General features: G+C 43.5%; 3 protein-coding genes across 3 annotated transcripts in view; all 3 read right to left on the reverse strand.

The window, feature by feature from the left end:
• Positions 1 to 9,353: 9,353 nt before the first annotated feature.
• On the reverse strand, positions 9,354 to 17,239 carry LSM10 (LSM10, U7 small nuclear RNA associated). The gene is made up of 2 exons (XM_073665905.1): positions 17,108 to 17,239; positions 9,354 to 10,217 (listed from the first exon to the last, which is right to left on the reverse strand). Exon 2 carries the CDS (start codon positions 10,207 to 10,209, stop codon positions 9,844 to 9,846), a length of 366 nt encoding a protein of 121 aa, XP_073522006.1. The 5' UTR covers positions 10,210 to 10,217; positions 17,108 to 17,239; the 3' UTR covers positions 9,354 to 9,843.
• Positions 17,240 to 23,601: 6,362 nt separating this feature from the next.
• On the reverse strand, positions 23,602 to 59,693 carry OSCP1 (organic solute carrier partner 1). Its single transcript, XM_073665906.1, has 10 exons — positions 59,371 to 59,693; positions 41,408 to 41,562; positions 41,085 to 41,252; positions 33,906 to 33,986; positions 33,297 to 33,400; positions 32,557 to 32,685; positions 32,360 to 32,429; positions 31,504 to 31,643; positions 28,602 to 28,665; positions 23,602 to 25,697 (listed from the first exon to the last, which is right to left on the reverse strand). Exons 1-10 carry the CDS (start codon positions 59,480 to 59,482, stop codon positions 25,581 to 25,583), a joined length of 1,140 nt encoding a protein of 379 aa, XP_073522007.1. The 5' UTR covers positions 59,483 to 59,693; the 3' UTR covers positions 23,602 to 25,580.
• Positions 59,694 to 62,004: 2,311 nt separating this feature from the next.
• LOC141252845 (cornifelin homolog) overlaps positions 62,005 to 72,089 on the reverse strand; it is a 17,593-nt gene continuing 7,508 nt past the window's right edge. Inside the window, exon 5 of the mRNA XM_073670603.1 lies at positions 62,005 to 62,359. The gene's annotated coding sequence lies outside the window, so the exon portion shown is untranslated. The remainder of the gene's footprint in view (positions 62,360 to 72,089) is intronic.

Below are 72,089 nucleotides of genomic sequence, written 5' to 3' on the forward strand. Positions count from 1 at the left end.
AATTTCTATAAAAGAAAAAGACTTTGATCAGGATATACCAAATGCATACATGCCTTTATAGGAAAAGGTGTCATATACTGTAGGTAAGGCTACACTGACATCTGTGTCAGAGCCGCGGTGCCTCATGGTGGGGCCAATCATTTATATACACCTTCCCACCTTCATGTTTTCCCTGAATCTCACCCCCCTCCTTGATTGACAGTTCTGACTTCATATGGCCAGAGAAGCTAAGATATATAGAAACTAAGCAGGTGGGAAGGTGTATATAAATGATTGGCCTTGCCGTGAAACACTTTGGTTTGAACAGTCATTTTACACTGAGCCCCTTTAACCCTTTCACGACAACCGACATATACTGTATGTACAGCGGTGCGGGAAGTGTGTTCCAGCAATCCGCCATACGTGTATGGTGTGATGATTGTATGGACTCACTCCGAGCACCAGCACGATCAAAGGTAATGGTCAGTGCTATATGAGAGCTGGCACCCTGTGGCAACACCCACGATCTGTGTCCGATTGCTGGAGCTTAACCCCTCTGATGCCGTTGTCAACACTGACATCGATCTCCAAAGCAGAAGGAGGGAGCTCCCCCTCTGCTCCGATTGGCACAAAGTTGGCAGCGGGGTCAGCCAGGAACGTCGGCCTGACACGTCTCCCCCCTGTGTGCAATGCACTGATCTAATGCCCTGCAATGCTAATATTAGATAAGCGATCATGGCAGGGAAAGTTGATGTCCCATCCTGGAAAAAGGTAAAAAAGTAAAAATAAAGTTTTAAATTTTTTTAAAAATATTTAAAAAAAAAAATCACAAAATAAAGAACAAAAAGAAATTAAACAATATTAATCCAATACATACATTTATGTAAAAACAAAAATAAAAACAAATAAAGTAGACATATTTGGTATCGCCTCAGCCTATAAAACTGTCACACTAGTTAACCCTTCAGTGAACACCGTAAATAAATAAATAAATGTGGCAAAAAGCTATGCTTTTTCATCATACCACCGAACAAAAAGTGAAATAAAATGCAATCAAAAAGTCTAATTTAAATAAAAGTAGTATAGCAGAAAATGTCATCTTGTGCGGCAAAAAACAAGCTGCCATACAGCTACATCAGCATAAAAATAAAAAAGCTATAGCTTTCAGAATAAAGCAATACAAATCAAATTCTTTTTTTTTTTTTATATATAAAATTGTTTTTTTTGTGTGCAAAAGCAGCAAAATATGAAAAAATATATATAAATGTGGTATCACTTTAATCGTACTGACCCGAAAAATAAAGTTGTCTTTTCACTTTTACCACATGGCTAATGGCATAATCCCCCCCCCCCCCTGCCAAAAAAAAGAAAACAGTTCCTGAATTGCTGTTTTTTGTTCATTCTGCCAATATCAGAATAGAAAGCATCAAAAAGTGTTATGTGACCGAAAATGGTATAAAGAATAAAAGCGTCAACTAATCCCGCAAAAAACAAGCCGTCACATGGCTGTTGGCAGAAATATAGAAAAAGTATAGCTCTCAAAATATGGCGATGCAAAAGCTTGCTTTGTAAAAAAAAGTATGTTTTGAAGTGTGACAGCAGACAAAGCTAAAAAAACAATAAAAATCTGGTATCACTATAATCACACCGACCCGAAGAATAAAATTGTCTAATCACTTATAATGCACGGTGAACAGAGTAAAAAAATAAATAAAACCAATTCTTGACCTGCTGTTGTTTTGTTCAATCTGCCTCACAAAGATCGCAGCTCAGCTCACATTTATCCTGCACTCTGCCCTGAGCGCTTACATTGGGTTTTCTTTGTAAATCTCTGAAATACATGATTCAGACAGAACACCCGGTGGAAGATTCCCTGTAATGAGGCAGATGGAGACACTGTGGATGCAGTCTGACCTGTAATCCAGCGGTATCCGTCTTTTTAAGCATGCATAAAAGCGTGGTCAGCCAATTTTGTGCACCTCTGAAAAGGATAACAGAGTCCAAATCGAGTGCAGAGTAACTCTGCTGCCTCATTATAGTGAATGGATCCCTTGGGGGGGGGGTTCATCTGAATCACATATATCGGAGATTTAGATGAAAGCCCCGAAATGCTCAGCGTAGAGCACAGTATAAAAGTGACCTAAAATATTATGTAAAATTTTCCCAATAAAAGCTTCAACTGAATCGATAAAAAAAAGCTCTTGAAAATTGCTATGGCTCCTCGCCCCCCCCAAAAAAACAGCAGCTTCTAAGTTTCCAAATCCAAATGCCCCCCTCCCTTCTGAGCCCCACAGTGTGCCTAAACCCCATTTAGCATCCACAAGTTTGGCATTTCTGTAGTAATAAGTGCCCGCTTAGTTTATGAGGTCCACGTCTCCAGAAGCACGAGTTGGGCATGATGTGTGAGCACTACAATGTACTGGACACTACAATGTAAGGGCACTACAAAGTAAGGGCACTAGAGTGAGAGATTTTCAACAAAAAAAACTACAGCTAACTGACTGTATCCAAAAGAGACTGCTAGATACACGTTCAGACAAGTCTCTGTAAAACAGGTAATCCTGAGCAGCGGGGCTGATACTCCTTAGAAGGATCCACCTGGAATAAATATAATCAGCAATTAAACGCTGGAAAAAGAGAATATATATAACAACACCCAGTATGTGACTGGACAGAGACGAGGAGCAATAGAACACAGGTGATAACCGCACACCATAAGAAAAGAAGCAAATGTGAAGGTAAAAAGAAACTCAGCACTTAGACAGGAACTGACCAAGTTTTAGCTGAACATGGAGTGAATCAGACCATGGCACAAAAGGTAACTGGATCAAATTCCAAGGGATAACATGTACATTGTCCATCAAAATGCTTCTGGACACCTAGCAGGTTATAAAAAATGGGTAGATCCATCACTGCAGATTGCCATAGGTGTGGGGAAGAGGCGGCAGATTTTATACACTTGATGTGGTGCTGCCCTCCTATTGCAGACTTTAGTAAAGAGGTCATAGCTATCATCACTGAGATCTTACAATCTCTTGTACCACTCTGTCATGGTGTGATTATTGGCTATCCACACCGAGGAGGCCTGGCCTCACTACCCTCAGGCTGCGTGCCCACGTTGCGTATTACAAGCGTATATGCTGCGGAATTTCCGCAGCGTAAACGCTTGTAAAACGCATGTATATCCGCACCCCATGGTCCCCAATGGCATTCCGCAATGTCAATGCCCATGCTGCGGATTTTTCCGCAGCGTATATGCTGCGGCCAAAAATCCGCAGCATGTTCATTAATTTTGCGTTTCCGCATGCGGATGGTACCCAAGTCTGGAGGAGAGGAGACTCTCATCCAGACCTGGGTACCAAAGAACCTGTAAAAAAAAGAATAAAATAAAGTTTATACTTATCTTCTGATGTCTTCCCGGTGTTTTCCCGCCGTCGCGAGGTGTGTGAAGGACCTGCCATGTCATTGAGTCATGTGACGCATCACATGACTCAATGACGTCACCGAAGGTCCTGCACACAACAGCCTGAGCCGCTCAAGACTCCGGATGGGGCACAGAATGCATCGGTAGGTGAGTATAAACTTTATTTATTTTTTTTTTAGCATTCTGATTCTTTTTTTTTTAACTATTACTTGGTCACACTATATAAATCCATGCCGGTTGCATGGATTTATATAGTGTGAACAAGTTGTCAAGCACTTTTCCAAGTGATGCTTAAATCACTTGGAGAAGTGCTTGATAACCCGCATGTGGAAATGCATGCAAAGACGCTGCAAAGACGCCTCACATACGCTTCTACCTGGCGGGAAAACCGCATGTAAAATCCGCATGCGATTTTCCCGCCAGGGAGAAGCGTAAAAAATATGCTTCATTTCCGCAACGTGGGCACATAGCCTCACACTTTTCACAGGGAAAGGTTTTTTGGTCGTAAGGATATGTCCATGCGATGGATAGATAGAAGACCCCCCATGGATTTCAAACTGGATCAATATGGTAAATTCTGCAGCTGCCTATGAGGGTAGTTTATAAAAAATAGACCTCAACCTCAAAAGTTTTCTAGGGTATGGAAGCCGTTGTGTGATTCCCCTTTGACTCAATGAAATGAGGAGTATTCTCTCATGAGTAAAATACAATCATAGCCGCGAATGTTAGCACCCTTGAGATTGCTCTAGAAAATGTTGTTATACACATTTTGATTTCCTTTGTGTGTATTGGAACAACACAAAAAAAAACTGAGAAAAAAAAAAAGGCAAATTGACATCATTTCACATAAAATGCCAAAAATGGCCAGGACAAAATTGTTGGCTCCCTCAACTTAATATTTGGTTGCACAGCCTTTGAAATATAAAACTGCAATCAATCACTTCCTATAACCATCAACAAGCTTCTTACACCTCTCAACTAGAATTTTTGACCACTTTTCCTTTTACAAACTGCTCCAGGTCTCTCATATTTCAAGGGTACCTTCTCCCAACAACAATTTTAAGATCTTTCCCATGTATTCAATGGGATTTACATTCAGACTCATTGCTGGCCACTTCAGAATTCTCCAATGCTTTGTTTCCATCCATTTGTCTCACACACCACCTCCTCATCTCGCCCCCTATCTGTCGGTGTCGCCCAAGGCTCAGTTCTAGGACCCCTACTCTTCTCCATCTACACTTTCGGACTTGGACAGCTCATAGAGTCTCACGGCTTTCAGTATCACCTCTATGCTGATGACACACAGATCTACCTCTCTGGACCGATATCACCTCCTTACTAACCAGAATCCCACACTGCCTGTCCGCTATTTCATCTTTCTTCTCAGCTAGATTCCTAAAACTTAATATGGATAAAACTGAATTCATCATCTTTCCACCATCTCGCTCAACCCCTCAATCTGACCTATCCATCAAAGTCAATGGCTGTCCACTCTCCCCAGTCCCGCAAGCTCACTGTCTGGGGGTAACCCTTGACTCTGATCTCTCCTTCAAACTTCATATCCAAGCCCTTTCCACTTCCTGCTGACTGCAGCTCAAAAATATTTTCCGGATCCGCACATTCCTCAACAATGAATCTGCAAAAACCCTAGTGCACACCCTCATCATCTCTCGCCTCGACTACTGCAACCTCCTGCTCGGTGGCCTCCCTTCTAACACTCTCGCACCCCTCAATCTATCCTAAACTCTGCTGCCCGACTAATCCACCTGTCCCCCCGCTATTTCCCAGCCTCTCCCCTCTGTCAATCCCTTCACTGGCTCCCTATTGCCCAGAAACTCCAGTTTATAACTCTAACCATGACATATAAAGCCATCCACAACCAGTCTCCTCCATACATCTGTGACCTAGTCTCCCGGTACTTACCAGCATGCAACCTCCGATTCTCACAAGATCTCCTTCTCTACTCCCCTCTTATCTCCTTTTCCCACAATCACATACAAGATTTCTCAGATGCATCCCCCCTACTCTGGAACACTCTATCCCAACATATCAGACTCTTGCCTACTGTGGAAACCTTCAAAAGGAACCTGAAGACCCACCTCTTCCGACAAGCCTACTACGTGCAGTAATCCTCGCTCCACCATGCCGCTGCACGACCAGCTCTACCCTCACCTACTGTATCTTCACCCATCCCTTGTAGATTGTGAGCCCTCGCTGGCAGGGTCCTCTCTCCTCCTTTACCAGTCGATGACTCATTTTTGTTGAAATTATTGTACTTGTTTGCCATGGAATTAATGGTGCTTAATAATAAATAATAATAATAATTTGTGGGTGCTTCTTAAAAGTATGTTTGTAATTATTGTCCTGCTGGAAGACCCATGACCTAGGACGCAAATCCAGCTTTCTGACACTGGGCACTACATTGGTACCGAAAATCCTTTGGTAATCTCCAGATTTCATGATGTGCTGCATACAGTCAAGGCACCCAGTGCCAGAGGCAGCAAAACAACCCCAGAACATCTTTGAACCTCCACCATATTTGACTGTAGGTACTGTTTTTTTCTTTGTAGGCCTCATTCCATTTTCGGTGAACAGCAAAAACGCTTCCCCAGCAGAATTTTGGCAAACTGCAGTCTAGCTTTATTTCTCTGTGTCAGTAGTTGGGTCATCCTGGGTCTCCTGCCATAACGTTTAATTTAATTCAAATGTCGACAGAGAGTTTGCCCGGATACTGATTCACACTAAGCCTGCAGAAGAGCTTGAATTTCTTTGGAACATGATTGGGGCTGCTTATCCACCATCCAGACTATCCTGCACTGCAACCTTTCATCAATTTTTCTCTGCTGTCCACGTTCAGGGAAATTAGCTACAGTGTCATGGGTTGTAAACTTCTTGTTTATATAGCGCACTGTGGACAATGAAATATCAAGATCTCTGGAGATGGATTTGCAACCTTGAGATTGTGGATACTGTTCAACATTTTTGGTTACCAAGTCCTCAGGCAGTTCTCTTCTCCTCTTTCTGTTCTCCAGGCTTAGTGTGGCACATAGAGATACACAATGCACAGATTGAGTTAACTCCCCTTTTTGTCTGGTTTCAGGTGTGATTTTCATATCGCCAACACCTGATACTTGCCACAGGGGAGCTTGAACGAGTATCACATGTTTGAAACAAAGTTGTTTACTCACAATTCTGTAAAAGTGCCAACATTTTGTCCAGACCATTTTTGGGGTTTTGCGTGAAATTATGTCCAGTCTGCCTTTTTTTCTGTTTTTATTGTGTTGTTCTAATACACATAAAGAAAATATACATGTATATAACAAAACGTGTAATTGCAATAATTTTCTGGGAGAAATACTTCATTTTCCGGAATAATTTTAAGGGTGCCAACACTTTTAGCCATGTCTGTATGTGATATTTTTGTACAAGACCATCTACCACAATACATGAAATAAAAACATTTTAAAAATAGGCAAAACATTGCTCTAAGCAATATCAAAAATGGGGGGAAGAGATATCAATGTGTTCTTTGCAAGTAATAACCCCCTTGAACCCGCAGGTAAATGAAGTGCTACTTATCAAATCCCATAGTGTAAAGCATGGTCATTGAAATATATCATAAAAGCATGCCACACAATTTAATTAATCAACGGCAGAAAATACATGCGTGTATGATGTAAGGCATGATCATTAAGTATATCACAACAGCATACCACATAATTTAATTTATCAATAACAAAGTGCATGCATGCATGCATAATGATAGGCCAGGTAAACCTGGAAAACCATGTCAAAGGTTAAATTATATGTAGGGAATGAATTGGGATAGTTACATGCCGGCAGAGCAATTTCCACAGTCGCCCTGCACTTCCTCCAATTTCATTCAGGTAGTCCGGCTAATCTGCGTGTGATGGGCCTACAAAAAATGCAGCCTAACTCGCGTAAATCGGACTACACTGGTGATCTGTTGAGGTCTGAGTCCAGGTGGATCTTTATTTTAGATTCAGTGGCCCCGAGGGGCATAAATGAGGACTTCTCCTTCACTGGCTATTTGGCCTAGATATTGACCCCTTGAGGTTTCTCCATTCAATTGGTGCATACTGGGGTTCAGAAGGGAGGGGGAAGATTGGATTTGGGAGGGCAGATTTTGCTGAATTTTTTTTGGAGATGGGGGGAGCCGTTTCGCTTTTCGAGAGGCTTTATGCTACCAGCAATGTGGTAGCCCCGATATTTTCATTGACGGATGACTAACCTGAGTGGGGACTTGCTTTTTTTGTGGATTGAGTTGAAGCTTTTATTGGGAACATTTTACATAACATTTTGGATCACATTTATCCTACGGTCTATGCTGAGCACTTACTTTGGGTTATCCATCTAAATCTCCGAGTGACGTGATTCAGATGAAACCCCCGAGGGATCCATTCACTATAATGAGGCAGCAGAGTTACTCTGGACTCCGTCTGGCCTGTGTTCAGCATTGTCCTTTCCAGAAATACACAAAACCGTGGCCGAGCGCTTTTGTGCACGCTTAAAAAGAAGGACACAGCCGGATCATAGGCCAGAAAGCATCCACAGTGTCTCCATCTGCCTCATTACAGGGAATCTTTCGTCAGGGTTTCTGGCTGAATCACGTATTTGAGAGACTTACACAGAAACCCCGGTGTAAGCGCGGAGCGCAGGATAAACGTAAGCCGAGCCTTACTGCGATCATTGGAAGGCAGAATAAACAAATCAACAGGTCAAGAATAAGTTTTATTTATCTTTTACGCCATTCATCATACGGTAAAAGTCGAGTTTATTCTTCGCATCAGTGCGATTACAGCGATACCAGTATTTTTTTTTTATGACTGGCTACTATAACACACTAAAACAGGTTGTTTTTCTTGTTTTGTTTTTTTTTTTTCCAAAAAAAAAAAATTTTTTTGCGCCACCATATTTTGAGAGCTATAATTATTCTATGTTTCTGTTGATAGTCATGTGACGGCTTGTTTTTTTTTTCTGGATGAGTTTTTATTGGTACCATTTTCAGGCACATAACATTTTTTGATTGTTTTCTATTTTGATTTTTTTTTTTTGTTATTCTACTCACTGTATGGTAAATTTGATAAGGCAGCTTTATTCTTGGGGTCAGTATAACTACAGCGATACCACATTTGTATAATTTTGTTTTGCTGCTTTTACACAAAAACAGTTTTATAGAAAAAATATTGTTTTTGCATCGCTATTTTCTGAAAGCTCTAGCTTTTTTGTTTCTCTGCTGACGGAGCTGTATGGCCGCTTGCTTTTTGCAAGACAAGATGCTGTTTTCAGAGATACCATTTTTATTTTCATTCTACTTAATAGTGTTTTATTCCACTTTTTCCCAGCGATATGATGAAAATCATAGTTTTAGCCATTTTTTTATGGTATTCACTGAAGGAGTTAAACAGCGCGACAGTTTTAAAGATAGAGTCATTCTGGACGTGGCGATACTGAATAGGTGTACTTTTATATTTTTATATAAATATACATATTTATTGGTATATTTTTTGCTTGGTTTTTTTTTGTTTTTTTAATCAAAAACTAACTTAGTCCCCCTATGAGACCAAGTTTTATTCTTCGGATACCTGGTAGGATGCATTGCAACACACATGTACTGCGATGCATTACACCCGTCAAGTGTAACACTGACAAAACACTTAGACCATGCTCCTGGCTTGATCAAACAGGCCATCATACTTGACAGACCTGGAGGTCATTATTTGACCTCAGGTTTCCACGACTACCATCAGCAACCAGAGATTACGTCATCAGGGGGCCGATTGGGTGGGAGAGGAAGCCTTCTAAATGCTGAGATTGCTATTGATCACAGCATTTATGGGGTTAAACCCAGGGTGGTGTCGTCACTGTACGTCATGACATAAAGGGGTTAATGAGCAATGAGACATGCTGTTTGTTAAATGATGAAACCTTGTCATGTTGTATATTCTTTAATCAAACGAGTTAAAAAAAACAACCTGCATTAAAGACACCATAGTGGAATCCATCAAACCTTATTACAAGTTGGTCTACTGGCATTTGTTGCAGGACAGATGATCACTACATTATTGTCTTCTGTTAGTAACGAAAAGCAAGCCGCAGATGTTAACAGAGCCTGAGAGAAATTAATAAACTGCACTAAAATTCATACAAAAGAAGTTGAATCACTGTCTGATATTTAGCTTCAATAAAAAAAAGAACCTTAAACTTTTATTGATGCTGTAATAAGCAATCAAGGCCAAATGCATTCTGAAGCCACACGGATGTCCCCAGGGCCATTTCCTAGCATACTTCAGTTATCTTCATTGTCAGATCGTGTACACACCTGCAGTTTATTTGCATATTTTGTACAACTGGAATGTCAGGTATGGGCAAACTGTCAACTGAAAAAGGTCTTTCACTTTGTTATGGAGGTTTGGGAATCATTTGGACTTTTTTGAGGCAAACTCTTTCCTTCCCTTTCCACCAAAGCCACGAATACTTTGTATCTTCTTTAGCTGTTCTTCAATGGTGTGGATTATATCTACTTCTTCTGGAATATGAACATACCTCACGTTGCGTCCAGTAACAAACAAGTCATCTAGTTTAGCCTCCTGGCCGTGGCGATCTGTGTAGATAACCTTTTCCAGGCGTATATTCATGAAAGCATCTACATTTAGGATAGTCCCCCTGGCAGAGCTTTCATTGCGTAAGTCAACAGTGGTGACAAGACCATGTAACCCCTGCAAGAGGATTATTAGACTGTTTTCAGCAATTGTTCTCTCTTTCACCGAGTGACTGACCTCCATGACAGCACCTATAAAATAACACTAACTTGTTAGTCTCAATATATAATTAACTAATACTAGGTACATCACAACGCAAACACCAACTGTATACATGAAATACAGACCAAAGAAAACAAATTAATATATCCCAATTTTAAGTTAATACAGGGTGGTTCAATGTTGAGGATTCTCAACCTTTGGCCAGAATGGAGAGTGGTTAAAAGATCTATAGTTCTGGGGACACCTGTGCTGTCCTGCATTACAGAGATTGTATGAACATTGAGTAATGCTTTACATCTCCTGTGAGGGCAATGTGGGGAAACTGAGCCTGTACTTCTCCGCTCACCCACAGGTAACTGCTGATCCCTGAAGGACTCTCTGATCTGCTTATTGTCAAGGAACCCTTCTAACAAGTAGATGATGTCCAAACTAGAAACCCCCTTTTAGCAAAAAATTTTTTTTAAATGAAATAGTGTGTGCAATTCGACTCATATGGGTGACATATGTTTGGACACACTAGATTTGAAGGCACAAAAAATGGAGTTTGCTAAAAATGCATGAAATTATTTTTCTACAAATCCTGAGTAGATTATTGGCAATTCCAAACCACTAGGAGTCAAATTTATATTATTTTATTGTAGCAGGAACTTTGTAAATCAGCAGTGCAGGCCAAGCAGATGGCCTTCATCAAGGACCACACATCGGATTAAGCCGAGGTTCTTTTTACTTTATTTTCCTATAAAAAAAGGAAATTTTGAGTCTCTGGAACGCGGTCCGAGTACAGAAAATGATGTCCGGATTGGCATTGGGTCTTCAGACCTAAACTCAACAAGTTCATATGCAGAATGCTGACTTCAAGAAAGAGGAACCATGGCCCGTCACTACATCGCAGTCCATACTCTGACCGTGTATCATGGATATTTGCAATTAGCTTCGAGGAGAATTCACTCAAATCAGATTTTTACTGCCCATTATGCAATAAAGACACATAAGGATTTTTATCAATGCAATTTCAAATCCACAGCATTTCAGTGTCTACAATGAGATCAGTCTGGTTACTCTTTGGGGTCCATTTTGAGCGGAATAATAAGTTCTGTGAGCTGCTCTTTTTGTCATGTTCAATAACAGGTCACAATGGAAACTAGATAGACCCAAATATAGTCAATAGCCCTTCTACTTCCATTTTCATCGATCTCAGCACCCAACTGACCCCTCTCAGGTAGGACGAGAAATCATTAATTTTCAGCTCTCAAATTAAAGGTTCCATAGTTGATGTCCCAAAAAAACCTGCATAAGCCAGCGGACCAAAGGCGAGTATGTGACTCCGTGAAATTGTGTTAGTTGAGTGTCCTATATACAGTAAGAGGAAAGAGTGATGTGGTCAGCGGCTGTACTACAGGCAGTGACATGACCTACTACATTTTGTAAGGCCTAAATGCCTTCTCTAAATCAACAATATGCAATGAGCCTCTTCAAAGAGGAAGAGGTCTTGAACTCTAGCACCATCTATTGGGTGTTATCGCCCTTTTAATGAACCTTGCCACATGACTTAGGATAAGAAGCCAAACAAGAAACTCCATTTGCAGATGTGTGTTTCGGAGCGTTACCCCTGCTCATTGCAAAGCAGGAAATCTGATTTCGGTCTCTAACTGGTGGTTGAACAATTCTCCTTGTGCAGAGTGTCAAGCTGGCCTAAGGAAACTTATAGGCCATGCAATGCTCCTGCTACATCCAATGGGTGGCGCCAGAGTTCCTGTCCTCTTCCGCTCTGAAAAGGCTACTTGCATTTTTAAATTCCCAGAGAAGCATTGCATGGCATACAGGTCTCATTACGCTGGCTTATCAATCTCCAGAAGGAGAAACATGCCCCCTTGGAACCTAAATCATCATTATAAATTCTGTGAGAAGAACATTGTAAGAGTAATTGGGATTTATATTTGAGTGGACACCAATCCCCAGTCAGTTTTGAATATGAACATGGTAGGAGTATTAATCCTACAAGACCAGTTGAGTTGCAGGTTGTATAACATTGCTGTTCTGTGAACAGATGACTAGTGTAAGGTGAGCCAACTCCAGGTCTGCAAGTCACTGAATACCTAATCTACAGGATCTAACCATATACAACCAGCTGGTAGATAAGATTAAGAAACAGAACAAGAGAGTGATAGATGCAATTCTATGACTCATCTGCTGTAAATGTCCTAACCATAGATCTCCAGCTATTACAGGGCTCTTCGCATGCTCAGCAGATGATGGTAAAATGCTGGACGATAAATCTGCTATTGTGTAACTAGAAAGGCTTATCTGGTTTGGTGTGAGTAATCTGGCGGAGGTTCCCTCCCCCTAGATCCAGCACCACTCTTGACAATAGACTTATGTTATTATCTCTGCCTTTTTTTTTTCACTTAATGGACAAACTCAATTATTTTCAGGGCATGTTGCAGGGGCGTGGTGTAAGTCCATAACGTTTCAGCCATCTGTGATTTTTGATCCAATTGTCCAGAAAACAAATGCAAGGGGTGGTTGAAAACACTTGATATAGCGCCTATATAAACTGTAGATCTGGCTCTAGCTACAGGTCTCAGTTTAAGCAAATCTGTCAGCAGGTTTTGGCGAAGTAATCTGAAGACAGCATGATGTAGGGGTTAAAACACAGAATCCAGCAATGTGTCTCTTGGCTGTGTGCTGTTTACTTAAAACCTTCATTGTATCATTGTCAGGACTGGTGCTTGTGAGCAGCTGTCTGACCACGCCCCCTCCTTTGATAAGCAGCTTACTGTCAACAGATAATGTACATAGAAAGCTGTGGTGTGGACAGGGTCAGCTTTCTGAGCTCTGCTACATCTAAAAACTCTTGATTGTAATGGGGCAGCAGTTGTGATACGTTGTTGGAATCAGGGTCTCTTTTCCTTCATTATGCTGCTCTCAGATGAGGTAGCAAAAACCCGGTGACAGATTCCCTTTAAAAGGGTTTTCCACCTCAGGACAAGTTTTCAGCAAGGAGTACAGCTTGCTGAAAACTTGTTGTACATCAAACCAAACTAACTGATGAAACTCAGTTCATTTCTCTTGTATGTGGAAAAAAAAGTTGACGAGCCTAACTGTGTATATTACACACCATTCATATTTGTCAAGCTGCACTGCTTATAGAAAGATTGCCCTGAGAGGGAAAACCCAAGGGTCAGCGGGGAGCACACTTCGTGGGGGCGGACTCCACTTGCATCATTTTCTGCTGCCGTATGCTACACTGATACAACCAGAAGTGTAGAGAGGATGGGGACCTATTCGGAGATGCACTGAACACAGGAGGAGAATGTAGCTGATCCTCTACACCAGGGGTGAGGAACCTTCTTTCTGCCAAGGGCCATTTAGATATTCAAGCCATTCCTCGGGGGACGTACAAATTGTACACTAACTCCACCCACAAAGTAAGTCTTCATACTGGCACTGGTGTCAGGACTTAATTTTTCATTGCAAACGACTCAGCATTCAGTAGTGAACGCTGCATGTACTCACAGAGCAGAAAGAAATTAAAAGGCCAGTGGTCATCAAAACACAGCTGCTGGCCCAAGCACTGCAGTCCCCAGGAATCTGCCCGGGGGGCCAGAGAAAAGGTGATTGAGGGCCGTAAGTGTCCCTCAGGACTGAGGTTCCCCACCCCTGATCTACTCCCTCTCTGAAGCTGCTCACTACACATCTGAATGTAGGGAGCAGTGGCCACTGACATGAGTCAATGATGAAAGGGTGGCCCACCCCCACAAAGTGTGCATGCCGCTGACTCCCTCATAGTCAGGGCACACGCGTAGAGTTGCAGTTTAGGAAACACTCTGGCCAAGCGAAAACCATCAGTTAGTATGCAAATTGTAATGGCACACTAAGCACTTGGCCACACCAAGGCCCCCTCATTTGCATATGTAATAAAATAAGTTTTGAAAGTAATTAAGTGGCTAAGTCCCCCATATAACTGTTCAATTAGTATTCAGGGGGTGACAGACTCCTTTTAATGTCACCCTCTTTATGTCCTTCTGATAACACAAGGAATAAAGTTTTCCCTTCCTGTTGACTGATTCCATTTCAGATGGTTATCTTTCCTGAGAAGTATCTTATGAGGTAATAAGATGAAATCTACACTTCCTCTTTCATCAACATTATCACCATTTCTTCATCAGTTACATATTTCACATTTGTACACAGAAAAAGTAGTAACTCATGCTCACATTTCTCTCCTACAACTATGTGCTAGTGGAATGTACAAATAGTGGAATGTACTAATTGTGACATTTCCAAGCCAAATGTGAAACTTTAAAAATTTGTACATGACAAAATGTTTTATGCAGATGATGCAGTTACCTACAGCCTAAAGTTTACATACATTTAGGATAGGAAATTACAGCTTAAAAGTGTTAGGATATGGGCACACCATCCGTACAGGCAGCGCTTTGAACACCGTATACTTTATGCTGCGTCCAAAGCGTTGCACGCAGGTGAATCCGCATGTGTTCATTGAACCATTCACCGCATCCTATACATTGTATTGATCTAATTTCTCTTGAGGAGACTAGGGACTCCACAAGAGAAACTGACATGCTGCGACCTATGAAGACTGGCCGCGTGTCCTTCTCTGCGGGTGATCCGCAGGTGCACAGAGACGTATAGTGGGCATGGGATTTGTATAAATCTCATCCACTATGCTGTAACATCTGGCCACTGTGGACAATCTGCAGCAATTACTGATCGTGTGCACATACCCTGAACAGACAGAAGGGAGACCGTTCAACAAGACTATCAGGTGAATGACTAAACCTGCAATGCATTGTATACACAATAGTCAAGTGTAGTCATTCAACGGATCACACTGAATATCATGGGGCAAAGGACAGTCAATTTTTCTGTAACTGTTCTTTAATAGACAGATCACTCATGGACAAAAGATCTTTCATCTGACTATGGATAAAAGATTCAAATATGGCTGATTTCATTCTAGACAACGACACTGTTAGTAACTCAGCTAAAAACAATCAATGTTAATTATGGTTGACTTCATCCATTTTCATAATCTTTATTCTAATGTATATGAGCACCATAACTTATGTGGTCTCTGTGTGGCTGTTAGGCAAAAATCAGATGCCTATGCATCATGTGTATAGCTTTACATACAATATCATTGCTGTCCCCATTGGGGCTCACAATTTACATTCCCTATCATTATGTCTTTGGAGTGAGGGAGGAAACTGGAGAACCCAGAGGAAACCCACACTCAGTGAGTGACAGGACACTGCTCACTGAGCACAGATCTGGGGCCTGCTCGCTGCAGGAGTCATTCTCCCAGGCTCCTCTGCTGAGTGGTCACATGGTTTACAGCAGGGGACACTTAGGACAGGTGAGTATATGAATTTTTTTATTTTATTTTTACATGTGGACACATTGCGGGAGGAGACACTACTACTCTCATCATTATCCTCTGCTGGTGCTGATCGCAGCGCCGGCAGGGGACAATGATGAGGGCAGCGTTCAGCACCCGGCGCTTGGGAAGAGCGCTAACTGTACTGTAGATTCCCAAACGCTGGTGTCACACTGATGGCATCCGTGTGCGATACGTGTTGACCTGAATGGGTCCGTGTGATCTGTGCTGTCATCCAAAAACAGACATGTCTACGTGTAGATCACACAGACACACGGTCCGTGAAAACACACTGACATATGCGCAGACTCATTCATTTGAATGTGTCTTCGTGTGTCGGTGTCTCCAGTATGTGTGGAAACTGTGACCACTCGTACCGGAGATACTGACGTGTGAAAGAGCCCTAAGAGTGAGTAGTGACTTCATAGCTAATGACTGATTGACAGCATTGTTGCAGCACTGGTATGAAATCCCACCAAGGACAACATCTGTAATGAGTTTGTATGTTCTCCCTGTGTTTTTCGTGGGTTTCTTCCCACACGCCAAAGACATACTGAGATTGTGAGCCCCAGTGGGGACAGTGATATTGATCTCTGTACTGCACCATCATGTTCTACTTACAAGCGGGAAAACAAATATAAGAAATACAGGTCAAGTGCCTATTGCAGTGTGTAGTCATAATCTGAGGTAACACTAGAGGAAACAAAGGCTTTGCATGATCCTAAGGAGTTAATACATACAGAATTGTTGGCAGCATGGCTAGATCATGAGCCAGCAACATGAAAACCTTCACGTTATACAGATAGCATTCCTAATGGCATAAAAGAAAGCTTTCCTCATGCAGAAGATTGTGTTACTGCCCAATACACTTACGCCTTAGTTAGCTAGCAAGTGGGGGCAAGTAGCACTCGCTATTGAGATACGCCACCCTAGGCCACTGTGAAAGCCAACAAAACATGAAGAAAAGCTTCAGTCTTAGCTATAATCTGTGATGCTGGTCCTTGGAGAGCACAGAGTGCTTAGGAGTGTACCAACATGGAGCAGGCATGATTAGGGGACCAGGGGCTTATTCCTGCAGGTGAATGGTGTGGTCAACAATCAAGCAGATTAACCAGACTCCGCAGTGTGAGGAGCCAGCCAGCTGTCTACTCCGGACTCGATCGCGGATTGGCTGCGCTGGTCATGTGACACCTAGTGTGCGACGTATCGGCAGCAATCTGTGGAAACAGAGCGCGGTATATGTGAAGCCATTGTCTACACGGCCAGATGGTGGCGGCATTCAGCCTCCCCCGGGATGTAAGCCTCCATACTGGCAGCGTTGTGCTCACGTGCTCCCCTAGTGGCAGATACAGGTTTATCAGACTTCTACCTCTGTAGATTGGAGTGGGTCCTAAACGGGACACACAGAGTCCATACACACTCGCGATATAGCACAGTAGTTTCACACTGCCATCAGCTACCACGCCGTGGACGACGAGCTGTTACCCCTGCACCTACTGAGGACGCTCTCCTACTTACAGTGTGGAACCCGCGCCAGTCACTCCGCTCGGAACCGGGAATACAAGGCGGAGCAGCGCCTCCTTTTTGTCACATGATCACCTCGCAGCCAATCAGAGTATCCCGTTTCATGACTGATAGATAATTGAGCCTATGGCTGGTAACTATGCTTCAACCAATCAAACTGTTGGTATGGCTGTGCACCAATCCTGGAGGCGGGGTGTGGGAGCGGGAGAGGGAGTGTACCCTGTCAGAGGCGGAGCAGCTCGGGTCACGTGTGTTAGGGGTTTTCTGTCGCACAAGCCGGGACCCGCCTGTTCTCACCCGGTCCACTCCGCCTCCAGGATGGGTGCAGCCTTGTGATCACTTTCTGCTGGAGGTTCCGCTTGTCCTGGATACGTACCGTATCTGCACGGATAGTCTTCCCGTAATAGGGGGCTTTTACTCCCATCAGGCACGGAGCCGTTGGTTCTGTGGGGGGTTTGCGTTCGGACGTATCGACTATAGTGGTGCAGGGTGCTGTGCTTGGTTTTGGGGCGTATACACAGTCCACTACCTGAGTGGCGGCCTCCAGTAGGCATACACGCCCCAGCGCACGTTCCCTCAGTGCTAGAATAGGCTCATACGCCCTAATCCCGTTATGCGGGGGGTCCGGACCCTGATGGGGCCACTGTGTGGAAGCCCCCTAAGAGTATGCTCTACCTCCCTGGGTCCAGAGCGGAGGCTCCACTGCAGCGATGACGTTCCGGCCATAGCGCTGTAAGGGGACATGCTCACTGTCCAGCGCCGCCTGTGGCCCCGACCCTGCAGAGTAGTAGGCGCCTGTGGCCCCGACCCTGCAGGGTAGTTGCCGCCTGTGGCCCCGACCCTGCAGGGTAGTTGCCGCCTGTGGCCCCGACCCTGCAGGGTAGTTGCCGCCTGTGGCCCCGACCCTGCAGGGTAGTAGGCGCCTGTGGCCCCGACCCTGCAGAGTAGTAGGCGCCTGTGGCCCCGACCCTGCAGAGTAGTAGGCGCCTGTGGCCCCGACCCTGCAGAGTAGTAGGCGCCTGTGGCCCCGACCCTTCAGAGTAGTAGGCGCCTGTGGCCCCGACCCTTCAGAGTAGTAGGCACCTGTGGCCCCGACCCTGCAGAGTAGCCGCCGGCGGCTGCCGCTCAATATACAAGTTAGCACCATTTGTTTTTTTTTTTCACCTGCTGACTTTCCTCATAGAGATTAGGTCTATAGGGAAAGCCCGCATATGACCCACCGGAGAAATAGACATGCTGCGGTCTGGAAAGATGCTCCACAGGTGCACAGAGACGCACAGTGGACATGGGATGTCTAGAACTCCATCCACTATGCTGTAACATCTGGACGCTGCAGGTTTGACGCTACATAACACAGAGCTTCAAACCCGCAGCAAATCCTGAACATGTGCACATACCCATAGCCAATCAGTGAGCTCAACAGCTTGTATTGTCTACACGGGCAGAGCCACTGAGATCAGTGATTGGCTGCAGGGCTCTCAACGTGTTGTCATGGATGCTGACAGACAAGGGTAGCAGCGGAGATTCAGTTCTGGACCCCGGTAGGGTGAGTAATACACTGATCTTTTATAACTGGCAGTGCTTATAGCAGAACCTCGGTAATATTATATCTGTGTATTATGAAATGGCACTTACACTCCTTCCAACCAATTCTTTAAAGAGAACCTGTCCTGTCAGGAAACACTATTACCTGCATGTATAGGGTTTATCTGCAGGTAAATAGCCTACAATCATTTTGCATTGTTTTCTGGAGGCCCTTCAAAGGGGCATTGGGGTGCGTCCAAATTTTGGGCAGCCCTGCCACTCACTGCATATGCAATAACAGTATAGGAAACCGACTCTTTAGTAATGGGAACAACAAAGCATAGCCGGCTGATGGATCTCTAAGAATAGTGAGGGCCGCCTGATGGCCCTATAAAAATAGGCTTTGTGACTTTCAGAGTCCCTCCTTCAGAAATGAAACACAATGTGTCACACAGCACATGGCCAGATAAAGTTGCAAAATGTTAAAATGACATTTCCTGGTGAATGCATTTGTCACGGTTGAAAGCAATGCAAAAGTGTAAAAACACATCAAAAACGCTAAGTGTGAACATAGCCCAAGGTGTGGAGGAGTATTTTTGGTTATTTATTTTGCCTTATATACAAGTCATTACTAGTGTTGAGCCACCCCCGTAGTGTTCGAGTTCGGTTCGGTTCGTCGAACACCCGTGTGTTCGCCGAACTGTTCGTCGAACACCTTCGAACACCGTTAAAACCAATGGCAGGCAAACAAAAACACATAGAAACACATAGAAAACACCTTCAAAGGTGTCCAAAAGCTGACAAACTGCTCAGAAGACACAACTAACACATGGAAAAGTGACAAGTACATATAGTCATGCGAAAAGAAAAGAGGTGGAGGAGTAAAAGGAGGGGGAGACACAGATATAGGCATGTCATGCCCTTCTAAAATCCAAAAAGTGAGAAGCCGAGACGGCCAGTCCGCTCCTGCCCGTGCCACCTCCGTGTCGCCGGGTTTGTGCCAGAGCCGCGGTGAACCCTGACGGCCAGCCCCCCTCTCCCAATACTGGTGCCTGTCCGCTGGTGGGTCGAGAGAGCCCCCCTGTGGTGGAGGCAGCTCTAAGCTTTTTAATTTAAATTGTCCCTCTAATTTGAATGAATACACTTTAAATCCATTTACAAGGATCTATTGGAGGGCAAGTCTCATGCCAGCAGCCGCGTAATTCCAGCTCCAGTAGCGTCCACTAAAGCTGCTGCAGTTAAAAAGCTTTTATAAGGATCGAGCTCGGCTGTCCACCGCAAGGCATCCTAGTGCCAGTCCCAGCCCCTATGCCTTGGGGTGCCTCCTGATGCTCTTCACTAAGTATCCCGTGGTCCCGAAGCATTTCCTTTGAAAAAATTAAGTGTCCAAACTACAGGTGGTGTAGCTTGCTTAACAGCCGGGATAATCCGCTGACTAGCAGACACTGCTACTAGGCACAAAGTATTTCCTGGGCTAGATGCAGTTAAAAATTTGTAAGTAGATACTCTCGTTGGATGCTGAGAAAGCATTCCATAGAGTCTCCTGGCACGCCATATATGATTCTCTTAAAAAGCTTGGGGTAGGGGTCTAGGGGACCCTTTTATAGCCAAAATCACGGCCCTGTATCACAATACGTCACCTAGGCTGAAGATAAATGGAACTGTAGCACCGAGGGCTCGGTTGCTACAGACGTATTGCACCTCACCCAGAGGTGTGATATCTCACTCTCAGATAAGGATGGAGTGTGGATCAGGACCCGACACCTGCATGCATTACACCACATTGCCGTGGGGCAGGGCGACCAATATGCCCCTGAGATGGGCACGACAGTCCCTGTCCCTGGCTGGAGTGGGGGGAGGGAACACTGAGGAAGGGGAACCCTGCAGTGCAGGAGCAGGGAGGAAGCAGTTCCTGGGTGCATTGAGAAGGGAGTATAAAAGGTGGGCACCATCTTAGTTCAGTGCAGAGAAGTCTGAGCAGAAGTGGCAGGGAGCAGGGGCTCTGCATGAGCTCTGCTCCGGAGGCGGGCCTAGTAACAGAGGCCCAGGCCTGCAAGAGGGAGAAGGAAGGAAGAGGAGCGGAGAAGGCTCCAGGAACGAGGAATGAAGGGATCCCAGGGGTGCGGACGGGCGAGTCGCCACCGCACGCCCGAATCCACCTGCGTGGAGGGGTCAGGCCAAGGGGGGAGACCGGTCCCCGAACTAGTGGAGGCAGGAAACGACCCTCAGCTAGAAACCGGAGGCTCTGACATTTTATGTGGCGCAGCCCCTTGCTCCACCCGCTAGGAAGGCACCACATAGGGTCAGGGAAACTGGCGCCAAGTTTACCAAGAGGAGGCCCGAGGCAGCCGGACAGAAGTGTTGGTAAGAAAGGCCAGACAAAGGACACACAAAGGGGGTCCTGTGAAGCGCTCCAAAGTTATCTGGGAGTTGTCTGAGCCCCTCACCTGGTGAGCACAGTACGACGTGGGCAGCCGTTACCTGCAGACGTGGTCTGGATAATAAGAACTGTGAGTAAAGGCCCTGGACTGCATCACTGACTCCGTGTCGTTACTGCTGCTGCCCTGCACCATCACCCCCATCCTCCGCATACACTGCCCTGAGGCTATACTCCTCCCGTGGGGAGTTATGCTACGCTCTGCTGCACCCACAACACCAGCCTTAGCGGTCTGCCCTGTAGCGGCGGTTCACTCTGACCGCAATCCACGGGTGGCGTAGTCGGACATTTAAACATCAAAACCACATAAATAGTTCCGCCACTGGTTTGACCGCCCTGAGCCACGGAACCGGATCGCCGCCACGAAGACTACAACCACCAGCATCCACCAAAAAGGGTCCGGCTCCGGGTGTCCCAAGGCCCAGGGGGTGCGTCAGAACATTTTCATCACCTTTCACAATCACCAATGGGACAAGGCAGGGATGTCCTCTGTCCCCTCTCTTATACATCCTAGTGACGGAGCACCTGCTCTCATCAATTCGCCATAACCCCAATATTAGGTGGATTGAGGTGGGAGGCACCGAGTACAAGTTCTCTCTATTTGCTGATGATGTCCTAGTATATATCACTCAATCACATATATCCATCCCTGCTGTTATGGCTGAAATAGATCACTTTGTTACATGGTAAAATTTTAAAATCAATGCAGCGAAGTCTGAGGCCCTCGATGTCTCCCTCCCTAAATCCATATAGAATTCCATCCAGTCCAACTTTCCCTTTGCCTGGCCCTCACAGGGTATCAAATACTTAGGAATTCCTATTCATAGAGACCTCTCCCATCTATGTTATCTTAATTTTGGGCCCTTTATTGAACAATTCCATACAGACCACGGTTGGCAAGTTAGAACTGTAAGATTCACTACGTGAACCACTGGTGTTTTGTGGAAAAGCACATGTACACCGCGTTCCAAATTATTATGCAAAAAGTGTTTAGGAGTGATAAGGGAAGAATTTGTTTGTTTGTCAGTTAAACTCATTGATGGTGATGTGTGTCAGGGCTCTTTATATCACTGTAAGCAATTGCAGACACCTGTGCTAATTAGTTTGGCAGGTGTGTCCAATGAAAGGCAAGACTACTTGGGCCATCGGAAGGTGAGTATAATCTTTATTTTTTACCATTCTTATTCTTTTTTTTTTTAACTATTACTTGGTCACACAATATAAATATATGCCGGTTGCATGGATTTATATAGTGTGACCAAGCTGTCAAGCACTTTCCAAGTGATGCTAAAATCGCTTGGAAAAGCTCTTGATAACCCGCATGCGGAAATGCATGCAAAAACGCTTGACAAACCCTTCTACCTGGCAGGAAATACGCATGTAAAATCCGCATGCGTTTTTCCTGCCAGGGAGAAATGGAAAAAATATGCAGCATTTCTGCATCGTGGGAACATAGCCAAACGCTACCGAAATTTCTGCACAAAATACTGATCGTGCGCACATAGCCTAATGTTAGAAAGCTAATGCCCTCTAGTGGTGAATATGAAGGAGAAACAAGTAGCCTACATTTTTTTAATCAAGCAATTAAAGAGAATGTCAGCAAGAATCAACCATTGCAATTATCGATTAAGCTTCATGAGGGCATCTGTGTAAACTTGTCACGTGCAGAAACACTTTTTACCTGCCGCCATAGGGGAATTCTGCAAGTTAATAAAGTTGTAAACATATTTGGCTGCTTTATGGGAATCAAAGCCCTGATACCCGGAAGCAAGTGGCTGCAGGGAGGATATAACTTCATTTTCTCCCTCTTGCCGCTTAAGTTGGCTACATGGGGTTTAAATGCCATTTACCAGCAAATTACCTATATATCTGCAGGTTAATTGTGGACGAGACAGGTTTCCTTTAATTAACACAAACAAGCAAATGGGAAACCTAAAAAGGTACATGCCACATTTGACTTCCTCACCAGACCAATGTTAGCAGTGGTCTTTGTAGATTTGCATCTTCAACCAAAAATAATAATTAGAGTAGGTTTCCCACCATAGTAAGTGATGGTATTTCATTACAATCACTTATGGACTGTTTAATTCCTGCCAAGCAAGTTGATGACTTGGGTCTGAAAAGTGGGACCCCTACCGTTTGTAATGCTGTGGCCCATCCCACTATTATGCTATGACATTATTAGACATGAATACCTCTGAGGTATTACTACTAATTGCATAAAACTCCCTGAAGGCTACAATTCAGCAATGGGAGTCTCATAAGTTGCTTTCTGGAATTGTTTGTTTAAGTGCAGCAGTCAATGTCTAACTGCACATTTTCAATTATATATGTAGGAGAAAGCGGTAAAGATAAATTACAGGAGGGTGATGTAAGACAGTCATACACTGAGAATACCATACCAATACATACCTTCTGTAAAACACGGTGCCCCTCATGGTAGAACATTCAGAGACGACCACTAAATCAACTATCATTCCACATGGATTTTAATATTTTTTTAAAACCCAAACAGTATATTTTAAGGAACAGACCATTTGAGTATTTATTGTCTGTCAATTCAGTAAAACATCAAATTCATGTACAGTATTTCATATATTTCTCAATTTAATCAGTCTATTTTTTGTTTTTCTGGACACTATTTAAAGATATTTATTCTAACATCCCATTAAAAACACCTACCAATGACATAAATGAGGGTCTGGGACTATCACAAAGTTCCTTTAAAGATGACCTTACACTGGATTTTTCATCTTAAACTGAGTACCTCCTCTAATTGGTGCTGTGCCACCAATTCTGCAACAGTTTTGTATTATTTTCTGTGCCTCTTCTTTCCAAAGTTATGCCCCATGGAAATAAAGAGCCCCCAATAGGCACAATTTCTTTTTAACTTACTGGGCGTATACCTCAGAACTGCTCTGTGGATGTTTGCTTTTTCCCCCCCTGTATGACCCTGGCCAATTAAAAGACGTTGACATCACACATGGCCATGTCAGAGGGGAAAAAGAAATTGCGCACAGAAAAGGTCACAATTGTAGCCTAGATCCATGTTCTCTCCCAAGATCAGATTTGCCTCACGTGACCATGATGAGATCTCCACAGCTCCCACATCCCTTCTTGCTATTGGAACAGAGAAGAGCCACAGTGCTGGAGAAAAGCAACACAGTGTATCTATCGCCTGTAACTCCAACAGCAGGAAGGGAATTAGCGACTGCAATGGTCTCAGCGTGGTAACAAAAGACAAATAATGTCTTGGGAGAGGAGAGCATTGTGAGCCAGGCTGCAGCTGTGACCTTCTCTTTTTCCCCTCTATGACTTGGCCATGTTTTGACCAGCTAGCAGCATAGAGGATAAAAAGCAAACTAGAACAGTTCTGTGGCATACGCCCAAAAAGTTGATCACTGTGGTTTGTCCTGATGAAGAAGCTGTATATTTCGAAACATGTTGACTATTAAACCGCGTATATTTGGAATTTGACCGCGGGCCATCAGAAGGTGAGTATAATGTGTTTTTTTTTTACCATTTTTAGTCTTTTTTTTAACTATTACTTGGTCACACTATATAAATCCATGCCGGTTGCATGGATTTATATAGTGTGACCAAGTTGTCAAGCACTTTCCAAGTGATGCTAAAATCGCTTGGAAAAGCGCTTGATAACCCGCATGCAGAAATGCATGTGAAGACGCTTGACAAACGCTTCTACCTGGCGGGAAAAACACGTGTGTTTCCTGCCAGGGAGATGCAGAAAAAATGCGCAGCATTTCTGCATCGTGGGCACATAGCCTTAGAGAAAGCGACCCTTTAACAGCTGATCACTGGGAATAAGCAGCAAGAACAACTCTCATGATTAGCCAGACACCAGAGGGGCCTGCTTAATGAACAGCCATGTTACAAAGAACATTGAAGGCCACAACTGGATGAAAGACACTTCTTCCTAACCTTCAGTGACCTTCTCATTATACAAGTTCCTTAACAGTAGACCAAAAGAAATATGGAGATCATAGTGTTACTTTTCTTTGGTTGAAAACTCCTCACAGCTTTTGTAGTCTTAACAGCACACTTACAACACATACATCCTTAGTCCCATTTTACTAAAATCAGTAACATTGCAAATATATAAAGTATGGAGGGCATAGTCTGGCGTGTATGCAGGTTCCAAGATTTTTTCCTTGGACATATTGAACATATTACACAAAAGACTAACCTAAAAGGAGTCCATTTTATCCTCACTATACATATGACTCAAGAACATGTAAAGACATCGGTACAGATCTCGCAACGGTAAATCGTAAGAAAGGACAAGCATCCTGTATATAGGTAGACTATATTCAGACATACATATATACACATCAATATTACAAATATGGACTATAAAAGTGACCTGCCACTCGTCCAAGCTGCTCGTCTGATTCAGTATGAGTGACATGTTTCAGCTGGTACGTGGTGGCAAACCACCATCTCAGCCCCTGGCTATGCACATCTAAACTAAAGAGACGTCATATAGTGTCACAGTCCATCCATTAGCGCTAGAAGATCCTCCCCTTTGCTAGTACTCTGCACATGGGTCTCTTCTGATTGAAACTCGCCCATTATTCGAGAAAGTTCCTTATTTCTATCCTGGTCCTAAAAAATAGATTAGAAATAAAAAAGAAAACTTTTTAGTTTATCACGCAGTTGTACAGTACCTCTGAAAAGGCATACTGAGTCATTCACTGTCCGAAAACCAAGATGCAGCTTTTACCTACATTCAACAGAATTTATACTTGAATTATAAGCCAATTTTTTTTAAACAGTAATAAACTGTATACATTATTAGATAGATCTCAGACCTGATGAGATTTGTAGACTTACTTTGAAACTCAAATCTCCACTCATCACGCCTCACTGATAGCTCATCAGTGCCCCTCCAAATTCGTAAGTCCCAGACTGCTCAGTGCAAGCTGCAGCTGTCACTCAGGCTGGGTGGGTGGGAAGAGATTGAATACACTTGGACTCATGAGCTTACTCACAGTTTAGTTGGGCGTTTGTATTTTATTATCAGGATTATAGAGCAATTTTTACACAGATTTTCATAGTAAGTACACCAGCCTCATCAAGTCCTTGAGATAAAAGTCATAATGAATGTCGTTTATATTGTGAAATCTGATGAAAGATCAGTTTTAAAAATATCCAAAAATCTTGCAGTCTTCACGCTCAACACTAAACTTAATAATCAACTGACATTTCCTGTTCTGTAAGGATACACTACTCAGCAGTTCTCTTATTATCATCCCAGAAAGGATTAACATCTATACAGCCATGGCCAAAAGTCTTGGCACCCTTGAAATAGTTTTCTGAATCAAAGTATTCCGCCTTTAAAATGATTGCAATCACACGTGTTTTGTAATTTACATGTTTATATCCTTTGTGTATTGGAACACCACAAAAAACAGAGAAAGATAGGCAAATTGGACATAATTTTACACAAAACCCCAAAAATGGGTGGGACGAAATTGTTGGCTCCCTCAGCTTAATATTTGGTTGCACACCCTTTGGAATAAATAACTGCAATCAATGGCTTCCTATAACCATCAACAAGCTTCTTACACCTCTCAACTGGAATTTTGGAGCACTCTTCTTTTGCAAACTGCTCCAGGTCTCTCATATTTGAAGGATGCCTTCTCCCAACAGCAATTTTAAGATCTCTCCACGTGTATTCAATGAGATTGAGATCCGGACTCATTGCTGGCCACTTCAGAACTCTCCAGCGCTTTGTTTCCATCCATTTCTTGGTGCTTCTAGAAGTATGTTTGGGGTCAATGTCCTGCTGGAACACCCGTGACCTAGGACGCAAACCCAGCTTTCTGACACTGGGCACCACATTGCGACCCAATATCCTTCGGTAATCTTAAAATTTCATGATGCCTTGCACACAGTCAAGGCACCCAGTGCCAGAGCCAGCAAAACAACCCAAAAACATTTTTGAACCTCCACCATATTTGACTGTAGGTACAGTGTTCTTCTTTGTGGGCCTCATTCCATTTTCAGTAAACAGTCGAATGATGTGCTTTACAAAAACAGCTCTATCTTGGTCTCATCTGTCCACAAGATGCTTTCCCAGAAGGATTTTGGCATACTCACGTACATCTTGGCAAACTGCAGTCTAGCTTTTGTATGTCTCTGTGTCAGCAGTAGGGTCCTCCTGCGTCTCTGCCATAGAGTTTAATTTTAATCAAATGTAGATGGATAGTTTGCGCTGACAATTGATGCACCTCAAGCCTGCAGAACAGTTTGAATTTCTTTGGAACTTGATTGGGGCTGCTTAGCCACCATCTATTTTTCTCTGTTGTCCACGTCCAGGGAGATTAGCTACAGTGCCATGGGTCGTAAACTTCTTGATTATGTTGCAAACAGTGTAGAAAGGAACATCAAGATCTCTGGAGATGGACTTGTAACCTTGAGATTGTTGATATTGTTCAACAATTTTGGTTCTCAACTCCTCAGACAGTTTTCTTCTCTTTTTGTTCTCCATACTTAGTGTGACACACACACACACACACACACAATGCAATGATTGAGTCAACTTCTCCCCTTTTTATCTGGTTTCAGGTGTGATTTTCATATTGCCCACACCTGTTACTTGCGACAGGTGAGTTTGAACGAGCATCACATGCTTGAAACAACGTGGTTTACCTACAATTTTGGAACGGTGCCAACAATTTTGTCCGGCCCATTTTGGGGGTTTTGTGTCAAATGATGTTCAATTTTCCTTTTTTTCTCTATACATGTGTAAAATAAAACTTGTGTAATTGCAATAATTTTCTGGGTGAAATACTTCATTTTCTGGATCAATTTCAAGGGTGCCAACACTTTTGGACATAACTGTATATCGATAACCTAGAATTCATCAGCCCCAATAGGTGATGGTTGTCAACAGCATCTCCGGCAAGATGGCTGCCCTATATTCATGAATAGAAAATAGAAATTCACAAGAAAACATAGAACATACAAATGGATTAAAATAAAGGAATATGTATCACTATCTCTTTGTACTGACTGAAAAATAAAAGTGAAATATTCCCTTTAGATGAATTACATTCTTGACTGCATACTGTAGTGCAAGTCTGAGCTGATCAAAGGCTTACATTTCTCCTGTCCTTCCCCATTTTTACATTACAGGGGGTCAAACGTCAATATCACCCTAGAGACCAAACCTCACTTTACCTTCAGTTCCACCGATTTCCCACTGCACCCTTGTGCCCCCTTCTTGGCACTGCACCCTATGCCCTAACACTGCTATGTACCTTCCATTCTGATTATTACATTGATGTTTAGCATATTTTTCACTTTATGGCATTTCTGATATTTGAATGCTGTAATAATGAAAATATTGTCTGTAAATATTTGACATACACAAAATGACAGGTCTGCGGGCGACGCCGCTCGCTGTATAGGAATAAGCAGACGCCATCTTGGGAACACACCTGGTTCTCCAGAGGCAAATACAGTCATTTCAATGCAGGATGGGAAAATTAACACTTTACTTACTTCGCTGGCTTGAATGTTGATAACTTTATAAGAAAGCTCTTCAGGCCTTGTAAGCGCCGCTTGTCTTATTGTGAAAGAAAATAAATACATTTGTTATCATGTATTGGCAATGATAAAATCTAAACATAAAATTTCATAACTGTGTACAAATTGAAGATGTCCTAGCTTGATGTTCTTATGTTCTATTCTTACAGTCACTTCTGAGAGGAGCATGATGTAGAGGCAGAGACCCTGGTTTCAGCGACGTGTCACTTACTCGGCGGCGGTTTTGATAAAATCATTGTTTATCTGCTGCAGATCTAGCAGTTCTCTGAATGCTGAGCTCTGTATAACCCCACCCACACCACTGATAGCTTTCTGTATATACTGTGTATAGGCAGAAAGTGGGCAATCAATGATGGGACGGGGTTATACAGAGCACATGAATATGGAGGACTACATGGTAGCTAATTTTCTATTCCTCTAATGATAATCTTCTGCTGATAAAACAATGGTATTATCAAAACTACAGCAAGCTGCCCAGTAAGTGACAAATCACTGGGATCGGGGTCTCTGTCTTTACATTATGCTGCTTTCAGATTAAATGGTAAAAACCTAGTGACAGATTTCCTTCAAAGGGTTATTTCCCATCATCTTAGATTAAAATTGAGAAAAGTGCTTCTAATAACAAGCAACATGGAAATTAATAAAATTTGGCTCTGTTCTCCAGATACAGTTATATGAAAAAGTTTGGGCACTCCTATTAATCTTAAGCTTAATGTTTTCTTAAAATTAGTGTTTTTGCAACAGCTATTTCAGTTTGATATATGTAATAACTGTTGGACACAGTAATGTTTCTGCCTTGAAATGAGGTTTATTGTACTAACAGAAAATGTGCAATCTGCATTCAAACAAAATTTGACAGGTGCATAAGTATGGGCACCCTTATCATTTTCTTGTTTTAAATACTCCTACCTACTTTTTACTGACTTACTAAAGCACTTTTTTTGGTTTTGTAACCTCATTGACCTTTGAACTTCATAGCCAGGTGTATGCAATCATGAGAAAAGCTACTTAAAGTGGCCACTTGCAAGTTGTTCTCCTGTTTGAATCTCCTCTGAAGAGTGACATCATGGGCTCCTCAAAACAACTGTCAAATGATCTGAAAACAAAGATTATTCAACATAGTTGTTCAGGGGAAGGATACAAAAAGCTGTCTCAGAGATTTAACCTGTCAGTTTCCACTGTGAGGAACATAGTAAGGAAAAGGAAGAACACAGGGACAGTTCTTGTTAAGGCCAGAAGTGGCAGGCCAAGAAAAACATCAGAAAGGCAGAGAAGAAGAATGGTGAGATCAGTCAAGGACAATCCTCAGACCACCTCCAGAGAGCTGCAGCATCAACTTGCTGCAGATGGTGTCACTGTGCATCGGTCAACTATACAACGCACTTTGCACAAGGAGAAGCTGTATGGGAGAGTGATGCGAAAGAAGCCGTTTCTGCAAGCACGCCACAAACAGAGTCGGCTGAGGTATGCAAAAGCACATTTGGAGAAGCCAATTTCTTTTAAGAAGAAGGTCCTGTGGACTGATGAAACCAAGATTGAGTAGTTTGGTCATACAAAAAGACGTTATGCATGGTGGCAAAAAAACACAGCATTCCAAGAAAAACACTTGCTACCCACAGTAAAATTTGGTGGAGGTTCCATCATGCTTTGGGGCTGTGTGGCCAATGCCGGCACCGGGAATCTTGTTAAAGTTGAGGGACGCATGGATTCCACTCAGTATCAGCAGATTCTTGACAATAATGTTCAAGAATCAGTGATAAAGTTGAAGTTACGCAGGGGATGGATCTTTCAGCAAGACAATGATCCAAAACACCGCTCCAAATCTACTCAGGCATTCATGCAGAGGAACAATTACAATGTTCTGGAATGGCCATCCCAGTCCCCAGACCTGAATATCATTGAACATCTGTGGGATCATTTGAAGAGGGCTGTCCATGCTCGGCGACCATCAAACTTAACTGAACTGTAATTATTTTGTAAAGAGGAATGGTCAAAAATACCTTCATCCAGGATCCAGGAACTCATTAAAAGCTACAGGAAGCGACTAGAGCCTGTTATTTTTGCAAAAGGAGGATGTACTAAATATTAATGTCACTTTTCTGGTGAGGTGCCCATACTTATGCACCTGTCAAATTTTGTTTGAATGCAGATTGCACATTTTCTGTTAGTACAATAAACCTAATTTCAAGGCAGAAACATTACTGTGTCCAACAGTTATTACATATATCAAACTGAAATAGCTGTTGCAAAAACACCAATTTTTATAAAACATTAAGCTTAAGATTAATAGGGGTGCCCAAACTTTTTCATATAACTGTATCTTTACATTTTGTTTACTGCTGGTTGTCAATGGGGACTGGCCACCACTGCTGTCTAGTAGCAGTGGCCAAAGGTCTATTCTGAGACAGGCCAAAATTGGTGGAGCACGCGTGTGATCTTGCCCAGCTTCTGATGCTGCAAAACATCATAGAAACATCAGAGCACATACAGCTCAGGTCAGCAGTGTAATGATGATGCTGACCAGAGATATCAATCAAGCAGGCATGCCCGCACCTCGGTGATCAGGAGGACGAAAGGCTGGGAAACGACGTGCTCCTGAAGAATTTGGATGAAACAACCCCTTTAACATTCGGTCAACAATTATGACAGTTCTGAATACTGGTCCTTGCCAGGATGGCAGGTAAGGTAGACCAGTCATGAGGTTTGACTACAGAAAGATTGTATATCTGTGTAGTTAAATATGCAGACCGGCTCTCATCATATACCATCTTCCACCTCAACATCTGCCCCACTGGTACTGCAGAGTTCATGGTAATGGAGTACAAATGTTGACCTGCAGGTTGGCGATTCCACTTACTCTTCTTCCTCATCATTCACGAATAAGTTAAGTCGGAAACTGTGGTCCGAACTAGAGGGCTTCTTTAGCTCCAAGCCACCTAGGAGCTGGGCAAGGAGATTCAGTTCTTCTTTAGCCAGAGGATTTGGTACTACATTCTCCTAATGGAGACCAAATTAAGATATTTACTTACAAGCAGAGATATGATATTGCTGTTTTTTGTAGCGTCTGAGATTATTTAGTTTTTTTTCTTAGAAAACATAAAATGACTGTTTAGTTTTGCATGATTTAAGGCAGGGGTGCACAACCTGCAGCCCGCGATATCGTTCTGTGTGGCCCTTAACCATCTGCATAGTGTCTGGTCGCATGTATTATCCATGTCATGGAGTAAAACAGCGGTGCATCGCACCAAAAGAATGGGCAATTATGAATGGTGTGCTGTATGGTCACTTCTGGGCCGCCATGTGTTGGCAGAATGGCCGAGTCCTGACTTCTTACAGCACAGAAAGGAGTAGATGAGGTGAAGAAGTGGCCAAGCATGAATGCTGCTATATTCATTGTAGTTTATGGGAGAAGGGAAACGCTCAACTATTTCAGTATCTGGCTACAATGAAGAGAAGAGTACCCGATGATTTCCTGATGTGTGGGAGCCCTATACGCGGAACCAGCACCTGTTAGATATTTATGGCACATACTTTCAATATGTAGTAAATGTCTCAGAAGGTAATCCTTTGGTAATACACCGGCCCATGGGGTTGATTCTACCTGACAATGTGGCCCTCAAAACCAAAAAGTTTCTGCACCCCTGATTTAGGGCATATACTGCAGACTGATCAAATCGGTCATGTTGTGTTAAAGCTTCCATACATGATTTTACCTTGGTGTGGGATGCCGAGCTTTTTAAGGTCCCCGACATGTGAGTCTCCACAGAGCGGCTTATGCTGTACCTGTCAACACATACAAGATTAAACTTGATTTTACACAACTTGTATTTAATGGTTTCTTTCACATTATTGTTTCTTATTTTCTACCAATTACACTAAAATTACAGCAGCTATGCAAGTAGATACTTACATATTTGTTCCTAGTTTGAGAACTCGGTCACCGAAAAGATCATAAGACCCTTCCCGCAGTGGACTGACATAACTTCCACCATTCTGAAACTCCACTCTCTTCACCTCCTCGCCTTTAAAGCTGAATATCCTAGAGTCAGCAAAACGACAGATAAATGAAAGCTGGAAGTAATAAGTTAAATTCTTAAAGGGTTATCCCAGGAACAACATTCACCAGTGATAATGTATGGCCGCTGGAGACCTCCATACATCAGAAGAACAGGAGTCCCATGTCCCTATGTGAATGAAACTGTAACCTGTATGTGTGACAATTACTTCATTCATTTCTATGGAAGCAGTAATGCATGTGCCATGACAGGTCCCATAGACTGAATGCAGAAGTGGTCACACGGGACCTCTGTACTCCGGCTCAGTGTGGTTCCCAACAGTCCCTCAATGTATTATCAACTATCCTGTGTATTCGAGATAAATGATGCTCATGGGACAATTATTTTATTGTTCAACTTTTCATATATGGTCTGTCTCACAACAAAAACCTCTATCCATCAGCCCTACTTAAGCATATGGACATCATAGTGGGGAAGTCCTCCACTCTTGATCTCCAGAAAAAGTCCTATACACTTATATTGTGGTCAACTATACTTTCGGGGCCACTACAGGGAAATTAAAGGGGCAGATGTGACTTTTCTTGGCAATAATAACCAAAGAAAAAAATAATGGAAAATACAAGTCTGTGCTCACCTGATGAGTCCAGGTACCTCAGTGCCCCAAGGAACAGAACCAGATGTTGGAAGAACAAAACGTCCATTAGAGTTTTGGACTTTGTCTTTTAAGAAAATAGAAACCTACAATATAAATCACAATGAAATTAAAAAAAAAATCGTAAAATACACAAATCACAACATACAAAATTACCTTTTGATCTAGGCAATTGTATAAAAACGAATCTTTAAGTTTTGTGAAACACATTATGATGGTTACCATTATATATGGCTTTATTCATATCAGTGTTAGAGGTCTCTGTTACCGATCCGGCCAAAACTAATAAAAAAAACCCGCAAATGATGCTGTGCTATTTGCTCTGGTAAAATGACAGAGACCATAGTGAAAACTCAATGGACTCTGTTACAGTACATTGGATGCCATTGCTATTAGCTTTGAGATGGATCTGGCACTTTGTTGTGCTGGTCCTATAACAAAGCAGAACAATGGGATTGGAGATGCTGATGGGAACAGAGACTTATACAGTAAAATCAAATATACAGTAGAACTCTATTTTTGTGCCCAAGACTAAATGACAGTAGAAATGACCATCAAACCCCACAGCAAAGGCTCAACATGTATACTTACCCTGATATGCATGTCCTGGAAGAAGATCAGCAAGGTTTGCCGAATCAGCTGAAACTCACCAGCAGGAAGGCAGTTATACATCTAGAATAACAAATGTGGGACTAAAGACCTTACATAAGCAGAGTAAGTAATGTAAACTATGGAACCCACAAAATATCACCATAATATAATGCCTTGCATGCAGGAGTTATATTACTCTTTTCCCAACATCCACCATACATATATCATGGAGTGTGCATGTTTATGGAGTAGGCATGCTACTAGGTGCCGGCTGTGTCAAACTGCTGGTATACGCATCTATCAGCAGTGATTAGCGCTAAGTTTGTCCAATGCGGTTTGCTCTCTTAGATGGTGCTGTCAAATCACTGACTGCAGCACTGAAGTGGTTCCATCTGAGGAAAGCATTAACTTGATATCAGGGTGCTGCTGTCGTTTCCATGGCCATTTTCCATTCCTAAGGGCTCGTGCAGACCTCTGTAGATCTTGGGACAATCGCAGACCGCAATGCAGACTGGCTGTGGGTCTCCCGACTGCAGCATGACAGCTTCATATATTTCTATGAGGTTCTCATGCTCTGGTCGAGAGATCCATGGCCAGTCCATGCATTGCCGTCCGTGACTAGACGGAGATCTACGGACGTCGCAATGAGCCCTAAGAAATCCTGTGGCTGGGGTTCATAGGAGGTCGGTAATTTGACAATATGCTGCAAAACCTAAGTGTGGGCATATTTGCTATTGCACTTCTGTAAAAGTAATATCTTTAAAGCATAAAACTATTAAATTCATATGAGAAATGCCATAGAGAGAAAAGAAAAAAAAGGCAGATTTTTTTGGGAAGGGAAGGGGGGGGGGGGGGGTTATCTCACTTTTGCTACAAAAAAGGGCAAAGTGTCATATGTACCCCCAAAATGTTTGAGTAAACACTACAAGTCACCCTGCAAGAAAAAAAAAAGCCCTCATACTGCTGAAAGGATAAAAAGAAAAAAAAATCTTCAAAAATAGGGGCATCACAAATTACATTTTTTCTTCAAAAACTTCTGACATTACTCCTTGCTGATCGAACCTCCTGATCCATCACCTATACCTATTTTCAAACCCAATGGGAGGGCAATTTGTGTCTTTCTCGGTCAAAGGATCAGAGGAGGCGTATTTTCACTACCATAACATATAAATCATCCATCTGCTGTTGCTTTCATGAGGCTGGCTATAAATTGGTATCTCAGTAGCGTAGGGTCCTGACTTGCCTATACTCCCAGTCCCATATGTTGGAGATGTGAGGAGGGGGAGGGCAATCGGTTACATATTTTTTGGTCCTGCAGGCTTCTCTCCCCTTTATGGGAAAAAGTACAACTAGTGATATGTAAAATCACAGATCTCATTTCTGACCTATATCCGGCTCTCGTCCTTCTCCATCACGGTGACATCCCCTTAAAAATATACAGGCATTTGATATTGAAACACTTAATCGTGACTGAAAGATTGTGCATCCCTCTGCTCTGGAAAAAAGATACCGCTCCGACAATCTCCTCTGGTTTTCTAAAATGAATGAGGTGATATTAATGGAGGGACTCACCTCAACGATCAATAATTCCTATGAACGTTTCCACAAAACCTGGTTTTATTGGCTGCAACTTATATCCTCTGCTGACTTCTCGAGCCCGTAATTATTGGGCGGCATCTTTGAACACCCTTCACCATCTGCTCTCCTCCCTCTTTTCCTCAAGCATCTTCTGCTTTCTCTTTTTTCCTTCTTCTTCTTCGTTTACTCCTTTGACTATTTAATTCTACTCGGTCTGTGGGATTATGGTTATGGAATTTCACACCCTGTTTCCTAACATATAATTTTCTGTCGTTACCTCGTATTGCTTTTAGGATCCCAGTGAGAAGATAATCATTTTATTGTTATAGCTTTTATCTCTGATTGTTTTTGTAGCTCGGCACGGTTACTACCTTGTGATTGTATTACTTATTCTCGCTTATATTTCCAATAAATAAAGATACATTTAAAAACTAGAAAATAAGTAAGTTGTGGCGTTTTTAAAAGTAGTTAAATATGCGGAAAAAAAACCCTATATAAATTTGGCATTGCCGTAATCACAACGACCAGGTTACAAGGTCACTTAATCGAATCAATCCATTTTGAATTTTCTTCTGTTTCTCAGTATATTATATGAGAATGTGAATGATGTCATTCAAAACTACAGCTTGACCCGCTACTAACAAGTCCTCAGACGGCTATGTGGACAAAAAAATTTAAAAAATTATCACTGTTGGAAGAAGGGGAGGGAAAAAAGCAGAAAAAACTAAATTGTTGATAAACTACCTGGCGTTCTTATGTTTAGTCTTGATTTGCAGTTTTCCAGTGCCATCTGCACTTATCGACACCGGCTAAACCTAGCAGAAAGGGTCAATTTGAGAGCAAGGAGAAGTGGCTTAGACTGCCAAAGCACTGGGTGCATAAAGTAGACTTAAAAGATGGCGGCCATTGTAGATAAATGCAGTAGAGAGTCAATGAATCCGGGAGAGAAGAAATAAAAAGGAGCGCAGTAGGTACTGTAACTATATATCCATATGATATGCTACATTTTTATTGAGAAGTGAGTCTGTTCACGAAGAAAAGGCAACCTGTCATCAGGCCAGGTCACTTGCAGCCAGGGCTCGACAAACCCAGGCGCCTGGTCGCCAGTGGCGCCTAGAAAATGTTGCCTGGTGCTTGAGGAGTTGAGGAGTTGAGAAGAAAAAAAAATACTCTCAGTCCAATCCCACCTCCTGCACGGAGTCATCCAATCGGAGGAAGCAGGGACAGTATCGCTCAGGCCGCCTTCTCCACTTTGCTCCGCCCCCCTTATGCTCCGGGACTGGACAGGGAGAGTTGGGTTACGGGGGAAGGATCGCTGTGGCCGGGGGCCCGTTCTCATCTCCCGCTACCTGTGTAAGTACATACAAAGGCCGTGCTCCCCGGGGAGACGCCGTGTGTGAGGGGGTCTATATGTACAGTTTGTCAACAAAAAAACGGAACAGGCATTTTTTTCAAAAAATTAGTTTCTTTGATTTTTCTGAGAAAAAAACTGAGAATATAAAAAATTTATAAATGTAATGACATCTATTTATTTTTTTTTAAAAAGCAATTTTTAAAGCATTCGTAAAAATTTTAAAAAAAATGTCAAGAAAAAAACGGAACAACAATTTATCTTTACTTTTCCCTCCAAAAAACATTTAAGGTGAGTATGTTGTTTCATTGATTTAGAAAAGTGTTGTTCCTACAAAAAAGGATTTGAAACTTCTTATGGTTAGAAAATAAAATATATGGATAATAAGGCAGATTGATTTTTAATCTTCTCTAGAAGTGCTGAGAGACCCTATCCTGCTGGACCACCACTGAATGGAGTTTCCTACATTGCTAAATCTTTTTGTAAGTAGGGTATAGCAGTATATACACAGTATATGCTGTAATTATATGGTTACTATATGGCAGTATATTCACAGTGTATCCCATTATTATATGGGTACTATATGGCGGACTGCGGAGTGCTGCTGGAAGAACAAAGTCGGGTGCTGCCGGGAGAACGAAGCCGGAGTACTGCCTCGTCCACTCGGACAAAGAAGGGTAAAGAGATCATGTGTAAGTTATAATTGGCATAGCAGAGCAAAGTGCACATTTTTTTTTCTTTTCTGGGTTCAGGAAAAAAATGAAGCGCAGAGCAACAGAGAGAATACCAGAAAATGAAAAGCAACTGAAAATGACACAGTTCTTTACAAAGACCTCTCTTGAAAGCGCAGTGCAACAGGTAGAAAGTGCCGGGCAACAGGTAACTGAAGAAACAAGAGTTGACCCACCAGCAGAGGAGTCCCCATCAACAAGCCGTTGTCAAACTGCTGGACCCAGGAGATTTAGGCAAGAGTGGTGTAAAGAACTCGCATGGCTTAAATTTGACCATACAACTGGTATAGCTATATGCGAGATTTGTGCTTCCTTCCCTGGCATTGCTGACCAAGCATCTAGGATCGTAAAAGGATTTTCAGGACCCTTTAAACTTGAAACCTTCAAAAAGCAGCAAAGTCTCTCCAGCATCTAAATTGTGCGGAGGCTAAACATGCAGCGTTGGCTCCAGAAGCTACTCCATTGGCTGCTTGTATAAGGAAAATGGATGAAGACATTTTTAAACATATGACCATTCTATTTAATGTGGCCTATTATATTGCCAAAAACAACAGACCTTTCACAGATTTTGAAGGGTTGCTAGAGTTGACGGAGAAATTAGGGAGTGCTGTGCGACAGGAATATGCAAACGATAAAAGATGCAAAGAATTCATTTCCCATATTGCAGAAATAATCAGGAAAAACCTAATCAGTGAGCTCAAAGAGGCAAAATATGTCAGCTTGATGCTAGATGGCTCAACTGACAAAGCAGGGGTTGAACAACTGATTCTGTATGTCAGGTACATCAAGGACAACAGGGTCAAAGAAGTATTTCTTTCTGTTTCTCCTCTTGAAATGGCTACTGCAGATGGATATTTAGAAGCGCTCACAGAAGAACTTAGAACACTTGGTCTTGTAGGCTGGCTTTCTTCAAGTCACTTGATTGCCATTGGTACAGATGGTGCTGCCAGCATGATTGGGACCGAAAATGGCTTGGTGCAGAAAATACGCCAAAACATCAGTCATTTAATTGGCATTCACTGTGTTGCACACCGATTGAACTTAAGTGTATTAAGTTCAGTAAAACAAGCTAAATTAATTGATGATTTTGACTCTATTTTAATGAAACTCTACCAATTTTATCAATACTCACCTAAGAGAATGCGACAGCTGAAGCAAGTAGCAGAAAACCTGCAGCTTACAATTCTGAAATTCCAATACTTGCATAATGTCAGATGGGTAGCAAGCAAAGTCGGTGCTCTGTCTGCACTTGTCAAAGACTGGAAATGCGTGACAATCCACCTAGAAAGTGTGGCTGCGGAAAAAGACAGTGCCTCTGCAGCTGCCCATGGTTTACTGAGAAAGCTCACAGATTTTAAATTTGTTCACATGCTCCATTTTCTACTGGACTATCTGGAAATTCTTAAAAACTTGTCACTTATATTTCAAAGGGAAGAGCTTTTTTTAAGCACAATTGAGTTGCATGTGAAAAGCACAATTTCAACAATCAATTCACTTAGAGATGCACCAAAACAACATGAGGCCAGATTTGTCTCAGGAACATCTCTTCAAGGACTGTTTCAAAATGTACAGCTACATGGACTGAGCAACACTGTAGCTGCATCAATTCAGCAGGAAAAAGCTAATTTAATTAATCATGCAGTTAAATACTTGACAGTGCGATTTCTAAGTGATATAAATATTGAAAGATCCACCGCAGTGTTTGACACCTTTGCCTGGCCAGCAGGAACAACATTGCAAGACTACGGTGTGGTTGAGATTACTGCATTGGGTCATCATTTTCGTAAACAGCTATCTCCACCTGAAAGTGATGACCAATGCATTCACTCACTCCTCAATGAGTGGTATGAGTTTAAGGTCCTTGGAAAAGGAAAGAAACTGTGTGAGCTTCTGGATTTGGCACTCTCCAACACCGAGAGATTTCCAGTTCTGGGAAACCTGTTGTCGATTGTGGCGGTGCTCCCTGTCTCAACCTCATGTTGTGAAAGAGGATTTAGTTTGATGAACATGGTCAAAAATAAATTCAGATCAAGGATGCAAGAAGAAAGTTTAAGTGACTTGTTTATGATCACCATGAATGGGCCATCTGTGAAGGCGTTTGATCCTGCCAAGGCTGTGGACCACTGGTACTTCAGCTCTAAAATCACAAGGCATGTTCATGGCCACAAAAAGCAAAGTGAAAAACACTAGAATGTTGCCTAAAATCTAAAATATCAAAATATAATATTTATTATCTTTAAAAGTAAAATGTTGTTTATAACGTTTGTAATGTTTTTTTTGTTAAATTAAAAACCAAGTTTGCTTAAAAAAAATTCTGGCTCCTAAATTTTTTGGCTGGCTCCTAGATTCTGAACAACTTTGTCGACCCCTGACTTGCAGCTATGTCCATTTTCCTCTAAAAGGGGGGACTGTGTTTTTCAGATGACCATTCCCCACTCCTCTAAGCTGACAGGTCTCTCCCTGACGACTCAGGCATAAGTCAGTGATTTTCTCGTGCGACAAAAGGATCAGAGTATCATCAATGTTTTTGATCACATTTTCAATAGCGTTTGTTTCGTGTTTCATTATTTTTTTCTCCAATTGAAAAAAAAAAATGTTTCTCCACCTTCTCCTATTAGTCCATGAAAAATGGACAGCACTTGGATGGCGATTTGTCCGAATTTTTTTTTTCACGGACCCACAGACTTTCATTGTGGAGTTCAATCTGACACTTAGTATGACACATGTCTCCTCGATTTTGCATGGACCACTCAAATCCACAAAAAAAGTCACAGATGTGAACCGCCCCACAGACACCTCATAGGTATGAGTGCTATTCGTAAAAAACACTCATGATAGCACTCAAAATACTTGACGTGTGGATGAGCCGTACGTGTGTAGAGAGCAGCATGAATCGGACAGCATGAATATCTTGACAGACTCTGGTTCATCTGGTTCATCTTTACATATGTTGTATGCCCCAGGTAGACTTCCAGTGCATATGCCAAACTTATCCAAAGGCCCTCATTTAGCCCACGGAGGTCAAAACATCGTCTCTGCTATGTGTCAGTATGCCTTTTTTTTTTTTTTTAAACTGCATTTTTTTAACTACAAATTAGTCGGCTGCACTTTCTTATACATTGGGCCAATGCAAAAAAACCTAAAACATTTTGCATGATTTACTTTTAACATTGGCGCCTATGAGGAATATATGATACTGTATGACATATAATGTCCTAGGTTTGACCTCCTCATTCAGAGCATATATCAGGAGATTTCCCAAGTGCATACATACTTACAGTGAAAATGAAATGTGAACACAGCCTATACTGGAACTACTAACAGAACCCATTTTAATTAAGCTTTACAGTGGTTTTCCCACCATAAGTGATGGCACTCTGCTGGTGTTCCATTCACAGCAAAGTCCAGGAGGAGCAAGGGTCCTGGTGATGTTCTACAACGTCCTACAATGTAAGTATGGGATATCCAACCTGTACCCAACTTTAAGCCTCCGCCACCCCTTGTGATATACCATCTTACATCAATAAGCTGCCGGAAAGTCTCATCAACTTGGTTCAAAATGCTTGGAGAGTCCCGGATGAAGTCTTTGATAGCATCCATGTGGTTAAAAGTAACTAACAAGATATCTTTGGGGCGAGGGCACAAGAGGACTTGGTACTTGAAAGCCATAGTCATCAGATCATATAGCTGTGTGAATAAAAGCAGAAGACAACGGATTAGACTTGTACAGCACATGATCGGAACATTTTACGCTCGCTGTCCAGGTTTAGGGAAGGTTAGCAGAAATTTCCACATAGCTCAAAGACTGAAGACTCTCACCCCCAGACCTGATCTTCGCCTACCTTGTCCATACTTGCTTGGTTTAGCCTCATGATGGAGGCATGGGCGAGGCGGTCGAATACTGTCCTGAGAGCCTTTTTGGAGTACAGCTCCTGAGGCTTAAATAGCTCTTCCATAAACTTCTTGTTAAACATGGTGGTGATGATATCATTCATAACTATAATACAAAGAATAAGAATAAAGTGTTTCCAATAATAAGTGATAATACTGCTGCGTTTTCTATCTAGATTACCATAGAAAACACATGTTTCGAAGAAAGGTACAAATCAGTAAAATAAAAAGGCAAAAAAGTACACAAATGTCCATAGCTCGTTCATCATATTTATTATATGTGCACACAATTTGGATTCATTAGTAGTTATTTAAAGGGAACCTGTCACTATCATCTAGGACCCCGAACGGCCATCAATATGTTGTCCAAGACAGTGACAGGTTACAACAATGATCTTCTGACAGATTCGGCATAACAGAATAAAATGATTTGATGATTTTTCTCAAAAAGGCAGTAAGATGTCATGGGGTGAAGCCACTCTGTGAAGTTTCTGGCTCCATTCTGGCTTCACTGACGTCCCACACGCCAAGTACGTCATTACAAGCCACAATCAGGAGCATCCTGCGCATATACAGTGTGCATTCACTGGAGGTGGCCTGTAGATCAGTCAAGCTAAGGGGGAAACCGGCCAGCGACTGTTCAGGAAAAGAACTCCGCCCCTGGGACTTCTTACTGCAAGATGAATACAGCGTTCAAAGTGGGGATTTTCCACCGTTGTCCTGAATCTGCCCAAAGATAAAAGTTCTGAATTATAGATTGGTGATGGTTTTGGGGGCCTAAATCATGCAGGCTGGTTTAATGTAAAAAAGCCATAGCTAATGGAAGGACCACAGGTCCTAATAACAGCTTTTACTGCCTGTTCGCACATTGATGAAGAATAGCTAGATCACAAACAGAAGTAGCTTTGATGAAAGAAGACAACTAGCCTAACTATACACCAGGGATGTCAAACTCAAATACACAGAGGGCCAAAATAAAAAACTTGGACAAAGTTGTGGACCAACCTTGATCTCCATTAAAAAAATGTTTTTCCTTATCTAATTTAATGATGAACTTTTTCATACGGAAACAAACTTTAAAGGGGTTTTCCCAAGAACAAAAGTTCATTTTAATTAATAGATCTTAGAATAAAATAAACACATAATCACATATGGGGCCTTCTGGAATAATATAATATGTTATGCAAGAGCATATGGCCCAATGGCCTAATTTAAATATGTAATCACAAAGGATAAAAAAAAAACTTGAATTATAAATAATACAGATAATAAAAATATGATGCCAACAAAAGTGCCCCCCAAACACAGTATGATACCCCCACAGTACCCTCCACACGCATGATGATGACCCTACTGTACCCATCCCAGCAAAGTATGGTGAGCTCAACACAGTATGGCTCCCCACAGTATAATGGGCCCCATAAAGTATTATAGGCACCACATAGTCCTTGTTACGGGTCCGGGTGGTGGAACCTCTGTGCTGTGATACAAGGAGGGACCAGAGGGGCGTAACTAAGTGCCTACCCGGACAGACCCTGGCCACACGGCGGCTTAGTCGACTCCGTGAACCAAGGAGGGACCAGGAAGGTGAACCAGGTGCCACTCTGGGACCGACCTTGTGTGAGAGCAGGCGACTCCCAGGGGACTGATGGCCGAGGCCGACAGGCACAGCAGATGAGCACGGCTGATAGACAGGCAGGTGATGCGGGTAGACAAGCAGGCGGGCACGGCAGATAAGACAGGCTGGCGGGCACGGCTGCTAGACAGGCAGGTGGGCACAGCTGCTATACAGGCAGGCGGGCACAGCTGCTAGACAAGCAGGCGGGCACGGCTGATAGACAGGCTGGCGAGCACTGGAACCTGAGAGCTGGAGAGAGTGTTAGCACACAAACAACAACCTTGCACAGGCACCTCCATTTTGGAGTAGGTGCCTTATAGAAGGGCAGTCCTCCGGCCATTTGCCAGGGACTCTTTAGGACGGCGTGCGCAGCCCCTTTAAGAGGGAGGGAGCGCACGTGCCCTAAGTACAGTGCCCAGGGAACTGCACGTGGTGCGCGCACCCCGGGCAGATGCAGCAGGGGAGCCGGAGGATGCGGGACGGGAACCGCGGCGATGAGGGGGATCTGCGTCTCTGCCCGGCTGGAGGCAGAGACGCCGATGCTACAGTACCACCCCCCCCCCCCCTTTACGCCCGCAAGAAATTTTTCTAAAAGACGAGGAGCATGAATGTTCTCCCTGGGCTCCCAAGACCAAACCCCTTCCAATCCACAAGAAAGAAAGTCGTTCCTCTTACCCTCTTGATGGCCAAAATGTTCTCTATCTCAAAGACATCTTCAGCGGAGACTGGAGCTGGAGTGGTACCTGGATCGTCAGAGAAAGGATTAAGGACAACAGGTTTGAGGAGAGACACTTGAAAGGAACTGGGAATGAGTAAGGAGGCAGGGAGTTTCAGCTTGTACGCCACTGGATTTATTTGGTTCAGAATCTCGAAAGGACCGATGAACCGCGGGCCCAACTTGTATGATGGTATCTTGAGACGGACATATTTGGAGGAAAGCCAGACCTTGTCTCCCGAACTAAATAGAGGTGGATCCAGATGACTCTTATCAACATGCTTCTTCATCCGCTCGGAGGACTGAAGAAGCACAGATCTAGTGTCTTCCGAAATCACCGAAAAGTCACTGACGAGAGACTCTGCGGCAGTATTGTCCACTGAAGAAGAGACGGGAAACGGAATTCGGGGGTGTTGACCGTAAACCACAAAAAAACGGAGACTTAGCAGAGGACTCACTCACATGGTTTTTATAAGAAAACTCAGCCCAAGGCAGAAGTTCTGCCCAATCGCTATGGGGAGTGTTGGCAAAGTGCCGAAGAAAACTGGTAAGGATCTGATTAATACGTTCCACCTGACCATTGGACTGAGGATGATAGGCCGAAGAAAAGTCCAAAGTGACATCTAGCAGCTTGCACGTGGCTCTCCAGAAGCGAGAAGTGAACTGAACTCCTCTGTCCGAGACAATGTGGAGGGGTAAGCTGTGGAGACTAAAGATGTGACGGATGAAGTCCTTAGTCAGCACAGGTGCGGACGGAAGACCAGGCAAAGGAATAAAGTGAGCCATCTTGGAGAAGCGGTCAGCAACCACCCATATGACGGTAGAACTGGCAGATACCGGAAGATCAGTGTTGAAGTCCATAGCAATGTGTTGCCAAGGAGCAGAAGGCACAGGGTGAGGATGAAGAAGACCAGCTGGGAGGTGCCTAGGTATCTTGTTACAGGTACAGGAGGAAAAAGCCACGACAAAATCCGCAAAAACTTTGCGCAGGGTGGGCCACCAATAATGTCGGGCAATGAGCAGAAGCATCTTCCTCTGGCCGGCATGATCAGCCAGTTTGGACAAATGACCCCAGAGTAAGACCCTCTTCCGTTCCTGAGTCGCTACAAAGGTCTTACCAGTAGGTAGACGAGACAGGTCAAGCGGAGCAACAGTCATTATCCTGGAGGGGTCAATGATGTGTAGAGGCTCCTCCTCTTGGTCGGTAGACAGGAAAGAGCGGAATAGAGCGTCAGCTTTAATATTCTTGTCTGAAGGGCGCTAATGGAGAGTGAAGCTGAAACGAGCAAAGAACAAAGACCATCTGGCCTGACGCGGATTTAGTCTTTGGGCGGTCTGCAAGTAACTGATGTTTCTATTGTCAGTGTAGATGACCACCGAGTGCAGAGCCCCCTCAAGCAAGTAGCGCCACTCTTCCAGCGCTAAATTTGATGGTTTGATGGCCAGCAATTCTTGATCTCAGATGGAATAATTGCGCTCGGACGGAGAAAAGAGTTTGGAGAAGCCGCAGGTCACCATTAGCCCGGACGAGGATTTCTGGGTGAGCACTGCTCCGGCCCCGGAGGAAGGGGCATCAACCTCCAGGAATAACTGTTTATTGCAATCTGCATGATGTAGCACTGGAGCGGAGGAGAAGGCTTGCTTAAGAGAGACAAAGGAACTTTGCGCCTCGGTAGTCCATTCCCTGGGATTTGCCCCTTTACGGGTGAGAGCAGAGATGGGAGCAGTCCGGGAGGAGAAATGTGGAATGAAGAGGCGGTAATAGTTAGCGAATCCCAGAAACCGCTGAATAGCCTTCAACCCCTCAGGTCAGGGCCACTTTAAGACGGCAGACACCTTCTCGGGATCCATTGGCAGTCCGGTCTCAGAGATGATATACCCCAAAAATGGTAGGGAGGTCTGCTCAAAGAGGCATTTCTCGTACTTTGCATACAGGCGATTCTTCCAGTACCTCAGCAGTACCTGACGAACATCCCTCCGATGAGAGGGAAGATCAGGGGAGAAAACCAAGATATCGTCCAGGTACACCACCACACAGGAATTACAGGAGATCTCGGAAGATGTCGTTCACTAACTCCTGGAAGACGGCTGGAGCATTACAGAGACCGAAGGGCATCATGCGGTACTCGTAGTGACCATCCCGAGTGTTGAATGCCGTCTTCCACTGGTCTCCCTGGCGTATCTGGACCAGTTTGTACGCCCCACGAAGATCGAGCTTAGCGAAGATCTTTGCGCCTTATAGGCGGTCAAACAACTCCGAGATGAGAGGCAGGGGGTACTTATTTTTTATGGTAATCTGGTTTAGGCCCCTATAGTCGATACATGGATGAAGAGAGACGTCTTTCTTTTTGACGAAGAAGAATCCTGCTCCAGCCGGAGAGGTGGATTTCTGGATAAATCCCCAAGGAAGATTCTCTTCTATGTACTCCGACATAGCACGGGTCTCGGCCAGCGACAAAGGGTAAATTCGCCCGCGAGGAGGTGAAGCACCAGGTATTAGGTCAATGGGGCAATCATACGGCCTATGAGGTGGTAGTGTCTCTGCCTCATTTTTCTCAAAGACGTCCGCATATGACCAGCATGGTGCCGGCAGGCAAGGTAGGTTAGCTGGAGTAGACGGGGGTCGAGCAGGACGAACCGGAACCAGACAGGGCTTATGACATTCCTGACCCCAAAGGAGCACCTCATCCAAGCTCCAATTCAGGACGGGCTCATGTCTCTGTAACCAAGGCAGGCCAAGCAAGAGGGGATGAGAGAGACCGGACACCACGTAAAAGGAGATCTTCTCCGAATGTAGCATTCCCACCTGAAAAGTTACAGGCTCAGTGACAAACAAGATGGTCTCAGAGAGAAGCTTTCCATCCACAGAGGAAACCGCTAAAGGATCAGCCAGACGTATGGTAGGAATCTGATGTCGCTCCACAACGGCCTGTTGAGTGAGGTTCCCAGCGGCTCCGGAATCCAGATAGGCAATCTCAAAGAAGCGGGTCTTATCACTGGTACCCGAAATGGACAGAGTCAAGGGCGAAGAAGAACTTTTGCCTAGGATGACCTCTCCGAGAGGTCCTAGACACTGGAGTTTCCCGGTCTCACGGGGACAGGAGCGGATTAGATGCTCTATACTGCCACAGTAGAAGCAACTCCCCTCGGCGCGGCGGGCCTCCTGGCGAGACTTGACCATCTTAACTTGGTCTATTTGCATAGATTCTGGAGAAGACACCGGAGGGGATGCTGGTTGTGAGACTGGCCTTTGGAAGGTTGGTGCGAGGTGCAGGGGTCTTCTCTCACGGGTCGCCTCCTTAGAATGCTCCTGAAAACAGAAGTCGATCTGTGTAGCTAATGACACCAGGTCGTCCAGAGACGTCATGACCGGCTAGCTCATCCTTGATCCGTCCGGAAAGGCCCTCCCAAAAGGTGGACACCAGAGCCTCATTGTTCCAGGCAAGTTCAGATGCGAGGGTGCGGAAATGCACGGCATACTGTCCCACAGAGAGACTCCCCTGGCAGAGTCGGAGAAGAGAGGAGGCAGTCAAAGATTTTCATCTGGGCTCATCGAACACCTTCCGGAAAGCTGCGAGGAAAGCCTGGAGGTTGGACACCAGAGGATCCCCTCCCGCCACGCCAACGTCTCTCCGGTGAGATGAGACATGATGAATGCCACTTTGACCCGGTCGGAGGCAAAGACAGGCTGGTGGGCACTAGAACCTGAGGGCTGGAGAGAGTGTTAGCATACAAACAACCTTGCACAGGCACCTCCATTTTGGAGGAGGTGCCTTATATAAGGGCAGTCCTCTGGCCATTGGCCTTGGACTCTTTAGGACGGCGCGCATGGCCCCTTTAAGAGGGAAGGAGCGCACGCGCCCCAAGTACAGTGCCCGGGGAACTGTGCATGGTGCGCGCATCCCGGGCAGATGCAGCAGGGGAGCCGGAGGATGCCGGACCAGGGGGATCGGCGTCTCGGCCCGGCAGGAGGCAGAGATGCCAACGCTACAGTCCTCCATACAGTATAATGGGCCCCACATAGTCCTACATACAGTATTATAGGCACCAAATAGTCCTCCATACAGTATAATGGGGGGGTGGGGTGGGCGGTGCCGGCTTTGTGGGCCAAATATAATCACCGTGTGGGCAGACGTGCCAGAGTTTGACATGTGTGCTATACACCCCTACAAAGCCAGACTAATAGTGTCCCTCTTCAAATAGCCAAGCACATTGCCATATCCAAGAGCTTATTTACATGTGACTTGTCCATACAGAATGTTCTATGCCAGAGATGGAATCAGCAGAATACATGTGCCATACACTTGTCTTGTCCATAGAGAAGGTTTCGTAAGCACAGATTTACAGCCTTTAATTATTTAAAAAGGACCTTTCACCTAATTTTTCAACAGTGGCTGCATAGTAGAATAAAATGTGTTTGGCACCTAATGAGTTAACTTTTGTTAAATCCAAGTGGGTGTTTTCACTGTGGGAGTGTACTTCTCTTTGTTGGAGTTGCTATCTGATAACACCCACTTGGTTAAGAAAAGGAAAAGTTAACTCATTAGGTGCCAAATACTTTGAATGCCAATATCTCTGGAACAGAGGGGCGAAATAAAAAAATAAATAATCTATGTTTTATTCCGCTATGCATCCACTATTACATCATGTGTCCAGTTCACATTTTAGTCAAATGAAGCACTTTTAAAAATGAATGCTGAACTACGATTGGTTGTTGTCAGAAACAAGGACACTTTTCTTGTGATAACAGTTTGATACATGGCGCTCTATGTGCTTTATAAGGGAACCTGTCATCCGTTGTCAAAACAGCATTAATTCCCGATATGGTCCCTCATTGTAAATTACAATGTTCAATTCTCAAATGCTGTGGCAATTTATAGAAATCATAGGTTAAAAAGCCACAGAGAAAGGAATCCAGGCACATGCAAAAGTATCAGCTGGGCAGCTACTCAGGCAGTTACTGCTGCCTGAGTATTCAGGAGGTAGAGCCCCTGCCAGCACATTCGTTTCCAGGAGACAGCTCCATATTCCACTTCACTCTGTTCCAGTCAGGTGCCTAAATATCTTCCCAGCTGCTGCTGACTGCAATCCTACTACCAGCTACTACTTCTTTTTTACTCCAGTTAATCTTGGTGCTACAGCTGGGTAAATTATTTATTAAACTCTTCATCTCAGGTATCTTCATAGCAGATCATCAACTCTTCTCAGATACGCTTGATTGAAATCCAGCAAACAGCTACTTCTATTATGCTCAGTTCAGCTACTTCTGTCTCTTTTACCCTCTTAGCTCTGCTGTGTCAAGTTTCATGTTTACATACTTGTTTCTACGATCATGGTACCCGATAATTTTAATTCCGATATCCTAGAGCCATTGCACACTTACAACTCTGCTGTGCGCTATGGCATTGCCTTATCTCCTAAATGAATAAAAGATCATGAAGGGAGGGAGAGATGGGGGCATCTTTAGATAGCCGATACTGCAGATGCCAGCAGGTTCACAAAGACTTTTATCTAATATATATGACCAGCTTAAAAGGGGGAGAGACCTGTCAATCACCTACAATGGCACCAGGAGAAGCCGGCAGGCAGCGGCGCTGGACTAGTCTCATCTTTGGCTGTGGTCCCTGGTCAGATCTTTAAACTATATTTTCTCATTAACACCGGAGTGTTTCAGAGAAACATGTGAATGGCTGAAATGGAGAAGCCAGGTCCTGTTTTCTGCTGCCTTTTAATTAGTGAATCCCATTCACTTTGTATAAGAAAAATATAGAAAATTAAATGCTGTTGTCTATTAACACTGACAAAGCTACAGACATTGACAGAATGTTAATAGGATAGGTACCTGAGCAGGTCCAATAGGCAGCTCCACTGCTGTGGCCTGGAGATAACCTATATGAATTACTGTAAAGGTATCTCCAGGTCATAGCAGCAGCTCAGGATTCAGAAACACAGGGTATATATATTATTGTGAGCAGCTTCTTACCTCAGAAAAGTGAGCAACCTCGTCTTAACTCAGCACTCCTGGTATCTCCAGTATTACGTCAGAATGACAGGGTGGACAGCAGAGTGAACGGCCTTTTCTTACCTCAGCACCTCTGGTATCTCTAGTATTACGTCAGAATGACAGGGTGGACAGCAGTGTGAACGGCCTTTTCTTACCTCAGCACCTCTGGTATCTCTAGTATTACGTCAGAATGACAGGGTGGACAGCAGAGTGAACGGCCTTTTCTTACCTCAGCACCTCTGGTATCTCTAGTATTACGTCAGAATGACAGGGTGGACAGCAGTGTGAATGGCCTTTTCTTACCTCAGCACCTCTGGTATCTCTAGTATTACGTCAGAATGACAGGGTGGACAGCAGTGTGAACAGCCTCTTCTTACCTCAGCACCTCTGGTATCTCCAGTATTACGTCAGAATGACAGGGTGGACAGCAGTGTGAATGGCCTTTTCTTACCTCAGCACCTCTGGTATCTCTAGTATTACGTCAGAATGACAGGGTGGACAGCAGTGTGAATGGCCTTTTCTTACCTCAGCACCTCTGGTATCTCCAGTATTAGATCATAATGACAGGGTGGTCATCAGTGTGAGCAGCGCCTTCTTACCTCTGTACTACTAGTATTTTCAGTATTAGATCAGAAAGACATGGTGGATAGCAGCATGACCAGCCTCTTCTTACTTCAGCACTCCTGGTATCTCCAGTATTAGATAAGAAAAACAGAGTGGACAGCAGTGTGAGCAGCCTCTTCTTGCCTCAGTACTTCTGATATCTTCATTATTATGTCAGAAAGACTGGGAGGACAGCACTGTCAGCAGCCACTTCTTACCTCGGAACCCCTGGTACCTCCAGTATTAGGTCAGATAGACAAGGGTTGACAGAAGCGTAATTCTAGGACCCGTTGAAGTGCAGGAAGGCGCAAAACGTCCTTCGTCCACCATGTGTCCAAAAAAACTACTCCTGCATATATGTTTTAACTGTTGTGAAATAAAGGATCTGTCAAGGGACGGTGAGTGCCACCTTTCTTTTTGGCAAACTTTGGATTGACTGTATTTTGGTGCTAATCTCGATTGTCTGGTGGAAAAACATGTCCAGAAATAACAGGACATTCGGGCTGAGTTTGATGTTTGGTGTTGGATTCTTTGCTATTTCCCCAATTTTGACAGCAGCGTGAGCGGTCTCTTCTTACCTCAACACTCATCATAACTCCAGTAATATGTCAGAAAGACAGGGTGTACAGTGGTGTAAGCAGTCTCTTACCTCAGTACCCCTGGTATCTCCAGTATTAGGCTGGACAGGCAGGGTGGACAGCAGTGTGAGCAGCCTCTTCTTACCTTGGCACTCCTGGTATCTCTAGTATTAGATCAAATTGACAGGGTAGACAGTAGTAATAGCTGTCTCTACTTACCTCAGGTCAGCTCGCCTGGTATCTCCAGTATTAGATCAGATAAACAGGGGGAAAAGCAGTATTAGCAGCCTGTTCTTACCTCAGCACTCCTGGTATCTCCAGTATGAGATCAGAATATCCACTGGGAGCATATCTTAATTCACAAAAAGGGAGGGGGCGGAGCTTCTACTGCACATGCTCACAGGTACCAGTACTATTACTATTCCAGGACAGATTTCTGTCAGTGTAACAAGGCAACGGCTATTGTGATGTACTATAGTTATTAGTTCCCAAGACAAAATAAATGTGATTTGCTAATTAAAAAGATTAAAGATATTTAAAAATGTATTCATGAAATTTTCTCTCTTTATATTGTTTGATTCCTGGAGAATAACTTTACACAATACAAACACCAGTTTTTATCACAAACTTAATCTCGCCACCCTTTCACTGCCTAAGGCCGGCTGCACACATTGTCGTTTTGATACAAAGCTTCTGCTGCAAATTCATATGCAGCATTTCCGCATTACAATCCGAGTGTGTTACATGCAGGTCAAATTATGTTCTGATAATTTTTTCAACGTACTCAGCTGGTACTATATTAGGCCCCCTTCACACATCCGTTATGTCTGTATGCAGTTTTTTAAGGACCACAAATACGGACATACGCATACCTATTGTATTCAATGGGTGTGCGCACATGTCAGGTTTTTCACACGGACCGTGCGTCCGTGTGAAAAACCCGCAGACATGTCAGGTTTTTTTGCTCAGCATGGACAAAATGCGTGCCGCACACGTGCACCCTGGTGACACGAGGATGACATCAGTGTCATCAGCATGACACGTACCGGCGCCTGGGAAAATCAGTTCGCGCTGATCCCGGATGCCAGCTGCTGAAGGCAGCTCTCATCATTGTCCCTTCCTTGTGCTGAGATCAGCACGACCAGGAGGCAATGATGGGGGTTGTATTCAGCACCGGCTGTGTACATCCTGTGTAAAATTAAGAATTAAATAAAAAAATGGCATGGACTCCTGCCGGTTATTTATAACCAGCAGAGGGAAAGCCGCTCGCTGGGGGCTGATATTACTAGCCAGGGAAAGGGGCCATTAGCCAAAAATTTTCCCTGGCTATTAATAACAGCTCTCAGCTGTTTGATTAGCGTTTACTGGCTAGATTACATTTCTGGGGCCGCTGAGGGCTGATGTTATTAGCCTCGGAGGGAACCAATATCCATGGCCCCTTCCCTGGCTATTAATATCAGCCCACAGCTGTTTATTTAGCCTTTGCTGGTAAGTATTTATAGGGGGACCCTACATAAATTTTTTTCTGGGGTTTCCCTGTAATGTAGGCAGTAAACGCTAATCAAACAGCTGAGAGCTGTTATTAATAGCCAGGGAAATTTTTTGATTATTGACCCCTTTCCCTAGCTAGTAATATCAGCTACCAGCAGGTGGCTCTCTCTCTGCTGGTTATGAATAATCGGCGGGAGCCCACGCCATTTTTTTTTAATGTAGTTCTTAATTTTACACAGGATGTACGCAGCGGGTGCTGAATACAACTACCATCATTGTGTCCTGGTCGCGCAGCCAGCGCCTGGGATCAGCGCGAACTGTACTCATTTTCCCAATCGCTGGTACGTGTCACATGGATGGCACACAGACAGCAAACGGATACACGGATGTCACATACGTAGGTATGGATGGTACACAGACACGGACTACGGATCTCACCAGTACTGGTTTTCCCTGTACATGAATCACCAGGACATGTGAAGGAGGCCTCACACTGTGTTTTTTCCGCACGCAAATCTGCACAAAAAAAATCTGCACCCAATACACACAATGTGCATTTACCATAAACTGTTACCAAACACCAATTGAGACTCAATGCCATCATTTTAGTGTTGGACATGGTACCATCTGAGTAAGAAAAGTTCACATTGGAAACAGATTAGCAAAAAGCTAAATTACCCTGTAAAGTGGCAAAGCTTGTTTAGCCGGTGGGGGATCATAACATTGTTCCGCCTTCCTAGTTCCAAATCCCCACTGATGAGAAATAAATCCAATAGATATGAGATCAGTGATAGGAAACTCTTCAAAACTCTACCACTGTGCTATATCCACAGGCCCAGAAAGGAAGGAACATCTAATTCTACAATACTTACTAATACAAACGCTAGTTTGTATTGGAAGTGGAATTGCAAGTGTTCAAAGGCAAAACAATTAGCGCAACAGGCAGAAGCGATAGGCCAATGGCGGGCAATAGAAGAGGAGCCATCTTGTCTACAGCACCCCATACCTCGTTGTCTTTCCTCATCTGTCCAGTCATCTACGCGGAGGTAGGGTCAGAGAAAAGAAAATGGCAGATCAAAATATGGAGACAGGAGGCTTTATATAGCTATACTCATCTGTGAATAAAGACACATAGGTTATCAAACTTGTCAGTAAAAGACCAATCAAGTTTCTGTCTAAAAGGGCTGCTCAAGTGAATCTAGGGTTTATGTTTGTATCAATTGGTTAGGTACAATTTGCATTTTTGGCATTTCTTTGCCAAAAAGGGAAAATGGTTACAGGGGATTTCCCACGAACAAAAGTTCATTTTAATCAATAGATCTTGGAATAATAATAACTTCCACAATTGGATGTTTAAATAAAATGTTCCTGTGCTGAGATAATCCTATAAATGTGCCCCTGTGTAATGGTTGTGTTTGACAGTGCAGGAACATGGTCTGATCATGTCAGCACAGGAACGTTTTATTTAAACACACCCTATTGTAGAACTTATTATTATTCCAAGATATATTGATTAAAATGAACTTTTGTTCGTAGGAAAACCCCTTTAAAACTCTATCACAATACATCTTTTTACATTGTGTTTTGAATCCATCGCCCATAGACTAATATCTCAGTAATTGAGGAATTGACCGGCCATGTAAAGGTACTCTTGGACTTGTCTTTGAAAGAGTTTCAGGCACATATGAATAGTTTGGGGGTGAAATCCTGCTGACAGATTCCCTTTACAGCAGGGGTGCACAACCCATGGCCCGCATGTGGCCTGCACTGCCCCTGGTTGTGGCCTGGGCAATACTGACCAGAACCAGCTGATTGCAAAAACGGGAAATGCCTGAAGAACGCTGGGGGACGGCAGCTACTGTGCTCCTCAGTAACCAATCAGTGCTGTGCTTCAATGCAAAACTGAGAACTCATTGGTTATTACAGACCCCCATCAGAGGCAGAGACTCTGCATTACCCAATTAGCACTCTCCATGATTGTAACACAGTGCTGATTGGTTACTGAGAGGCTTCAATCACACAGTCACAGCCCTGCACTGTGGGATAAGCAGGCTTGGACTGGCCCACAGGAGAATCCTCCGGTGGGCCCCTCTTATATGAGAAGTACTTGGCACTATATACTTGAATCACTATGTACAGACAAAGGCAGCATCTTATTCATATAATAATCTACCCAGATCATTGTTATATAAGTTTGTGACTGAGGATAAAGTCATATTTGCATGTAGTTGAAAAGTGGGGCCCTGGAGTTGGTTACTGATGGGCCCTTGGCACCCAAGCCTGACACTGTTGATAAGGTTATAAGAATAAAAAAAATCTTATGCTTGTGGAGCCATTTTCCGAGACTCGTAATGTTTTAATTTTTCAGGATCTGGGGCTGTGTGATGGCTTTTTTTTGCGCCCTGAGCTGAGGTTTTTACTGAATCCATTTTGGGGTAGATACAATGTTTTCATCGCCTTTTATTGCAATGTTGCGGAGTCCAAAAAATAATAATTCTGGAGTTTCAATTTTTTTCTTGTAACACCGTTTTCGGATCAGATTAATTTATTTTATATTTTGATAGATCAAAGTTTTATGAACACAGCAATAGTAAATATGTATATTTTTATTAATGACTATTTTTAAAAAATGGGATGATTTGAACTTTTATATATTTTTTCTTTATTTCATTTTTAAAACCTTTTTTTCACTTTGTACTGTATTTGTTAGTCCTCTTAGGGGACTTGAAGCTGCGATCGTCTGATCACTTGTACTATACACAGCAGTGCTATATAACGTAAATCATGGTCTCCTATGATGTAGACGACCTAAAGGCTGCTGTCAAAGCAACCTGGGCTTCCATATCACATCAGCAGTGCCACAGGCTGATCGCCTCCATGCCACGCCGCATTGATGCAAAAGGAGCCTCGACCAAGTATTGAGTGGAGAGAGAGAGAATTTATATTTATTTTTTTCACTGTTCTTTTAATAGATGTGCACCTCTCGGGAGAATTTCAGAGACAGAGAGAGAAAGAGAAGAGAGAGAGAGAGAAAGAGAAGAGAGAGAGAGAGAAAGAGAAGAGAGAGAGAGAGAAAGAGAGAGAGAGAGAGAGAAAGAGAGAAAGAGAAAGAGAGAAAGAGAAGAGAGAGAAGAGAGAGAGAAAGAGAAGAGAGAGGAGAAAAGAGAAGAGAGAGGAGAAAAGAGAAGAGAGAGGAGAAAAGAGAAGAGAGAGGAGAAAAGAGAAGAGAGAGGAGAAAAGAGAAGAGAGAGGAGAAAAGAGAAGAGAGAGGAGAAAAGAGAAGAGAGAGGAGAAAAGAGAAGAGAGAGAAGAAAAGAGAAGAGAGAGGAGAAAAGAGAAGAGAGAGGAGAAAAGAGAAGAGAGAGGAGAAAAGAGAAGAGAGAGGAGAAAAGAGAAGAGAGAGGAGAAAAGAGAAGAGAGAGGAGAAAAGAGAAGAGAGAGGAGAAAAGAGAAGAGAGAGGAGAAAAGAGAAGAGAAATAGAGAGAGAGAAGAGAGAAAGAGAAGAGAGAAAGAGAAGAGAGAGAAAGAGAAGAGAGAGAAAGAGAAGAGAGAGAAAGAGAAGAGAGAGAAAGAGAAGAGAGAGAAAGAGAAGAGAGAGAAAGAGAAGAGAGAGAAAGAGAAGAGAGAGAAAGAGAAGAGAGAGAAAGAGAAGAGAGAGAAAGAGAGAGAGAAAAAGAGAGAGAGAAAGAGAGAGAGAAAGAGAGAGAGAGAAAGAGAGAGAGAGAAAGAGAGAGAGAGAAAGAGAGAGAGAAAGAGAGAGAGAAAGAGAGAGAGAAAGAGAGAGAGAAAGAGAGAGAGAAAGAGAGAGAGAGAGAAAGAGAGAGAAAGAGAGTGCGAGAGAGAGAGAAAGAGAGAGAAAGAGAGAGAGAGTGCGAGAGAGAGAAACAGAGACAGACAGAGCGAGAGAGAGAGAGACACAGAGAGAGAGACAGAGAATTTATATTTATTTTTTTCACTGTTCTATTAATAGATGTGCACCTCTCGGGAAGGGGGGTGCTGGAGAGTTTTAAGAGATCAGTGAGGGTTTCAGCACCTCGACAACCACTAATATTCTTGAAATATTATATTATAATATTACTAAAGCATTTAATGAAGTTATAAAGGTCTTATTACTCTTCAATAACCTTGGTAGCTCTTCTCTGCGCCCGCTCTAGCTCAGATATGTCCTTCTTATACACTGGAGCCCAAAATTGTACACAGTATTCTAAGCATGGCCATACTAGTGACTTGTATAGAGGCAAAACTATATTCTCATCATGAGTATCTATGCTTCTTTTAATGCATCCTATTATTTTATTAGCCTTGGCAGCAGCTGCCTGACACTGGTCACTAAAGGCGAGTTTGCCATCCATCCAAGCCTTTTTCTGTGAGCGTTCTACCCAGTGTATTACCATTTATTACAGAATTACACATTTTTTTCCTCTACCCAAGTGCATGACCTTCCATTTATCTATAGTAAACCTCCCAGGACAGGAAGTTTGTGCAGACCTCTGTTGATGCCACCAGGCAGCGCCAAAGAAAGGACATTACCTCTATCCGGCTCCCTTCACTTCTCACTTTGGGCACATGTTTAAAATCGAACATTTCCAATCCCTGATGACAGAATTTGGGGACGAGTCAAGTTCCCTATACAGAAGCCAATATCAGCCTATTCTACTGAAACTGGTTGCTTATACTATGGCCATCTCCAGCGCCACTTAATTGCCTTAGATTTGTAGCACCACTCCAGCACTGAAATAAAAATACAAAAACGCTGGAGTCTGTACTAATCTAAGTTCCCTGCCCCTCATATAATAATATTTAACTTCTATATTTTATTTATAAAGCGCTCCAATCGCCTTTCCTGATTCTGGAAGGGACAGACTGCAAAAAAATAAATAAATACATATAACACACCCCAAACTCCACCACCCAGACCCGTCTAGTCTAAATTGGGCATGTAAGAAAAAATAATGACAAACTTGAATACTCTATTTAAGGTGAATGGAGTACAAGTAGCAGAAAACAAATAATTACAATAAAAGTTTTTTTATATATACTTTTTGAAACTAAAAATCTAAGAAGAAATAGAGCAAAATATAAACATTACTGTTCTGTTGCAATATGAGCAAAGCAGCAGATTTTGTTGTGGATTTGTATTATAAAGGGTGATGTCCGAGGCGACGTTGGCAGCAGAAATAACACCCTGTGTGTTTCAGGTCTACAGCGCAGGTCGCTTTATAGATTTTCCCTGCCACGTGTGAATGATGTCTTATGAAATCTCACAACGCTGCTACTTCTCTAGATTTTCTGTATAAAGAGCCGCAGCGGAAAATGTGTTGTGTAATCATACAATGGCAGTGAACCCTTACAAAACCTGCATTGGTCACAAAAAAAAGCACAAAATTATTTTGACAACCCAACAAATATAAAAAGTGTACACCTAATGTCCTGAATACCAGACCTTGGCTGAGCCTGAACCCCTTAGGCATTTCTTAAAGCCAGGTACTAGTAAGTGCTGTGAAGATGTTCGGAATTCTAGACACAGAACCTCTCCGCCTTCCTAAGGACCTGCTGCTTCTAAAGCTTTACGTTGCTTTCTTCAATGTGTGTGCCTTTTTTTATAGAGATCTGATGTAGAAAAAGCTATATGCAAATTAGTCTGGAAGCGCCTCGGGGGCGTGTCATTGTACCTGGAAGAAGTTGTCCAAGTGCACTGACACGCCTCCAGTGCACTTAGTGGCTGATTTACATACTGCTTATACGCTAGATTTTTCATGACAGATACATCAGATTTATATAAAAAAGGATCACTTTTATTGCTGGACAAGTGACTACACGCCCATGCCACTACCTTCATATGTAAAAATCTCCTGACAGGTTCCGTTTTAGGTCCACAGCGTTCTCCACTTATCTCGCAGATGCTGCACAGCAGCAGATTGATGCCGGAAACCCAACCGGTGTATTCAGGTTTATCTGGAAGCACACTGGCAATATTACTGGGCCTTTCATTGGCACGTTTGGGAGCCCTCTTGGTGGGATAAGTGGGCTCTCCAGTCTGCCCCTTATCATTCCTTACAGAGGGTATTCCCCACTGATGCTAGAGGCAGGAGTTTTGTAACCTTCATTCTGTAGAGGCAATGTGGGGGCGGCAGCGCTGGCCGATGATGGAGGGCTACAAGATGAGCAGATATCAGGGCCCACAGTGTGGACCATACACCAACAACTCTACAAGGTAGTTCTGACTGGCTACAACTGCGCGGCGATAGGGCAGATGGCGCGGCGATAGGGCAGGTGGCGCGGCGATAGGGCAGGTGGCGCGGCGATAGGGCAGGTGGCGCGGCGATAGGGCAGGTGGCGCGGCGATAGGGCAGGTGGCGCGGCGATAGGGCAGACAGCACACTACAAGCTGGCAGCATACACTTGTGATCCCCAACTTCTGGCTCTCCATTACGACTACCCCCAGCATGCCCCAGCAGCACGTTACTGTCAGGCCTGGTGAGAGTTGCAGTCAGCCTATAGCTGGGGGGGATGTTCACAAGCCAAGGCTTTGCCCACTTTTGGCAGCTGTGGCTCAGATTCCGGCTGCGGACCCCCAGAAGGATTAGCCCCATTGTCATCCCCTTACTCTCCCGATAGCGGCGCAGACAGTAATCTGTGTGGGTTGTGAGGGGCTGAGTGTGGATTTGATGTGGATTTCGGAGAGTAACCAGCACCCAAATCCGTGCAAAGCGTGGTAATGTGAACATGACCTTAGCCTGCAGCCGGATGACAACTTCTACAGATCACAATCCTATCTAGTCGCTGTGACCACACATTGTAACTTGGCCCCTAGGAACTGTGGAACCACAATGGTGGCACATCCACAGGGCATTAGCCACCACTGATCAGTGTGAGCCCAGACTTCCAGCAGGGCGGCACTCACCCTTCTTGGCCTTATCTGGAGGGATGTTCTGGGCCCGGAGCCGCTGGTCCAGGATATACAGCATCTCCCCCCCGAGGTTGATGAAGAGCAGCGGCAGCGTGCGCAGAGACATGGCGGGGCGGCCTCACAGGACCCCGGAGCACCGGCCCCACAGGACACCGGGAGCACCGGCCTCACAGGACACCGGGAGCACCGGCCTCACACGACACAGGAGCACCGGCCTCACAGGTGTCAGATCTCCCGGGAAGCTCAGGCCTCGGACGCCGCCACTCGGTTGCTAGGTTTCCGGCTCAGCCAATCACAGGGCGCCTTGCTAAAGTCCACGACTCTTAGGGGTTGGCTTCCCTTCGCCGATGAAAGGAAAATCGCTGTGTAGATATGCATGTTCTTGCCTGCGTTTTTTTTTATTCTTTTGAATAGATAAAAATCACTGAAAGCACTGACAGGCTGGAGACTGCATGGGGGAAATAGCAGCGTGTGCATGAGATTACTGAAATGACATTCACTTTGCATGTGCTGGAAAAGACTTTTTTTTTACTATAGAAAAACGTGTGTGAACCAGACCTTGTATTGTAGCAGAAAATTGACCCCTTAACAGCAGGTCAGCTTGGGCCATAAAGGGACATTCCTATCTGGGACATCTATGTTACATCATCAGGGCTGCTCTCCATTCCTGACAGGCCTCATTCCAGAGAGGGCCCGGAGCTATCTATGGTGCATGCTGTTCATAGACTATATATGGCCAGCATTCGATAACCCCCTTAACCACTTTAGGACCCCTTTCTGTAACAATTATTTACAGTGGTTTGGAATGGCAAATGCTGTTATACATGCCAACTAGCAGGCAGTATCGCCCATACATGCAGACTAGCAGGCAGTCTCGCCCATACATGCAGACTAACAGCCAGTATCGCCCATACATGCAGACTAGCAGGCAGTATCGCCCATACATGCAGACTAGCAGGCAGTCTCGCCCATACATGCAGACTAGCAGGCAGTCTCGCCGATACATGCAGACTAGCAGGCAGTCTCGCCCATACATGCAGACTAGCAGGCAGTCTCGCCCATACATGCAGACTAGCAGGCAGTCTCGCCCATACATGCAGACTAGCAGGCAGTCTCGCCCATACATGCAGACTAACAGCCAGTATCGCCCATACATGCAGACTAGCAGGCAGTCTCACCCATACATGCAGACTAGCAGGCAGTCTCACCCATACATGCAGACTAGTCGGCAGTCTCACCCATGATGGGGTTAGATGCAAGCATTTGTAAATTTTCAGACCTTCCCTGGAAATTAATGTGGAAAACCACACATGTGCAGTCACCTCTTGTCTACGGCCTCATTCACACATCACTATTTTTCATCAGTGCTTGTGATCCCAAACCAGGAGAGTCTCTGACACACAGAGCAGGTGTCAGTCTTTCAATTATACTTTTCCTCTGTTCCACTCCTGGTTTTGGCTTACAAATACTGAGGTAAAATACTGACCAAATACTGACATGTGAATGAGACCTAGCAGTCTGCAACAGGACCTTGCTGTCGAGATAGAAGCAAGTCCCAGCACATCCACGGGACACACATTCATCATACAATTAGGCCACGTTCACAAGTTCAGTATTTTACATCAGTATTTGTAAGCCAAAAACCAGGAGTGGAACAGTGAAAGGAAAAGTATAATAGAAACATGTGGACCACTTCTGTATTTATCACCCACTCCTGGTTTTGTCTTACAAATACTAGAATAGGACAACCACACCCTATAGCACACGTCCCCCCATCATATTTCACCGCAAATGTGGCGTCATGAGGGAATGGGACACTGGCATAGTTATTAGTGAGGGATTCTATTATGGGGCTTGTCCCTTTTTGTATAAATGGCAGCGTGCACGTGTCCCATTCGTTTTTTCAGCTGAAACTCACCTATACATTTCAATGGGTGTGGAACAAATGTTTGCCCTTCCAGCACCATCCGCTTGGCATTTATCAGATCCATTGCAGTCATTATTACAGGAGACTGTATTTGGTCTGGTATAAAATCAGATGCCATATGCCAAAAAATAGGGAAAAGACAATAGCACCAGGCTCTTTGAAAAATTGCTGAAGTGTGGATTTATTACCGCCACATAGTGTGCTATGATTGGAACTATGGATATTTCATATATGTATAAAATGGGAATAACCCTTAAATAAACTGAATCAAGCTCAGGTTGCACCCTCCTTACCTTACGTGTGAAGGAGGTAAAAACAGAAGACGTGACATCCTGACAGCACTGATCTCAGCATGGGCTCCATATATATTCCCAGAACTACCACCCTCAGCATGCACCGCACATTCTCCTGCTCTTTGTGCAGTGCGTGTTACTTTCTTACTAGTCATTTACTGTCGTCTTGGTCGTGTCCTTATATTGTTAGATTTCTCTAGAATCCATGTAAGTTTGGCATTTGTATGTCGGCCATGCAGGTCACCCTGATAGCAACACAAAAGGAAAGGGTGCAACTAAGTGCTCCTACCCAGTAGGCTGGAGGCTGGTATCGAGCCCTTCTGACTAGACGCATTTCATCCATAGGTTGTATTACGTGTTTTGTCACATTACAGTCTTTTATTCAGCATCCTCAGTATCTCGTCTCTTTGTTACTCATTATTGGGCTGAAAATCTTTAATAAGCACACTTATTTATCACCATCTCTTTGTTATAAGATTTTGATGCGTTTTTCATCTGCAGATAATATCACTGGTAGATTTCCTTATCCCGTATTACAACATGGTGTTTTTTTCCAGTCTTTTATTGTTATCATTAATGCTAATTTTGGCGTAGTGTTATATAGTGAACACATTGTATGTGGAACAATGAAAGTACACTGCACATATAAATGAAGTCACAACAATAATATAGCGTTCAATAATGACATTTTACATGTTGGTAAAGAAACCCGATGAGGATTTGGCAGGATCTTCCCTCTGATGTCGTCTTATACAGCAGCAACCTATGAAAAATGTAGATATTAACAAAAGTAAAACAGGGCTGCATCACATTCTGCGCAAATATCTACACTGCCTTAACCTGTAGGGTACAGACATTGGCTATTCTGTATACCCTGGATCAATGGTGTAAACTCTAAGCAGCAGCCACCAGGGCATCGGAAGGCAGCAGTCACATGGGTAATGATCACTTCCCTGGCGCCCAGGTTCGGAGACAGTTCAGCACATGTGCAGGCAGTAGAGCATCCTGAATCCACGGATGCAATGAATGTGGAGAAGCGATCACGTCATTAGCCACATTACTGTCCCCACTAATCTGTGGCAACTAGCTATTAGCAGAGTATTCATGATTGCTGATGCCTGTACATAACAGTATAGGACTTTTAGGCTATGTGCCCACGTAGCATTTTTGCGGCGTTTTTATGGCCGTGAAAACGCTTGTAAAACAGTCTGCCATGCAAAGCAATGTGAATTCGGATGTGCTGTGCACATGATGCGCTAATTAGCGCGCCGAATTCACATTGCAAAACGCAGCATGACCATTTCTACCGCGATTATGCCACAAATTTGCGGCCATTGAGGAACATTGAAACGCAGCAAACCCGCAGGTATATGTAGGTTTGCTGCGTTTCAATTAAATTCAATGGCCGCGAATTTGCAGCGTAATCGCGGTGCGTGTGGTACCCAGGAGACTACAACTCCTCTTCATCCCAGCTACCACGCGGTGAAAAAAAAAGAAATAACTTAAAAATAAAAAAACCCTGTATACTCACCTCTCCGGTCTTCTCCCGGTCGCGTCCTCTCTCCGTGGCGTACTTGCTGGACTTGCGGTGAGGTCATTTAGTCAGCGGATGTTCACGCGACCACTGATGTCAGCAGTCAGGTGATGGTCGCGTGACCAGCTGACTGAATGACGTTGCCAAAGGTCCTGCCAGTACACCGCGGGACGCCGAGGAGAGAGGATCGTCGCAGGGAGGAGACTGGAGAGGTGAGTATACAGGGTTTTTTTATTTTTAACTTTTTTTTTTTTAACTATAGATGCAGCATTTAAAGCATCTAAGGTGGTCACACAATATAAATCCATGCCAGTTGCATGGATTTATATAGTGTGACCAACTTGTCAAGTACTTTTCCAAGTGATGCTAAAATCGCCTGGAAAAGTGCTTGAAAAAACGCATGTAAACCCGCATGAATTTTTTTTCTGCCAGAGAGGCAAAAACGCTCTGCATCAAATCTGAGTCTGTCGGCATGATTTCACACCCCAAATTAATTGTATGTGTATATAGCCCATGCAGAGACAAGTCCGGAAGTACCTTTACTTGGCCAATCTGTTCCTCCATTACTGAGAAATCAGCATTTGAATTGATATGTAAACTGATTTCTACCATGTAAAGGTAAAGCTGGACTTGTCTTTCAAAGAGTTAAGCTGGAGTCACACTAGCGAATCACATCCGACACGGGAGCATCAGATGTGATATACTAATGACACTCGGCTCCTGCTCTTCTGTGAGCTGGAGCCAAGTGTCAGTGCTCTGTGCTCCAATCCGCTCACATGAGAGACTTGCAGCACCGATCTCGAACTGATCGGAGCTGAAAAAAAAAAACCTACATATGCGCACACATAGTAACATAGTCTTCCTTCAACCTTAAAAACTAAGTCCATCTAGTTCAACCCATAGCCTAACTTGTTGATCCAGAGGAAGGCAAAAAAAAAAACCATGTGGCAAACACTAAGCTCCACATTGGGGAAAACAATTCCTTCCCGACTCCATACGACAATCAGACTAGTTCCCTGGATCAACGCCCTATCAAGGAATCTAGTATATATAACCTGTAATATTATACTTTTCAAGAAAGTCATCCATGCCCTTCTTAAATTTTAACAGTGAATCACTCATTCCAGCATCATGCGGCAGAGAGTTCCATAGTCTCACTGCTCTTACAGTAAAGAATCCCCGTCTGTGATTATGATTAAACCTTCTTTCCTCCAGACGTACAAGATGCCCCCTTGTCCCCGTCTCAGGCCTCAGAGTAAAAAGATCAGTAGAAAGGTCTTTGTACTGTCCCCTCATATACTTGTACATAGTAATAAGATCACCCCTAAGCCTTCGTTTTTCCAAAGTAAATAACCTCAAGTGTAATAACCTGTCTTGGTATTGCAGACCCCCCAGTCCTCTAATAACCTTGGTCGCTCTTCTCTGCACCCTCTCTAGTTCAACTAAGTCTTTCTTATACACCGGAGACCAGAACTGTACACAGTATTCTAAGTGTGGTCGCACTAATGACTTGTATAGAGGTAAAATTATGTTCTCCTCATGAGCATCTATGCCTCTTTTAATGCATCCCATTATTTTATTTGCCTTTGCAGCAGCTGCCTGACACTGGCCACTAAACGTGAGCTTGTCGTCCACCAATACACCCATGTCTTTTTCAGTTACAGTTTTGCCCAGTGTTTTACAATTAAGCATATAATTATACATTTTATTTCCTCTGCCCAAGTGCATTACCTTACATTTATCCCCATTAAAGCTCATTTGCCATTTATCAGCCCAAGCTTCTAGTTTACATAGATCCTCCTGTAATATAAAATTGTCCTCCTCTGTATTGATTACCCTGCAGAGTTTAGTGTCATCTGCAAATATTGAAATATTACTCTGTATGCCCCCTACAAGGTCATTAATAAATATGTTAAAAAGAAGGGGGCTCATAGATTAACATTGGATCAAATGCCATCCGATTTATCGGACTGCATTCATCCGATTTAATCGCAAGTGGGAGTGAGCCCTTACATGGCGGCTCGGACTGGCTCACAGGAGAGTCCTCTGGCGGCCCCTGTGCAGGAGTGGCCCACCACCCTCTTATATGAGCAGTGATTGGCACAATACACTTCATTCACCATATACAGACAAAGGCAGCATCTTATTCATTTACCAATCTACCCAGTTTATTGCTATAGAATTCTGTGAATGAGGATAAAGTCATATTTGCATGTGAAAAGTGGAGGTAATGTTGCTGGTGGGCCCTTGGCACCCCAGTCCGACACTGCTTACATGGGCATATAAAATAGTTTGGGAGTGAAATCCTGCTGACATATTCCCTTTAACAAATATAAAGTATTTAGAGTGCCAGTAAATGTATTCATTTTTATATTAAAATCTAATAAAAAATTGATGAGTTTATTTCATCGAGAGGGTTTTTTTTTTTTTTTTTTGTTTGCTTTTTTACAAATATAGGTGTCATATCTAGTGTGCGGTAAAATAATACGAAAAGCACAATCTTGGTCCAGGAGAGCATAATGTAAAATATTCTCTGTGGCCCTCCACGGAATAAATGTGATAGTGGTAATCGCCGTACCCATCGGGGTGGGAATGTGAACCCATTCACTTGTATTGCACTGTAATGTAGCAACAAGACCTAGCGAACACTGGCCACACAACAGGTATAGTGGCCAAAGTCGCTGTGTAGCCCCAGCATTATGGTATGTGCACACAGCATCTTTTATACGCCAACATACCTGTATTGTATTTGAAGCAGATAACCTTTCAGGAGAACGGCAGCAATGTTTTTCCTGAATTGTCTTTTTTTTACATCTTTCTCGTGGTTTTTGCATTGGCTTTGCCGTTAAATTCTAAATACCAAATAGATAATGGTGGCTTCCAAGGGGGAGCCTCCTGAAGAATGGTTATGTCACTTCTTTTAGCTGATTCACGGCTTACAAAGCCTGAAGCCGTTAAAGAAGAAGGAACATACAGTATGCACAGCAAGTCGTTTCGCCATTGCTGTGGATATGTTCATTCTAACATTTATTTAGCGCTTATTCAGATAGGATCCAGGCAGAATCCGCCTGAAATAAATGCCATGTGCACATACCCTTCCTCTTGCTTTTGTTCAAAAGGACTACAATTTTCTGAGGAGTATTGCAACAGTTATTATATATGGTGTATACATTTTGTAATACTTTTAATTATTTTGATATTTTCTGTCCCACCTTTTCTGTGAGAGTCCCTTGGAATATTTTAGTCTTCTCATCTACGTTATGTGGTATATGAAGTAAGGTGCTCAGGTAGATGTAATATTGAGGTCTCTTTTTTATATCTATAAAACTGCATTCTAGATATGTCAAACATATGATATGTAGAGAGACCTGAAATAAATAAAATTAAGTATCTATTTTTGCATTGTTATGTGAAGAGTGCTAGTTACTAAAAAGCCTCATTCAGATGTCTGTGACTCACAGTCCGAGTATAGACCGTTTCAGCCGAATCTAATCACTTTCAATTAATTTATTATTAGCAATCCACAAATTAGCCTTCTCTCTAAACCTGCCCATAAAGATCTAGTAGCTGTCATACAAATACTGGCTGAGCTTACAGCTATTTCTCCCAACTCCAGTATGTACATTCTCTTTCCAGTGTCTTCTGGAGGGGCTTAAGAATCAAAGTGCCTGGTTGATTTCATCCCATAGGCCACGGAGTGGGAGCCAAAACCAGGAGTGGGTGATAAATGCAGAATTGGTGACTTGTTTCTATTATACTTTTTCTCTGATTGTTCCTCACCTGGTTTTGGCTCCTATTCCTGAGAAAAAATACTTACTGAATACTGACCAAATACTGATAGTGGGGCCGTGGTCTTACATCGACATCTGCATTTTGTGAACACCCTCATACATATTACATAGTCTGCAAATTCTGACATAGTTACCAGGTTAACGATCGTCTAATCCCAACCATTCTTACCCTGAGAGGCACATTCAGCTCTGAGAGAGGGCCGTGAGTTACATCTAGAGCCCCCATTATCAATATATAATGACAGCCAAAGGTTCCCCACAAAAATCAGAAGGAGGCAGTGTACTTACATTCAGGGATTCCCACCTTCCGTCATTCAGTGTTCTTGCATGAAGCACTCCCACCACACTATCACACCCAGCTTCAAACACCCCCTCTATATGGCGGTATCACCCTGTATCCTGCTTAGAAATTACTTAATTTATATCTTCAACCGCAAAGCTAGAATATGCCCATCCAGATCTGCTCTTCTGTGTGGGGCTACTCACAAAGGGCAGCATCTGGAGACCTGCTCTTTATCGGTGTTAGACGTGGTGCTAATGCACCAAGATGTCAGTCACATCATGGGTCCGTGAGACACATGTTGAGGGTCTCTACTCTAATGGCTGGATGAACCCCTTAAAACTGAATGATGTAACTACCCTATGTAGATTTCTTTCCTTCCTAATTGATATGAAGTTTAGTCTCTTTCTATCTTTTTATTACTTGACCATGGCAGTCTCTTAGGGCCTATGGACATGACAGAAAGGGTCACATTATCTGCTAGACAGCTTTAAAAGCTGCAAAAAGAAAATAAGCTCTTGCTCTGCTAGATTTTGGACATCAATGCATTAGTTGGATAACTATTCATTTGAATGTATACCCCATCAAATTCCATATAATGGACTGAGTTTCATAATTTTCGGTTCAGGAAAAATATATATTTTTGTACCATGTTAGCCAATAGATAGAAAAATATTTAGATAATGCACTCACCAACAGTGTTGCTTAATAATAGTCCTGTTTATTCAGGATTACAGATGCAGAGGGTGACGCGCCCAGGGGATGGGGATGACTCGGCCTTGTTGCCTGGTCTTGGGGATGTCGCGGTAGTCGGCTCCCGGGCCCGTACCCTGGGCCTCTCTTTGAAAGGGTGCAAAATTATGTGAAAGTTCGTGATGCCACCTGTGGTGTCTGGTGAGGCTCACCAGCGCTGCGGCAGCCCACTGAGGCCAGTGTTAAGGCAGCTTGGGTGGTATAGCTCCCCACAGGTGGGGCTAGGCCTCAGGGCAGCGTGGATGTAGGGATGCAGGACAGAGGGGACCCAGCCGGGTCTGAAGAAGGATAGGCAAACACACAGTTCACTTCAGTACCTTTTACTGATGGAAATCCAGGCACATCCCGGAGCACTGTAGGGTGAAGGGTGCATATCAGGATCCTCCCCTGTGAGCGGGTATAGGGCCTCCTGTTTCTTGCCTTTGTGTGGTAAGTTTCTGACCTGCTTATAGCTAGGCCTAACTTTGTCTCTGTCCTGCACCAGCTGACTTTGTGGTAGGGCCTTCTCCTGGCTCTGGTACGTATCAGCTCTTGGGTGATCCTGGGACCTGAAGTCTTCCAGGGGTCTCCGGTTGTCTCTAAGGGGGGATATACGGCCCTGTAGATGCGGACCCGGTGTCCGGTATATGTTTTCTGGGGTGAGCTTGAACAGCTCCTCTGCCCCCAATGCTACTCACTCCTCTAGCCTTCGGCCGCACTCGAGGCCCTCACTAGGCTATACACGCTAGCGGCAGCTTGCCGCGCTTCACCGCTCTTATGGCGTCGGCACGCCTTGGGCTCTAACTGAGCTCCCTGAGTCTAGCTTGCAGGAGCCTCGTGCTCCACTGCTGAACTATTAGCTGTCTTCTCTGGACTAGACTGAGCTCCACTGCAGACTGACCTCTCTCAGGCTTCTCTACTGCAGGAACTGACTGCCTAGCTCCACCTTCCCTATTTATATCCCTAACGGGCTCCCTCTGGTGGTCTGAGGTGGAAGCTGGAGGTGTGTGAATGCTGCGAGGGCCTCTTGTGGAGGAATCCGTTCATGCACCTCTCTAGCATCTGTGGCACGAATGCGCAGCAGGGGCGCCACAAGGGGTGGTGCAGGTTCTGGGGTGCGGGGGTAAGAGGACCACGGCCGTTTCACGCGAGTCCTGCGCTTCAACGGGTCCACTACAGGGGAGCAGCCGCGGCCTTTTGGTTATATATCTGAAAATGAGGCAATACGGCCAACCCACCTGCACAGGTGTTAAGTGAAACAACACACAAATAAAAAAATGTTTAAAAACACAATGCAACACATACACAGTTACAATGAACTTATGAAAACTCAAATAAATACAGATAAATCCAGGCGATCATTGAGTCCTGCCGGACCTTGTGCGTTAGAGTCCAGAATTAGCCTAGCTTCTTTTTGAAGTAAAACTAAATTGTAATTACCTCCGTTTTTGGGCGGACTGACCTTCAGGAGGCCAGCAAAGCATAGTTTAATAGGGTCGCTACCATGAGCTTCTTTCATGTGCTGAATTAAATGGGGAGAGCCTTTTCCTGAACAAATCGATCTATAATGCTCACCAGACCTCACTAGCCGGGGTCTGATGGTTTTCCCAATGTAGAAAAATCTACAGGGACAGAAAATCTCGTAGACCACATAATTAGTCTTACAGGTAATCAAATCCTTTACTTGCCACTTTAGGCTTCCCAATTGAAAAAACTTACCGCTGAAATGCAGTGAGCTGTGTGAACAGTGTCCACATTTGTAATTACCCTGAGGAATATCTCTCTCCAGCCAGTTCATATGAGGAATTTTGCATAAGTGATTTTTTACAAGTAAATCAGAAAGATTATAGCATCTTTTATACGCGAACAGGGGTTTATTTTTTGCCTTTTCCTGTAGTACCCTATCCTGCTCTAACATATGCCACTTTTTCCTTATTGCTGCCTGGATCACATTATCAAGGTTAGTATGCTTAAATGAAAAAATGAACCTATCTGAATTATCCTTCCTTATCTTTTGCTGTCCAGGAGGCTGATTTTTAGAGGCGACAGACGCCTTATAGAGGGCCTGCTCTAATGATTTATTGGGGTACCCTCTATTCAAAAAAATCGGTTTTCATTATTTCTGCTTGTTTTTTTAAAACCCTCATCAAAATTGTTGATTTTCCTCAACCTGAGGAATTGGCTGTACGGCAACCCTCGCTTAGTAAGTCCAGGGTGAGCTGATTCATACCGCAGGAAGAAATTGTTAGCAGTTGATTTTTTAAAACACTCTGTCAGAATTTTACCGTCCTCCACATGAATTTTTAAGTCTAGAAAATCTATGGACTCTCCTACCCACTTGGCTGCAAATCTCATATTACACAAATCTGAAGTATTAAGAAATTCTATGAAATCGAAAAATTCCTCTTTTTTCCCCATCCAGACTATGAACACGTCATCCACATAACTTAGATAAGTATGTATAAATTTTAAGAATGGATTATTAGTAGAGGTAATAAACTCATTTTCTAGCCAAGTCAGAAATAAATTGGCGAATGTACATGAGACTGGCGTGCCCATGGCGGTACCATTGCAATGTCTGTACCACTTGTCATAAAATTTAAAAGCATTATTGGATAGGACAAAGTCCAACCTCTGGCAAATGAACTCAACAAGGTTACCGTCCATTCCGTGACGCTCGAGAATTAGACGTACTGCTGTAATGCCCTGTGCTTGAGGAATACGGGTGTATAAGCTCTCCACGTCAATTGAGACCAAATTAAACCCTTCTTGCCACTCGATATCATAAAGGCAGCTCAAAAAAGCTCCCGTGTCTTTGAGGTAAGAGGGAATAGCCTATAGCCTGAAGCATGGGGCACAGTAACCAATCAAGGTACTGAGATAAGGACTCTGTGACGGAACCAATGTCGGAGACTATTGGTCTACCCGGCGGCGCCGTTAAGGACTTGTGGACTTTAGGGATGTAGTACCAATAAGGTTTGAGGGAAACTCAGGAAGCAGTTTATTAGCCGTTTTTTGTGACAGAACACCGCATTGCACAAACTGCCTTAAGAAAGTGCGCAATTTATTCTTATACCCAAAAATATGGTCACTCTGCAATAATACATAAGCAGAACTGTTTGATAGTTGTCTTAGAGCTTCTCTAATATAATCTTCTCTTTTTATGGGAACAAGGTTGCCCCCTTTATCAACTCTTCTGACCACTGTATCCTCCCACGATCTAATCTCCGTTAAAGCCACTACCTCTGAGTTCGTAAGATTGCTAGTGGGGGCAGTGTATCTCAGGGCTTCCACATCTCTGATTACTCTGTCTCAGAATAAATCAATTACATTGCCAGGGCTGACAGGAGGAACAAAGGAGGATTTTACACCTCCCTTGAAAGCTTCAGCCTTTAATTCCTCTACCTCTAATGGATTAATCTCATCCTGTGTACTCTGTAGACTTAATAATAGATCAATATCTTTCTGCATATTCACACAGTCTGAATTTGGAGCGACAAAACCCAAATGGTTGGCTGTTATGACAGCAAAAGATAAGGATAATTCAGATAGGTTCATTTAAGCATACTAACCTTGATAATGTGATCCAGGCAGCAATAAGGAAAAACTGGCATATGTTAGAGCAGGATAGGATTCTACAGGAAAAGGCAAAAAATAAACCCCTGTTCGTGTATAAAAGATGCCATAATCTTTCTGATTTACTTGTAAAAAATCACTTATGCAAAATTCCTCATATGAACTGGCTGGAGAGAGATATTCCTCAGGGTAATTACAAATGTGGACACTGTTCACACAGCTCACTGCATCTCAGCGGTAAGTTTTTTTCAATTGGGAAGCCTAAAGTGGCAAGAAAAGGATTTGATTACCTGTAAGACTAATTATGTGGTCTACGTGATTTTCTGTCCCTGTAGATTTTTCTACATTGGGAAAACCATCAGACCCCGGCTAGTGAGGTCTGGTGAGCATTATAGATCGATTCGTTCAGGAAAAGGCTCTCCCCATTTAATTCAGCACATGAAAGAAGCTCATGGTAGTGACCCTATTAAACTACGCTTTGCTGGCCTCCTGAAGGTCAGTCCGCCCAAAAACGGAGGTAATTACAATTTAGTTTTACTTCAAAAAGAAGCTAGGCTAATTCTGGACTCTAACGCACAAG

This window comes from Phyllobates terribilis, unplaced genomic scaffold (assembly GCF_046119375.1).
Source record: "Phyllobates terribilis strain yellow unplaced genomic scaffold, ASM4611937v1 Scaffold_2__4_contigs__length_985480577, whole genome shotgun sequence".
NCBI classification, from domain to species: Eukaryota; Metazoa; Chordata; class Amphibia; order Anura; family Dendrobatidae; genus Phyllobates; species Phyllobates terribilis.

What these genes read in the sequence shown, in the direction of transcription:
- LSM10 (XM_073665905.1), bottom strand. Translation starts at nt 10,209, where the DNA reads ATGGAGGTCAGTCACTCGGTGAAAGAGAGAACAATTGCTGAAAACAGT.
- OSCP1 (XM_073665906.1), bottom strand. Translation starts at nt 59,482, where the DNA reads ATGTCTCTGCGCACGCTGCCGCTGCTCTTCATCAACCTCGGGGGGGAG. An exon ending in TCCAGGACATGCATATCAGG is followed by an intron (nt 33,401 to 33,905) that starts GTAAGTATACAT and finishes TTTATATTGTAG; the next exon opens with GTTTCTATTTTCTTAAAAGA. An exon ending in CTCAAACTAGGAACAAATAT is followed by an intron (nt 32,430 to 32,556) that starts GTAAGTATCTAC and finishes ATGTGTTGACAG; the next exon opens with GTACAGCATAAGCCGCTCTG.